This window comes from Epargyreus clarus, unplaced genomic scaffold (assembly GCF_041222505.1).
Source record: "Epargyreus clarus isolate Ecla_fem2 unplaced genomic scaffold, WU_Ecla_fem_2.2 ptg000021l, whole genome shotgun sequence".
NCBI lineage: Eukaryota > Metazoa > Arthropoda > Insecta > Lepidoptera > Hesperiidae > Epargyreus > Epargyreus clarus.
In genome coordinates, this window is record NW_027332228.1 from 16276804 (window position 1) to 16348892 (window position 72089).

Genomic DNA, 72089 nt, shown 5'->3' on the forward strand with positions numbered 1-72089 from the left:
ATAAGCACACTCATTTACTCACACGCGCATATTCAAACGCACAGTGCCTATATCAAACTTTGTTATTGTTTTCTACATAATATTATTAGTTGATTCAATTGTATTCTAGGAGGTTTGAGCGGGGTACCCAGTAATACAACTCGTATTACTGGGTACCCCGCTCAACTCAGTACAGGGGCCCAGGGAACGCTTTGTAATGTAATTGTGAATTAATAAATCATTTTTTTCATTTTCAGTGCTTAGTGGTAAATAGTCTACAAAGTTAAGCAACAACAGACGCGGTCTTAAGTTGGATGGGGAAACGGTAGTGGCCTCATTTCATGTATGCTTCCGTACTTCGGAGGAAATGTTGAGCTGTTATTATTCGATAGTGATCTTGTTATGAGATTTTTGACCAGTTTTAGTTTGAAAAACAATTTAAAGAGTTGAGTCAAGTGAGTAAACTGCTTAAATTGTTTCCACCACCAATCCGCAGCGTGGTAGAGAACATGATTAAAAATCCAAGCCCATTATCAATAATCAATCTTTTCAACGTTTTACGTACCAAATATCAAAGTTTGACAATTTTACTATATTTTTCTTTCGTTCTATGATCCAATGAACCAAACAAGACTCATCCTTCGAGATTAAGATCGCACTCGCTAAATAACTTTATAAAAGCCATATAAAAAGGTTAATTTACGCCTACATTTACAGCATTTACAGGTTCCGTTGAAACATGGCGGTCCACAACGTGACATTTACGGTGATTTTACACTAGCGTATTGAAAACGTCTCAATAAAATTCAAAACAAAAAAGCAATTTGTATAAAAAATAACAACAACCTCAATGTAACAATGTAGACGAATCTAACTTCACCTCATATGTTAAAATCAGACAAGCCCTTGGGTTGCGGGGAGTATCAATATAAGACAAAAATACTTATGTAAACGTACGCAATAGGTCATATCCGTGACCAAAAAAGGGATAGTAGATTACTCGGTTGATGATGAATGAATTATAAACTTAGTTTCACTGACGGACTTTAGTAATAACACATAAAAATAATATACATATGTTAATATCATAGTCGGGGTAAAACTGCTAGTCCGCTTTGAATATGAATCGCGTCGCCAAAGCAAATTGTATGACTACACCTGCTCGCAATAACTTCAGAGCGGACTAGCAGTTTGGCGTGGACTTATACTTCTATGATGTTACTCGTAATTGCCTTAAACCGCCTGATTTATTTGGTTGTTAAAGATTTCCATAGGACACAATGACCACTAAAATAAAGGACACTTTTATAATATAAGGAAGATAGCGAATGATTGTTGCCGCTAGTATAAAAGTTTCTTACGCGCACGTAAAACGTTTATGGTCGGCATCGGTAAGGACAATACTGATGAGAAATATTCAACGCTAAAAGCTACGAACAACTCTTATTGTTCGGATTTTAGTAGTGATCCAATTTTATTTATATCTACATAATATTTTGACTACTTGGGTAGTCGTCGTTAAACCAGAAAGGAATTCCAGGTTCGGTCCAGGGCCAAGCCGATGCTTAGACGAATTTAGGTTTCTTATCTGAGTCTAGGTTTTTTTTATATTTACCATATTCGCGAAGTGAGAAATCCACGTGTATGTATAGAATATTCGAGAAATATATTCTTTAATGTTACATAAAAATATATTTCAATTATTATTTTTAATACAGACTAATACAGTTATTGTAGTAGACCTTTTTATCTCTCTGAAAAAGAATTTCATAAAATTTTATGTTTGGTGTCGCAAATAATGATTTGAGATTTTTCCATTAATAAAAATAAATTTATAATATTATTTTCCAATTTTTTTTTATATGAATTTGGACTCAGTGTCGCTAAAAATATTTATTGGTTGTTCGGGAATTCGATGCTGTACTCGCTTGTACACGAGTTTATATCAAAGCTTGCGTATTTATGATTATTTGTCATTTATTTTTATGTACTTTATGCGCGCGACTGTCTGCGTTTCATAAATAAAATGACATTTATTTTTTAACCGACATCCCAAACGAGGATGGTTCTCGAGGTGTTGCATATATCTTATACTTTATTTGAAAGCTTGCGCATTCTTGATTATTTTGTCATTTATTATTACACATAGGGGCGTGACAGTCTGCATTTTAAGTTAATAAAACGACACTTACTTTCAAATTTCCCAAAGATAAAAGTTTTCAACTCGTCGCGTATTTAGGTATTTTTAAATCTTTAATTTTTTCTACTTACATGTAACGAAATGATGTAACAAAGAGTAATGTTTTACAACGTAAAATCTAAAATAAATTCTTACCATTTCCCTAGGTTATTCTACTGAATTGACTGAAAAATGCATCAAGATAAATAAAACATTAAAATAATGGTTCCTACGTAAGTACTTCGTACAAATTTGGCTACTATGTTTAGAATAAGCTTATAAAACAGACGAACTAAAATTAAAGTCGGAAAAAGCATTACCTAGCAATTACTCGTTATCACGAATAGACTTCATGCTGCCTACTCGCTAAGACAATAGTTTTGTCTGAGACGGTGTCAGACACACTCGTACACTATGTTTACACGAGAGCAGACTGCCCGCATATTCATTAAGTTAATTGTTCCTCCGTCAGTTGATCCATTATCTGAACGGACTCCGAGATGGTTAATTTTAGATGTTCTGAACAGAGGTAGAGTCGAGGTATTTATATACGTTTTATTTAAATGAGTATCATTTTGATACTGTTTTAGATAGGGGCAATACAAACAAGCAGTACTTGTGATTGAAACTCGGCGTCTCAATCGGGGTCTCCAAGGTTCAAATCCATGACACGTACCTCAGATGTTTTAAAAGTGTGTGCGCTTTATAAAATAATGGTCAATTGCTATAATGCTGAAGGAAAACATAGTGTGGAAATCTACACGCCTGAGTTCTACAAAAAAAAAATAGTTTTCATAGGTTTGTGAAAATTGTCCAGCACAGCGAAGTCAAATTACCCACAGATAAATGCGCAGTGTCCAAGGATTTAAAATCCTGTCATTGCAACGTGGGTGGAATCCTCAGCACAATATCAGCATACTTTCAATATACGTATTACATGCAGTCCTGCCGAATATCTGTTACATATGGACGTTGGGTTACGCGGTGAGGCGACCGCATCGCTCGGTGTCCGACATGCCGGTTGCCTGTACCGCCGAGGGTACTAAAATGTTGCTTTCCAAACTAGATTTTTCATTTAAAATCAGTGTCACATCTCATGAACGAATTATTTGTCACATAAAGTACTTACATCTAGCAAAGTCACATCCACTATTTAACTTTTAGAGGAAGAATTTTAAGTCCTTCTTAACTAAGCAACGTTATGTAAGAGTTTCCTTATAACGTTTCCAACTACTAGCGGTCCAGGGGCCTCGCACTTGTAGCGGTCAACGAAAACCATTTCGTTTTCCGCTCCGGCCTCCGACGACCTTAGTCCTCCACTGTTTACATTGTATTGCGGCATATGGCCCCTCAAAATGTTTTGTGCCCACTTAAAATTTAGGTCTTACGCCGCCACTGCACCCTTAACAGTCCTATTTAAGTCATTAAGTTTTGAATTAAATTGACCATTATAAAAATTCTTTCTCATGTTACCTACCTAAGATTGAAAATAAACAATTTCTGCATATGGAAATTGCCAAATTAAATAGATCGATTATCATAGGCATATGTTAGCCTGTATTATCCATCGTCTGTTAAACTGTCGATAAGTTTTAGTAGGTAGATTAATGTGTACCTACTTACTAAGGAAATACTTCAACCCTCAGCATAAAATACGTTAGTAAGAATCAAATATTTCCTTACGTCCTAAATAAAGAACTATTCTACGTAATTTGTAAATCCTATAACTTAGATTAGGATTATAAAGTTATGAAGCGTCATCTTAGCGGCAGTGAAGTGCTTCCGATCTGAGATCGTCGTGAATGCAGACGGAAACGTCTCTGTCCTGCATAGCTCCGATGGGATTGTGCTCCTTCGATCGCTGCATGCATACCGTACGAGTGATAACCGCTGTTATGGCCCTTAGGAAGGACGTTAAATCTTACTGAATTATGTAAGCTCTTCGTAAATGCTTCCAGTCGTATGTATGTGCAGAATAACGTTGCATCTTTTTTTAGAATATTGGAGTACCAAACGAGCATGCACCTGCAAGTGGCTACAGCTGCCAAAGAACATCTGTAATCAACCCCACATAAGACTTAATTCCTATCTAAGGTTAACCGTTGCGTCGCTACCCCTGAGGACTAAATTGGAATTCTAATAAGTATGTCTCCATAACCACATTCTTCAAATAAATATGGAACTGGTACCTCCGGAGAGGACTTTCTGCATTTACTTCATTACAGAAAAATATTTAACACTGTTATTATAAGGCAGAATGTGATGATAGTGTCGCCGCAGTCATATGGAAGACATTTACAAAAATGAGTGCTCTGCGGATCTGTTTAATACAACCATTCAAAGGTCAACAAACTAACTTTTTTCCATCAAGTGGCTCATCTACCATATCTTTAACTATACTAACTTTTAACTACAGGAAAGATTTTCCTAGTTACCCGATTGCGCATTTTAATATTTTTAAAGGGTATGTGATCTTCTTTGGCACCACCTGCAAACTCAAATAGCTTGACGGATTTTTACGTGTCCGGTGTCGTTGGATTCACCTAAATTGTAGAAATAACATATCTAGTATATTTATTTCATATACTATTGAGACGGAATGCCATCCAATCCCGAGAAATCTGAGTAATCACAAACATATCTACCAAACAAAGCTATTCAATCTAAAGCAGTACATAGACAATCCGGCCAGTCTCTCAGCCCCTGTTTGCACATAATTGGTTAATTGATTGATTAGTAGTTTCCAATGGGAGGTTATTGTCCGCTTTGACATCCCATTTACATATTAAGGTACGTACTGTGCATAGGGGGACTTATGTTGTGCAAATAGTTCTTTATTAGCTTTTTAACTTGCTATGTTAGTATCATAATTATCAACCCATTTGTTCTTAGTGTAACTGATTTTTGGCTCATCTTTTACGGTGAGTAGGTTTAGACCATAGTTTGCCATGCTGGAAAATTGGTAAACTTCACATGCCTTTGAGAAGTTGTCTCTCGGGTTCATAGGTTTGCTCATGATATTTTTCTGTTAATACTTGTGATAATTAATTCCTAATACGCAAATTACTTCGAAAAATCAGATTTTCACGGTTAAGATTTGAAGACCAAAGATTATATCTGTGAGCATAGTCCACCGCAATGGCTAAGTGCGAATTGGTAGAGAGAGGTAGAGTGCGAGTTGGTTTTAAACAGCATAAATATCCCAGGGTTGTGAAGCCAAGATTTATTTTGCACGACTCATAATGCGAAGCATTTTAGAGTGCTTTACGATGACCAAAAATGTTTACTCATTTCACGCATCTATTGATACTATTATTATTATATCCTAGTTACTTTATGGAAATACAAAAAATTTCATACTATTATTGTATTCAAGTAACTATTAGTTCCGAACGATTCTTAAATACAATCCTATCTTGTAAGCCATCTGGGTCAATCTGTCTATAAATAAGCAAAACGACTCATTTCTAGGATTTCAAGGAACTGATGAGTCAGACAAAATTCTTACTAAATGAGATCTGACTCATCTGACTCACATGAACAGGGTTAACTAGATAATTCCTAATCCGAGAGTTATTTAACTTTCCATGGAATTGTAAAGTTATGTCCCGATCTATTGAACAGTATTTGTTTGTGAATCTCATCGGTGGCTTAAAACATTCGACATGGGATGATTGTTCACCCCTGCATGTTTCTACCAATTCGCACAGGTTGGTAGGTGGTTAAGTATTCAACAGTCTTCCTCTAGCTATGAGGAAAGATGTGCACCGTAGGTAGATAAAGAATGAGTTGCAGCTAGGGATATATAAGATTTATCCTGATAATTTAAATAAAGTTATTTTTAAGAATTATACTGTATAGTAGACGAAAATTTGGAGCTGTAATTCCTATCACAGTTTCTTGTAATATTTTGATCTACACCCCTTTAAGTGGTCAGTGAGAAATATTGCTATTTATTGTAACGATCTACTGAGTTATATGTGCCTAACAAAGAAAATGAAATTCAGAGGTAATTTTCAGGTATAATGTGGGATACATTATGCGTTTAGGGTTCGAATCACGCTACTTCAATAAAAATATATGTTCAAATTTTTCAGACATTTTTTATCCATTAAAATTTCAACTGTTTAAAATTATGTCTTAAATACCTTGTGTATGTATATACATGTAATACAAATTATACAGTCTTAAACGTTAATAAACATAGCTTAAAATAATTCAACATAATATTAAAATAATGAACATATCAATAGTCTGTTACAAACCATTTATATGGACTCATTTGTCAATATTTTAAGCTACTCTTGGTTAAATCAATAAAAAATCCAATTAACCAATCGGTTTACGACCAGTCAAGTGACACTCGACATTAATAAAACTTCAAGTACTTACGAATCGGAATGGAAAACAAAATAAAAACTTTTTATTCGGCTGGCTCAAAATTGTCCCAATTAGTAGAGTTAAATGACAGATGCATTCAGTTAAAAGTTAACTTTGAACTCTTGTTTTACTTTCAAGTTTGAATAATGACGTGATACAGATTCACAGAGTAGTGTTACAACAGAGTATTCACATTGACGCATATGGCGTAGCGGTTGCCATGCCCAACACGAATAAAATTCGATAACTCTTCTTCTCCATAACGAAACACAACACAATGGTGGTAGTTGTATTTTTGACATTCAAAAAGTGCTCTGTACATCATATATATTGAAAAAAAAATGATTTGATTTCATTTGATTTGATATCTGGTCAGGCTTTTCTTTGTCTATTTGTTTATGTGTGCTTTGAATCTTAAATACTTTTTTCTCGTATTAACCTTTTTTTGTTTTTTATCTGTATTTCGTTTTAGGTCCCAAAGCTAACTGAAGCATGATTCTCTCTTTATGCCTCTATGGGACTATCTGACGTCCTGCGTAACGAAACCATACCGGTCTGTAGATTCCGGGTTTGAACCACGCACAAAAACCCGCATGTAATATAACCCTCACGCATCCAGCCTTGTCAGTTTGCAATTTTACACACTTCTTATTTAGTTATTATTTAGTAATAACAAAAGTAAAAATATCAATTTTTATTTAATTGACACATTTAAAGGTTTTTTTTATGATATATGAGTAACAGACGAGCATGTTGTCCACCTGATGGTAACTGGCTACTGCCGCCCATGGACATCTGTACTCAAATCCAAATAGGATTAGATATTCCTAAATGAGGTTGGCCACAGATGCGCTACTACTCCTGAGGACTAAGCTGGAACGCCTCGAAAAAGTATGTCTCCCTTACTACACCCTTAAATCAAAACACAGCAGCCCGTAACACTGCTTTTATGAATTAGAAATAGGTGCCGATGTAATCGAACCACAAAGGGTTCTACCGCCGTCAAATATCCATTGCGTACTTTTGAGGAATTACAATACTTATTTTGCGAAAGACTTCAGAGCTTTTACATCTCGCACCCAATATCGCAACCCTAACGATTTTCATCGTGTAGACTCTATTAGACATTACACTGTGGTATTGACTAATGGCTTGCTACAAAAATAACACTTTGATTTGTTGCTTCAAGTGCAGGTCAATTACTCTGTGCGATGCGGTAAAGATCCGGTGCCGTTGTAAATTTGGATTTTAGTTTTTGGAAAATAAAAATAAACTATAGAAATGAAACTATAGACGTGGAATGCGAATGGATTTTGTGCTTGCGCATTGGGGTAGCTTTCCATCGAAAATAGTGTTATTTTTCGATGGTTTTTATTGCTTTATTGAGTGAAAAGTTTCATGTATTTTTCAATACGCGAGCCTTCCAAGCCACTTTTCCTCCATATAACGAATGATATTCAAAATTTAAAGTTTCTAGATGATCGTTTCAAACCGTACATTTTCAGTCATTGATACAGTTTTGTAAAAACATAAATTTTTAACATTATTGACAAAACTAAATTAAAAATACAATTTATACGCGAATTTATGAGCATATAGGCAAAGGTTAGTATTTGTATATAATTTATTATTTCCATACAACCATTTAATATCCAATATATTAGCAATCGTGAAAGTGTACGACATTCGCTTTACGACTTTCCACATTAACAAATGACGATAGATTCTCAATTTAACGCTAAGTCGTGACGAGAGTCGTGACGATAAATCGTGAAGTGTGAATTACAACCACTTGCGTATATTGGCTTAAGGTTCCGAGATTAGTTATTGGGTGGTCGAATGTTTTAATGACGGTTTTAATATTTATAGAGTACTCTGATGGGTCAAGGAACTATGGATATCCGATGTAAATGCATGTAGTTTTATTTTTGGTCGAATAAGTGGCCATTTACATTTTTTATTACAAGTATCAAAGATTATAAGTAAGGAAATAAAATATAAGTCATCGTAATTTATTCGTACATGTAAATATATTATCTAAATAAGGTAGATAAGTCACGCAAATTACTTAATTCCCAAATTACTTTATAATGCACCAAAGGAAGTATGACTTCTTGATTATTCTAAATGTTAAAACACAGAATTGAATGATGCCTGGTATCTTATGGCTTGACATAAATCTTCCCAATAGAAATAGAGAAACATAAACCATTCTTAATAAGACTAAAGCAATTAAAAATCCCAGACACCAAGGGTTCTGTTTGAAGTAGCTACTTAAGATAATCTCTAAATTGAACTAATTTTCAAGTGAACTATTTTTAATGCTACATAAGAATGTATTTCAATGGGACTGGTATATCTTTTATTAGATTGTACGGAGCCCTTGTTTATAAATATGTTATCGTATGTTGAAGCGAGCGGCGCCCGGCGGCTGCCTATATCGTAACCACAGACCTGTAGATCGTAACTGTTACAAAGTTAAGCAACATTTGGCGCGGTCGGATATTGGATGGGTGGCGCATTCAGATTACGTCTCGGTTCTTGTCAATGATAGTTGTTGTTTAAGCTTGTTGGAGGCTTTTTGTGCGGCTTGAAGACATGAAATACGGGTTGTTTACACTAATCCGTACCGTAACTGCCGTAGTATGTTCGAATATGTTGCACATTCTCAGTTATGTGGAGAAGTTCGTGCCCAGCTATGGTAAACAAACAGAATATCAGTCAACATCGATTTTTTCATACTAGATACATAGATAAGTAAAAAGATACTTCGTCGCCTTGAAATTGAATGCAGCCACAAACGGCTTATTTGTAAGTTCTTTTTTTGAATTCTTGACAAAAAAAAACATATTTTTAGAGAAAATTTACGAATAAATAACTACTGCTATATACTAATATACTGCGTAATTTATATAATAAATAAATAATTATTTCAAATATTTTAGGGACATTTTAGCACGGAGACGTGGCAAAACTTTTTTACGCAACTATTTCAATTGTCAAAACTGGTTTCGTTTTCTTGCTAGAAGTGATCTTTACTAATCTATGACTAGATATAAATCTATCCTATCCATAGTAGATATATATCTATATACCTTTGCTATCAAAGGGGTACGCAGCTCACCTAATGATAAGTAGCTACTGCCGCCCATAGACATGTCTAATCTATCCCAAATAAGACACGAATCCTATCTGAGATCGGCTATATACGCGTTACCAGCTCTGAGGACTAAATTGAAATGTCTCGTGAAAAATCACTCCCTCACTACAATGTTGATATGTAAATTCTCTGATTTCCATTCGCCGATTGAGTTACCGCCAATTAAACTGCATGTACAGTGTACACATTCAATTAATTTGAAAGTCGATACGAATCCTAAACGCAAATGACACGCAACACATTAAACAATTAGTCCAACGGTTAATTACAATGTTCGTTTCATCTCCAAACAAGAACAAACGAGACAAATAACCCCTAATTAATTCGGAAATTTAAAGTATGTGGATGAGATCATGCCGGTCTATATTCGCTTGACGTTAAGATTTATTGATCATGTGAACTCACTAACGACTTACGAGAAATAACGAAACAATTAGGTATCCTCTCTGTACGCGTGAGCTTCGTTGTTAAGTGCGAAGTTTCGGACATTTCTGGATGTCTACCCGTTCGTCCGCGTGTATCTTTATACAAGAAATCTATAATTACGTCGATCTTCGGACAATTCTGCGGACATGAAATTCATTGTTTAGTCTGACATTTTTGGAGCTCTAAATTGTATGCAAAGAATCCATACTTTTGTCGAAGTTTCAGGTGTTTGTGCAAATTGAATCTGTAAGAACGAAATCCGTAGTTTCGTCCACAGTTTATCCCTCTGAATGTCCGTTTCGGTCGGACTTTAAAAAACCTTATACTAGAAATTTAATAGTAGTAGGCAAATAACCTGAAGCGAAATAAATAAATAGACATGATTTTAAGTCAATCGTGGTAAAAAAAGTCATACGGTATATAGCAAAAGTGATACTGTTGTGTTTACAATAAAGGTAAATAAATATGTATTAACAGTTCTGGGTTTGATCTGAGATCGTTTGTTTACGTGTCCTTATGTCAATGGTACTCACGATACATACCATCATAATGTAAACGTACATAACTTTGAAAAATCAGGTGCGTGCCTGGGATTTCAACCTGGAACCCTTCGTTCGAGAGACCGAGTTTCTAAACCATTAGGCTATTACTGATTTTATTATGTAAAGTAATGTAATGTAAAGGTAAACGCGTAATAACATATTTCATGCCTTTTTTTATTGTCATATCTTGAATTTTTTGATCAAAATTCTGAATTTACCCCTATCGTGCCCCTATTGTTATTATTGGTTTGACAATGGGCAAGCTTATCGCACTAAAGCTGCTTACAGACTGGACCCCTATCGAAACTCGACACCATACTGTACGCATTACCCATGTTAATCAACCACAAGTAACCCGTTCTTTCCCCAAGGATAAAACCCGTCTTAGAAGGGCATTACGTCAATACCGGTCTTTTAAGCGATATCATTGTAAAGATTTCGGTTTCTCACACTAGGTAGAGTTTCGAGTTCGAAACACTTATGAAAGATTAAATTTTCAATTATTTGTATTGACTATATGTTTTACTATAACTTATTGGACATGATCAAGCAGGGCCGGATATTTATATCACTAGGGGAGGGCCTAGACCATACTTTATCCTCCCGCTTTCGTGGACTGAGGAAGGTTCGAGTTAGTGGTCAACTCGGATTGTATATCTTTTAAAACTTTAGACAAGGCTAAGTGACTATTACCTAATGACAACAGCCAAGATAGATGACTTAATGTGCATTTTCAAAGAATAAGAGTGTGCATGAAATTTTAACCACTAGCGGTCACTCGTTAAAAAAATATTTATGTGTATAAGAAATAGATGATCACTTGATTTAATGGTTAAAGAAAACATGGGTGTGTAGTCTATCATACTTAGTGACGCCCGGTCAACATTCACCATACCGGTCTGACGCGCAGAGGGTCCCGCGTTCGATCCCCGGCCGGACAGATATCTAAACGCTGAACGTAGGTTTCTGTTTCTGCGTCTGGGTATTTGTGTATTTGTCTCTGTGTGTGTCCATAGCACCCACGATACAGGGATTCCTAGTGGCTGTGAGTTATTTATACTTAGCTGACGCAGTGACTATCCTAAACCTTTATAAGAAAAACCAGTTCCCAACAATGTACTAATTGATTAGGGAGAATAAAATAAGAACACGTTCATATTATACATGGTTTTTAATATTTATAAAATATCACAGTTTTACATTACAATATTTACAAAAGTTACATTTCGCTCGAAAATGCAAGTCGTCTTACATTGGCAGTGATAAATGCGTAAGTAGTCTGGGTTAAGCTAGAAACATATCGTTCTGCTGTGAAATAATACAGTCTTAAATTATAAGAAAAGAAGTAATTCATTCGATACTTACGGTTCGTCAAAAAAGTATGTTTCTAGCTTTACAAAAGACGAGTTTCTCGAAAGTACGACTATTATTATTTACTTTTTTGTTGTTACTTGTATATAAACTGATCTAGTATATATGCTGTGATGTAAAAAGTAGTAGATTCGATTCCAAACTGGTGGAATATTTGTTATAATACTTATAATTAATAATTTTCTGTCTTAAAATGTCTTTTAGATATTAATAGGTATCGTATTCGATTTTCTCGCGCGCGTCATTCGAGAAACTGATGTATACTCGTAAAGTAGGTCTTATCGTTAATATATTCAGTCTTTGCTGAAATATAACATTTAATTAATATTTTCTCCATATTTTACATAGTTATTTATTTATATTAGTATAATGGCTTAGGCTTATAAGGAAACGGTTAAATAATTTATTTTGAGTCCAATTATACAGACGTCGGATCAAGATTTATTCATCAGTTTCTATGTCTATTAAATTGTTTACTGTATGTGATAAAACCGATCGTAGGAATTGATACTCGGCATCTTTATAAATGAACTATAATATATTGGAACTAATTCAGATATTTTAATGATTAAATTCGTTGATTTTCTGTATAATAAAACAAGCGATAGAGCTTAAGGCATAGATTTCTTTATTTACAAACGTATAAAATTAAAGAAAAAACGTTATACATTACAAATAACAAAAGCATTTAAAAAAATTACCAATTTTCACAAAAAGACGCGAAAAAAAAAATTGATTAGCGCAATGACTAATAAGGTATAAAAAGGTTTCGTCACATTTGACTAATAAGGAGGGCGGGTCAATTATTTCCGCTAGGGGCGCCACAATCATCATATAAATACGTAAATGAAGTTATGGGGTCCCTCTATCTCACACACTTGTGCGAACCCCAAATAAAATTGTACCTGATTACGGTGTACTTGAGATTCGATATAAGTGAGCCACCCCAATAGACTGTGGCGACTTCGAAGTAACTAACCAAATAATCAACACAATACGATAATAAAATATGTTTCTGCTACCCTCCTCATTGAAAAAAAGTCAAAATAAATATTAAAAATAAACTACTTGACTATAGTTAAGCAGATTTTATCTCTATAGCTAGTGTCCAGAGGACCTGGTGGGAGGGTGACTGCCACGTCGACCTTAGATAGGGAGGTGGGTGATGACGTCACGAGCTCTGCGAGCTGCGATGACGAGCATTCACTCGATCGTGACGTCATTGTCCTAGCTGCGAAAAAAATGCAATTGTTATAATAATTTTCTTAGTTAGCTATTGTTAATTTATAATATTAATATGAGTTGTAGACAGAGGTAGCTGATTGACGTTGACAAATCTAGAAAGTTGTACTATGTTTTAACTTTTTACATTTCTACTATTTTTCATTTTACAAAGTTTACATTTAATTGGGTTACGAAACTAAAGGGACACAACCTCATTAATCAAAGGAAATATCGAACACAACCCAATACAAAAACCTAAATTCAAATTTGTCAAATAATACACTCAAATGTTTACACATTAGTATGGCCTCAAACTTCAAACGGCTACATAATTAAAACTACAAAAGTTCACATTTAAAAGGCATTCATTCCTATCACATTAATAAGACTTCCTTCACACGAAACCTATGAAATTCAATTAAGAGAACAAAATCATAAGTAACTCACAGTTTGTGTAGCAACTAGAGGCGGAGTCGCCGGAGGGGCTGTAAGGCTTCATCTCATAGTGATTGCTGCCCACTGACGACTGTTGCCTACTCCTGTTCCCGAATGGGGACGCGTAGCTAAAGGAAAGAAGGAAAATAAAGCATTTCGTTTGCTTGCAGTACTATCAAATGCTAACGTTATTATAGTTTAAATGTCTGTAATATAAAACTGCACAATAATCTCTGATAAGGTTGCTGAACTTACAAATTGGAAATCGTCACAGACAGAACTCACAGATTGGAAATTTAAATTTGATTTTTATTACTTATGTGGTGACTTTAGATCTTTATAAGATAAAGTATATTATGACAAGAAAAAATGATTTAATGAGTATGCGCATATAAATTTTATGAACCTAGGGGCAAAATATTTCTTGCATAGTATTTTTTTTTATAATTCTATTTTGAATCACACATTTGGCACGAAAGAATTATAGATAATAGATGTAAAGGAAGAGATATGCAGATTTTATTGGTACATTTTTTTACTGCATGACACATAAAATTATTTATTTATGATATGTTAAAATTAATAAAAAAATAATACATTACCTGTCCCTTAACTGAGGTAAATCGTAGTGGTTGTCAGGCCTCTGCATCCAATATTCGTTGCAAGTTCTCGTGAGGTCGGGTGCGGCATTGCCTTTATCTCGATTCGTATATGACTTGGGTATACCTAGAAAGATTATAAAACTTTAAAGCTGGAACTTTAAAACTTTAAAGATTATAAAACTTAAAAAGGAAAAAAATGTTGTTCGTAAAACATTTATTAGTTTTCAGTTGAATTTAAAAATAAAAGTTAAATATAAAATCTTAATCACTAAACATAATTATTTCAAATCTTAAATTGTAAATCTTTGAAAACCATATAAAACCCTTATTCGATGCCATGGATGTACTAATTATTTTTTCGCTATAATACATTTCTACTACAACTAGTTTTTAACAAACCCAATTAAGGTATATACCACAAATACAGCCCAAATTATAATATCTTTCATAAAATATGACCAAATTAAAAATAGTAATAATAACATTATGCTAACAGTAATATAAAACATAAAAATACTCAACGCACACTAATGAAGGTCTGAATTGTTGAGATCTCAATTTACAATCAACACGTCTGGCGTATAAAAGCAGGGTCCCTCAGCAAGGGTACAAGCATTCCTCCAATGAACTGGTTATTAAACATGAATAATGGAACGATACAATTATCTCTATTTTTAGACGTGCGACTGCTTGGTGCTTGTGTTAAAGCTTTATATGTTTATCAATTTAGCTACAAGGTTTCATCTGCAATTTTATATTTTACGACCTTTTATTGATACATATTGCACAATCATTATTCGCCATTTATTGTTCGCCTGTAAATTTCTTTTGTAATTTTAACAAACCAACAGCAAAAAATGGAAGCGTCCTAAAGGTTGTAGTGTCATATTTATTTGAGCCATTAGCCATTATTTTTCTTAAACAACAGTGTTAAGAGCTGCGTATTTAAATTTCCAAGGTACGATAAGGCAGAATAACACTACGCATTACAACTTAGTCTTCAGCTCCAACCTTATTAGAGCTTGATTGACATGTATAAGAAGTAGTCGAAGGCTAACTGCTCAACTACTATTTGCCGAATAATAGCGGTGTTAAGCGTTGCTGTGTTCTGATTTCAAGAATAAAAATATCGATAGGCCTGCGCATTCGTTCACCACTTTAATTGTAAATACCATAGAAAAAATATTTTAATATTGCACTATAAAAGATTCCTTAGAATAATATGTATACCTGTCCGGGCCGCGGTGTACCCAGGTTGCGAGCGATACTTGCACCACACGTAGAGAATGGCCGCGCCGGCCGCCAGCATTGCCAAAGTTATACCTACGCCGACATATAACGTGATGTTTTGCTTCTGTAGCCCTAGGAGGGAAAAATGTTGTTAATCCCAAGTTAATAGAATGTGATTTTCTAAGCGATCGATGTAAGGGTAGTTTGCGCTTGTTGCTGATTCGTCATCTGGCGGGTGTCAAAGTGTATAATCGGCAAAATATGACATGGAGGGACGATTTGTAAAATTACCTTCGGAATTTAAATAATAGACGGAATAAACTTTTAAGCGGACAGTATATCCGAAACATAAATTAACAAGCATTTGAACAGTTTTCTATCGTAAAATAAGTATGCCCTAACTGGTTACAAAAATTAACTTCTTCGAATCTTCGAATATCAGTGTCTTATATTCATATTAAATTAATCAGAAAAAATATATATTAAAAAGGTTTTAACCTACAACTACCACAACCAAATTTTAAAAGACTTTGAAATAAGTATCTACATGTACGAAATTTTTTTTTCGCACATTTCTTTTTTGGGATCTTTTCGCAATTTCTTATTAACTCAATGGTTTTTCTCATTAACTTGAATGAATGATGGAGATATTATGCCCCTGTATTAGAGTAGCTTACATAATAAACGATAGGGTTGCATCATTAAATCAAACGTGCTACCGTCAAACCCCATTACAACTATTACAAAAATCCATTATGTTGATCGATGAGGGCGGGTACTTTCCGTATTTAAAGTTCACATCTGTTTTGGGGTTAGTTATATTTTTAGCTGAATAAAGGCATGTGGAATTGATTTTTAATGATCATAGAGATATCTAGTACCTTATTTTATAGGAGAGTACTTTACTTGGTATTAGAGCGTATCTTTCAGGGATACCCGATCTATTATCTTATGCAGGAATTTTACTAAAACCTCCCAACAACCAACGTATACAAGAGAAAGAGGCTCATTGTTTTAAAAAAGGACCCGAGGTTTACAAAAGACGTGAATTTCTAATATTTTTATACTTTTCTAAAATGTATATCTCTTGCAGCTATCGACGAAATGGTGGCCGTATTTTTTACCTTACCACGTTTGACTTTTCGCTTCGATCGATGGATTGGCCACCTCCGGTAGGGAATAGGCTTTCATGTGAACACACCATTACCCTTCTGCAATACATGACTGCAGTCCTACATAACTGACCTATCCTTAACAACAAGGCAAACAGGGCCTTAAGATGTCTTCCGAAACAATAACGCACATTTTGCCACTGGCTTCTGACTGCGCCTGATATTTTGTTGTTGCTATTCTACGTCCGTTATGATACACTCAAGTTGCGAGGAAATACACGCTTCTCAGTATACCAAGTTATAACACACAATAGCAGAGAATCTCGCCGCAGAATATAAAGTCACGGGAACTATTAGTTAATCGCCAATTCTATCCAGCGTCGTCGGTTCGTAGATTCGACGAATTAAACAATAGCTTTTTTCTTGGTAGCCACTCACCGTTCATTATTCTATTACGCTTGTTGACACAATTTCTTAAGCGCTGAGCTGCGATTAAATAATAGAACGAGATGTTTTATGTACCTACATGAGCCGTTGTGAGAAGTAACTGCCTGACACTTGAGCAGTAGTTGGTAAAGTTAGCAAAACTTACAAGTTAGCTTTTACCTTTAACGCTGATGTCATGAAGACATTGTGACTTTGATTTACGAGATCGACTAAATATCAGCATTAAAAATGTTCGTGAATAGCAATATTCATATTGTACGACATTACATATAAAAAGTGTTCATATTAATATTAAGTAAGGTAAAGTTTTTCGAGCGTGTGTGTTTCCATATCTATTATGCTCTCAAGCCCAAACGGCTTGACAGATTTTATTTTATAAGATGTTATTAGATTCATCTTAGGAGGAACTTAAGGTATAATTTTAAATTTTAATTTAAATTTCGTTTTTTTGTTCTTATAATAATCACTAGATTTATTTATAAAAGAATCTTATGTGTAATCAGCTTTCTTATTTACTTTACTGCTAATTATTGAATATGTTCCTTTTATGTGACCAAAAAAATGTATGTTTTCGCTTTAATTATATCCTGAAACTCCTAAAGAACATAGAAAACATGATTCGCAACTTGCAAAACAACTTTATTTACAAAACTTACTCATTCCGGAGACGCATAGGCCGTCTACACACGCGGCGTGTTGCTGTGTGGACCCTGCACATGAGCCGACGCACTGCCGCCTTCGCACTCTCACGCAGTCTTCGCTGCAAGAAGACCACGCTGTCCATGGTGACCAGGAACCTGTATTGTAATTAGATTTTTTTCTGAAAATTACTATGATTTTTTTTTATAATATAGGAGTAGCAAACAAGCATGCAGTCCACCCGATGGTAAGTGGCTACCGCCGCCCATGGACAACTGTAATTAACCCCCGATAGGATTAGATATTCCTACCTGAGATCGGCCACAGAACCGCCGCTACCCCTGAGGACTAAGCTGGAACGCTTCGGAAAAGTATGTCTTCCTTACTACACCTTTTAAACCAAAACACAGCAGTGCTTAATACTGCTGTTGTGAGGCAGAAATAGGTGTGGCGGTGGTGCCGCCGGAGTTGAACCACTGAACTACAAAGGGTTCTACCACCTTCAATAATATTTGAAAATTAATAAAACAATCAAATCAATCTTATCTGTTTGAGATAAGATAAGTGTATTTGCTGCTATGTCTTATTATATCTAGTACCTAAACATAATAACCTTATCTTTCCTCGTTATTCTTCAGGAAGATTGTATTTAATAAGCTCATTTACAACTAACAGTGCTACCTGTAGAGAAATTAAAAAGTTTGGCAAAAAATTGTATTCATAAAACATTGGTAAGAACTACAATCATAATAAAAATGTAGATAGAATGTAATATACTGGAATGGAAATTTTATAGCGTTTCTAATATCTTAATATTTCATATCAGAAAAGATATTACCCCAATATTCCATACTTAATGGCTTAATATTCACATATTAATCTTTGATAGAGGATAATAAATCCATTACGTAGTCTGCATCTCTACCTTAGTTCTGTGTTCTAATGGCTATGTACTACATCACGTTTATGCGACATGCAAATAACCGTCTAAGTGCGAGTCGGGCTCCTGCACGGAGGAATCCGTATCATCACAATTCTTGTATTATTAAAATTTCTTTTAAAATATATTTATTTGGATTTTTATATACCTATCTATTTACCAAAACCGCTTAGTGATAGGAGAGTAATTTAGGGTATATCGTGTAGTTTTGTAGCCGGGTAAAGAGTCGCTTAGGAGACTCATACCCAGCAGTGGAACTGTAATAGCTCGGTGATGAAGTTTTATTAAAAAATATTTGCCTTCATTCGCTTGGGGATCTAACAAAGTGTGTATTAGTGCGTACCCAATACACACATACATTGTTTGTTAAACCACTAATTTACCAAAAAACTTACCATTTTGGCATCGCATACAATCCTCATCGTTTTGTGAGGACTGCCCTCTGCACGGGGCCCCGCCGTTAGCCGGCGCCGGTTCCGTACAGGTGCGGGTTCGACGCCGGCCACTCGCTTGAGCACCACAGCGGCAAGGGATCCATGGGGACCACTCAGACCATCCTCCGTTTACTAAGGGTTACGGAATGAAAATACCATAAACACAGTGTAGTCCCTTAATTTTTTGGTAAACTATTCAAAACTGTTAAAAAATTGAAACGTACGAGAAATTTTATTCTCAATACACTTTAATTAATATCCATAATAATGTTTTCTTACGTTTATAAGATTCAAATTATAAATTTTGACATACTGAAATCGCAGAAAGTCAATAAATCTTTAACATTCAACACGTTTATGTAAAAGTATGTATCTATGTTTCCATGTAACAAACATTGAAAAAAATTAAAAAATTTAAACTAACATCAAATAGAACAGAACGAGTATCACGAACTGAAATAAATACGGTCATTTCAGATAAACTCTTTAAATAAACTCCATAATTTAATTACCTCGTTCCATTTTACTCAGAAACTCCATTTACGTACCCAATGAAAAATCTTTTTAAAACATTATGAAAGTAGAGGACGGAATGTTTTTTTCTAAAAATAAGCATTTCAACGGATAGTGGGTTAATTTCATTTAGAGACCTTTTAAATGAAGAGGTTCTAAAGGTGGACTTTCGAGGAGGACGGTTTGCGAATGCATTCGAAACGCTGTAAGATATTTTTTATGCTTTATTTGATACTATTTATTTAGGGCACCAACTTTTTTATTACGTTTATATCTCGGTAAAGATTCTAGTAGAATGTAAGCTTTATATGAGTTACGAGATATAAGCAAAAAAAGATACTGGTCTACATAAAAATTCAACATAATCAAACATTGCTAAACAGTACAAAAATAAATAGAATTGCCGTCATTTTAGAAGGTCGCTTACAATGACTTTTTATAATTACTTTATAATAAAATGCTTATTAGATATTCGTTTATTAGTCAATTTAAACCAATTTCATGGGACGTCTCACACAAGGTCATAAATCAAAATAACATAATAATTTTGTAGTAGCTATACAGGTATGTCATGCAAGACAAGTATTGACTTTGGATTCCAAAATAAAATGAAATGCCCTACTAGACCTACTAAATTAAATTTTAAATACAGAAATACTAACCGTATACTGACAAGATAGCTAGGTCTGACTCTCGACGACCGGCGATGTTTTCAGCCACGCAAGAGTAATTTGCCATGTCCTGCAACAATAGAACTTGATGAAACCATAACATCAGCCAATGTAGGAAATTGTTGACAGCGATTGAACTAGTAATATCCGCCTATTGAATACGTAGATAGGTAGTTGATTAGATAGGATTTTTTTAAATCTAAAGACAAGTTATTATAGATGTCTGTAATTAACTCTTAAATAGAGTTACGATGAGCGATAGATGTCTTACTACTTCTGAAGCCTCAAAATGAGTCATTTAAGTACTACCATCAAACGAGAACATAACAACGCTTGAAACTGCCAATAAGGCAAAAAAGTGGCGGAGCAGTGGCGCCGTTACACCTGTTAGTCGGCCCTTAAGAATCCACTACTATCTTCCAAAGCTTCGCCAAACAGTCCAATTTTTCGCCTTTCACATGTGCCTCTTGCTGCCCAGTAAAAACCTTTACGCCTCCTTGCATGAAGACGCCCTACACTACATTATTTATCTATCTGTTTCGGTACCAAGATACTCATATAGCCTGAATCACCTGAGGGCATCCCACACTCCCTTAAAGATACAATAACCACTTTCCTGGGAATGTATTACCTTCAAAGTGTTAGCTACTAACCTGTAACCCCACCCTCGGCAAGACAAGGTTTTCATCCGTGGCCTCCAGGCTCTGACCGTTCCTCGCCCATTTGATGGTAGCGGGTGGTGCGGCGGGCGGCGGCGAGCAGCGGAAGGTCACCTGCCTCCCTGACTCCACCGTCACTGACTGGGGCTGCTGTGTGAATTGCTTCTTTATATCTGTTAGGGAGCGTAATATAGGAACATTTGTTACTTGATTTTTTTAACATATAAGAGTAGCGGACGAGCATGCAGTCCACCTGATAGTAACTGGCTATTGTCACCCATGGACATCTGTAATCGACGCCAGATATGATTAGATATTTGTACCTGGATTCGGCCACAGATGCGCCTCTACCCCTAAGGCCTAAGCGGAAGGCCTCGGAAAAGTATGTGTCTCTTACCACTCCAAGTATTTTGGTTTTTCATTAGGAATCTTTTAATTTCTTTTTTTTTTGTGTGGACTTTAGAAGATCGATGATGATTAAACTTTACTATTTTTTCGATAGACATTTACTAAAACTAAGAGAGGGAGAGAGAGTCTGAGAAATAGTTATGTTTGACCCAGCGTGGGTCATACGCCATCAACCTCAATGTATCATTAAAGTCCTAGTTAGTAGTTCCTACCGTACCTAATAGTTCTAATACAGACAGCTTCGAAAAGTCACTTGCCTCGTGTTTGAACCACAGTTACGGAAGATGACACCACTTAGCTATCACTTCTATAACACGGACACTTTGAAAGTTCTCCGTACACTTATATCAAGTATACTACAAGTTGTAAGTACACGTGAACACTTGTACTTACAACTTTCCAAACATTTTACCCGATCATTTATCAAATTGAAAGTTCTCGATTAAACGAGCGGAAATAACATTTCCTCCGTTAATAGCTGATTCTGTTATAATTGACCAATAATAATAGTTGACTTTCGTTTATAGTTGCACACGCATTACAATCTATAAAACATTGTCTTAAAAATAAATGTCAATGTGTGTGTTAATAAAATAACAATAAAGGCTATTTCTCTATAGAAAAAAATCGAAACATATGATTATATGTTTCGATTTTTTTCATTTTTGTTTGTGTACGATATAATCTGAAACTGACTTAGCCGATTATGATGTAAATTTTTCAGGGGTTAGATAATTTATAACGGTGCGTAAAATTTTGTATGAAACGAACATTAAACCTTTTTTTAATCTCCTATTCTAAATATCATACATATAATAAACATAATATATTCTTCATCAATAGTTATTATCGGACCAAAATTATATAATGGAAAGAAGCCACCTACAATTTCCAGTTTTACCAGATCCTTAAAAAACGCCTTCATCAACTCCCCAACAAGTGATCGTTCGTCAAATCAGAAAGTACTCCATTTAACGACCGGAAATAATGTTTCCTCTATTTAATGGTTCCGCCCTACAAGACGATGATACTGGGAGCTCGTTAAAAATTACGGCTCTAAAAATGTACCCCTAAACAAGGGTCTTGGGGTTGGCGGGCGTAGGCGTTGGTGGGTGAGGAATAATGTGAAAATTATCTATTTTGGAAACGACAACTTTTTGGAATTACTTTTATATTGTGTAAGATTTATGTGGTGTCTCAAAATATAAACAAGGACAACGTTTACAGTATGATTCGAAAACTGAAATGCTATGCAGCTAAAAGTAGTGCTCTGCAGTTACCTATACGAGTATACAAGAGAATATAATATATACAAATATATGAGAATATAAGAAAATAATAATGTGACAACTACTTATAAAGTTTAAGCAAAAAATAAATTAATTATAGAACGTTTTCTGTTACACATCTTTTGTACGAGTACAACCAGGTCAATGCGTTGGCGCATATGTTGGCCAATTCATTGGAATACACTCTTAGCCAACTTATGGAAGACAAGAAATAAAAAATAAAATTAAATTAAATCTAAGCAAATTCAAAATCAGAAAGTCAATATCTACTGGTACGAGTTACATAATAAGAAATTTATTCGCACTACACAAATTACAAACTTTAATTCGTCTTCTCTGTCATAAATACAGAAAATACTATTATAGTGAAAACTTGAAAAACAAGAATTCAATAATAACGGTAGAAATAAGAACAAAACTACAGCCAGAATGCTGACATTTCTAGGCGATGTTTTTGCCGTCCCCGTTGGCTGTTTATTTGTAGAGAATGATATTTTTTATTTTATTGTCGTCAGAATTTTATTTCTAAGAGAATCTTAGTACAATGCATTATTTTAATACAAAAAAATCTACAAGTGAATTCTTAGATTAAACGTTATAAGTAGATATACTATATAGGATTAAATATTATAACGATATCATAATTTTTGCTTTCATCGCAGTAGATCACTAACGTGCTTAAGAGTTGTTATCCATCTACTGAATTTTATTTTTAGTCCATATAGTTCTACGATATAATTAAAAAAAATCTAAATACAATAATTATGTTAGTTATTATTAAAATATCTGCTTTTTAAATACCACATATTTTTATTCTAAATCAGGATACCATTGACATGAAAAATCTGGATGACATTTCCTCGTTTATTTGTGGACAACGCGGAGTTTTAATTGTCACCGGAGTTTTATTTTTAACTGGAAGTTATGTTGAAGATGAAAGAAATTGGATGCTGCTTAAAACTTGTAATAGATTATACGATTTAACGTTCTGGAAAATAAAATGTAGGTGCAAGAATTATATTGACGTTTTGCGAATCATCATTATCATCAACTCATTACTGTACCGCTGCTAAGCACGGCTCTCCTCTCAGAATGAAAGTTAGGAAAGTATTGGCAAAATTATACAATATTTAATAAAATATTAATTATATAAATAATACAATTTTGACCACATAAATAATAATACATTATTATTATATCAAACATGGGTAAATGAGTATGGCTATGTAAAGATAAGGCAATCGTTACTATGAGTCTGGTCGTACATAAAAATAATGAATGCACACTTACAAGCGAATTCAACAAAGACCCCTTGACTTCGTATCCTCCCTTTGCTGTTCCACGCGTAGCATTCACAACTATATTTGCCACCGAAGTATTCATCCAGCTCATTTCTTGTCACGTTCAGTTCAGCTTCCACCACCCTAACACCATTCTGGGGATCAACATGTTCCAACTGCACGGTTTTTTCGACCCTGACGTCATTGCATTTAAAAAATACTTGAAGGGCATTCGCCGCCCTACATAGTAAACTTGCTGGTTTTGTCCTTAGGACGTAGGAATTCTTAGGTTCGATGAGGAATATTGGGAGACCATCAATAGTCTCGTCATTTTCAGGTAAGGGTATGTAGTCATCTTCTTCGACGACTGGCTTGAAGTCTGATAGATAAGGGTCAAAGTTTAGCAGACCGTCTGGGTGAATGTACTCTGGTCGGGTTTCTTTCTCCGTTGTGTGTTCTGGCCCTGTAACAAAACAAACCTTGATTTAATATCTCAAGTACTAAATAACTACAAAGGCTATGTCCTACTTTCAAGAAGATAGTACGGCAGATTCACTTCTTTCAAAGCATTCATCGTAGTCTTCAGCAGGAGTAAAGCGACTCTGGACGATTTCAGAAAACACTCCTATTATTCTGTTTTTTCATATGAAAAATGATTACAAATATCCTTATTCAGTGATGTCTTAACATCAGTCGGGCATTATCCTTAGACACTTTAATTTCATGAATTAAAAACTTCAATCTTATTGCCTTTTCCAACAATTTAGTAACAACGAAGTAAGTAAAAAGAGGATCTCACGAAGAATCAATCGATAAATTATACTTAAACTTTTTCCTGACTACCTGCTAGGTAGTGTTCTGTGTTCACACAAGGGAGACGGCTTAATGCGCCGAGGAACCAGTAACTAATAGAATTCAGTGAGCGCACATAACGAGACAGAACCAGACAGCCGTGTCAGTTATTTCCCCGTTATCGCATCAAGTGCAGTCAACAAAATAAATGATACAACCCCTAAATCTAATATCACATACAGCTTTCTCCCAAAAGACCAAGTGCTATGAAGTATTTTCTATGATGTATTATAACTTATATTACATATCGAATGGTGAAGTGGTGGTGAAATGCATTGTTTTATCGCCGACGACGGTCACATCCAGTCCGCCTCTTAATAGGGGTTTTAATGTTTTCTGGTGTGAATGGTTATAATATAGGAGTAGCAGACGAGCATGCAGTCCACCTGATGGTAAGGTGCTACTGAGGCCCATGGACATCCGTAATCAACCCCAAATAGGAAATAGGTGGCAATGGTGCCGCCGGAGTCGAACGACAAAGGGTTCTACTACCGTCAAAACAGCTTATACGGCATTATACAGCTTGGATAGTGCCATTTCAGTAATCAAACTGCATTAGGAATTCGATTCTATCTGGACTTATCGGCAGTAAACCAACCATATACCAAATAACCATCAGGACATACTCAACTCCCTACTCAAACTTTTGTTTAGTAGTCTAAAGTCTAGACGAACAGGGCAGGGCAGCCATTAAATTTTAATGTAGAGGAAACCAACATCCGATTTACGAGGCCTAATAAAGGATAATTTACATAAATGAATAATCAGGATAGGCAAAGGCATAAGGTTATCTATATATCGGTAGGCTTAAATTATTATGTGCATTTTAAAGGGTACAAATTAAGTAAGTTTATTTGGTAATGGTAGCGGAAGCTTAGCCGTTTCTATTTCTGATGTGTGTCTGATTCATCCGAAGGAGTGTTACTACCTTTTTACTCTGAGGATGTATCTTATTACTCTAAGATTATGTTGGAACTGAGAAGCCGTGCAGTTTTATGTAAAACAAAACAACCTACTGACATAATATTTATGAAGGAATGCTCAGTAAAGAACCCATAAACTGCAATTGTATTAAATTTAAAATAGAAAAAAAAACTAGAGGAAAATACTTGCCTAAATTACGTACCCTTTGACATAATCGATACATGGTAACGATATCCCGTTAATAAAAGCAAAATCTAAATGTTAGATCGAATATTTAGATCTTCATTATTAAAATTTTCTACTTCTTCTTCTTAAATTCTTTATTAAAATCTTTCACGATTTTATGACAAATTTTTGGTCTCTCTCTCTTTCAAAAAAAATGTTAAACTGTAAATGTAAACAAATAAAAAAATGTTAAGGGTGAACAACCCTTATCACTTAGGATAGGAGTATAAAAAATAGATAGTAGCCCATTCTCAGCAATTAAAATTCGGAAAAATTCGGTAAAGCTCTTTCGGAGGTGTACGGTAACTAAAATTGTGACACGAGAATTTTATATATAAGATTTTTTTTAGTAAAAGTTTTCTAAATAAATCATAGTTCCGTTGAATTTTACGTAGCGTATTAAAATATAGAAGGTATCTGTCAAGATTTATGATGAGATAGAGTGTCAGTATCTCAGTCTGATTCACATAACTATCTTTAATCACGTCTGTCTTTGATTGTCATTGGTAACATAATCTCGTATCACCACTCACCGCTCACCACAAGCGGCTTGGCTTAACACGTGGATTCCTATGGTTTTTGTGGCAGTAGCCCGACCTCCAAATAAGTATTGGGTTTCTCTACTTATGGAAGACACTACGTAGGTAATAAATGAATTTATATAGTTTGGAAGGGCCTGTAAGTAGAATGGGTACTTTGTATAGTGAGTGAGTACTGTAAAGATTCCCGTTTGGATGCACACTGGTCATCTTCACTTTATCTACCTTAACGTGCCTATTTACATCTTAGTAGGGGTCACCATATTCATCTGACATACTAATGGGTCTGTTTTCGATCCCCGGTTAGACAAACCAAATTAATCGATAATCTGGTCTGAGTGAGTGTTTGCACATCTGTGTATGTTCAATTGTTCATGGCACCCACAATTCAAAAAAATCGAGTGTGGAGCATTTATCATATGTGGCCCGTTGCTGACACCTAGTAGGTTGGTAAGCAGTGATAGGCGATAGCCTAATGGTTAGAAAGTTGACCTCTTGATCGGGAAGTCCAAGGTTCGAATCACAGTATTATAGTATTCGAAGTAATATGCGTTGCACAAATTAATTGTCACTTGCTTCAATGGTGAAGGAAAACATCGTAAGGAAACCTATAGGCCTGAGAATTATTGAAAAAAAAGAAAATATTCTCAAAAGTGCGTTAAGTTGCACTTGACCAGCACAGTGGACTATGTCCTGAACGCCTCTCACTTTAAGAGGAGACCCATGCTCATCAGTGTGACATCAATGGGTTACGTTATTGCCCCACTCATATTCCAGACGTTTTTGAATGCAAACCCAATCTTCATTATAGTTGGGTCATTGATTTAACCAAACAGTTAAATGCATTATAACATGTTTATAGCAGCGGTTATTTATTATGCAACCAGGTGTAATTAAAGTACCCTAGGCGCCATTGTGAGACGATGTTTAGACTTGCAAATTAAAGGGTCATGCCGCATTCTGCATGAAAAGGACGTTTTGTTGACTTGTAGGTAGGTTTTATTAAACAATAGCGTAGAACATGGTCATCTGATGATACTTGGTGCTGGTGCTTGGTGATCTTTCGACAGTCATAGTTTAAAGATGAATAATTAAAAATAGTACCCAGAAATTCTTGCGTGGTGATAACCGAGTGGTAGGACCTCAGATCCCCGATTGGAGGTCGAGTTTTATCTACTAGGCTATCATTGCTTACGTATATGCGTAAAGTAATCAAAATAATTAGTCAAGTGCAAGTCGAACTCGCATGGAGGGTTCCGTACCACCCAACTGTCATATTTTTTTATTCCTAGTATGTGTTATTTTAGCAGCCATAGAAATAAATGCCCTGTAAATATTTGAACTGTCTATCTATGACGGTTCAACATATAAAGCAAAAAAACGAAACATAGCGGTTTCTTGTAGGGCGACCCCCATTTATTTTTTATTTTCTATTATTTGTTGTTAGTAGTTAGTAGTTAGCTGTCACCATTATACATAATCTGTAAAAAAATCAAGTGTATATCTTTTATGGTTCATAGAATAGGTAGAGCACTGTGAAAAGTAGACAGCGAAGGCTAAGTAATAGGGTTTCGTATTTACCATTTGGGTACGGAACCCTAAAAAATAAATAGACGACCCGCGTGACGCAGCGGTCGCCATACCAGTCTGATACGCAGAAGATTCAAGTTCAGTATCTGTTCGGGCATATATCTAAATAGTGAATTTTGATTTTTGTTCTGATATTACTGTACTTTCTATTACTACTTATACTATATATACTCGGTATATGGAGAGTACTCTTAAGTTAATGACTTGCAAAAATTACTAATATTCTTCGGTTGATGAAACACTATTTATATACTATCGTCATCTTAGCGACATAGCTACAACTTACTCGAAACAGAACAGGAACTCTACCTGAATCACAGATGCCTTGCTACTTGCTCTACCTGGGTTATAGAGTAAGATAAAAAAGTGATAGATACTGTGCACTCTCCACCGTCCATTTAAATCCCATTTGTTTTAACTAAATGCCACGCTAACAAGAAACACCTAATGATTAAGCAGTGATTTCATATTTTTTTCATTTTTACTTCTCGCAATACTCTATACTGAGACCAGTAGCAACATAACACAAAAAATAGCAAAAAATGCATCAACTTATTGTTCGCGTTATTATTTTGTGTCACTTTAACTCAAAAAGCTTACCTGCTAAAGCTCGGTATCGATAAAAAATACTTAGAGCTTAACAAGTTTTTCTTGAGTTTGGTTAACTGTAAACAATGAACACTTGCAACGCTATAAGTAGTTTAATTCACCGTTAAAATTATTTTACATATACTTATGTAATAACACGATTATAACTTAATTATGTACTATTTATTATGTTACTCACCGCCATTCCGAACTTTCCCAACACACAGAATCAAAAACAGGACGCTACAAACATTTCGATCCAAACTCATCACTGTTGAAAATCACTTAAAAGTCGCACTTAAACTCATTTCATTGGCACCCGACGAGCAAAACGTAGTAACCTAGCTAGCTTTGTTTTTGTCAACACGTGATCCCGGAGTTACAGAAATGGCGGGCACATCCTCTCCCTGCGGCGTTTTGCGGCGTACTACCGGCTCGGCATGAGGTTCGGTTTACTTCATGGGGTTTTGGGTTCTGGTTCCATGTGTTCTTTATACTATGGTTTTGGATAATATATGAGATTTTAGCGTAGAGGTTAGTAGGTTAATGTTTCTGTTAATTACCTGAAAAGCTTTTAGTCTTGTGGTTTTTTAAAGATATGCGTAAGTTTTTTAAGAGTGATTTACGACGATATATATAATTTGCTAGTTTTTTTTTAAATATTATAAATGCTATGTCAATTATTACGACAGAAAGTTGACTTCCAGAAAACACTTAGGATTTTTACAAAACGTGTTTACAAACTTTACGATGATAATAACTTTGGATAATTAACAAAATGAAAACGAAATAATAATAATAATAAATGTACTTACACGACAAATATCAAAGTTTATATATTTTTTGTTTTCGTTTACTCAAAAGTCATCAACCCAAAATAGTCCCCAAGTTTGGCGACAAAAAGAAATAATAACATGATAAATTCACAAAAAGAAACGAAGTAAAATGACTACTTAATAAGATTACGCCTTATTTGATCGGTCAACAGGTAAATACCGACCTAAATACTTACACTTTTTTCTTCAATATACAAATCGTATTAAATTTGTCCGTAAAATCGTATTGACGGCAAACTATTTGCTGCGTTGCTACAAATTTCAAATGTTACACATAAAGTGATCGAGTATTATTTATTAAATAATTTATCGGTACTAATTTAGAAGTAATTTAATACAACTTAAAATGATTTCAGTAGGGCATAAAAATATCATAGTATACTCGAATATCAAACATCTGAGATATAAACAAACAAAAATAGTTTCAGGTTTATTATTTTCCTAACTTTCCTCTTCATATATCATTTCTTGTTATATATCACAAATCAATTTCCAGACTAGTAACGCCATCTATTCTCAAGTGGAGTACAACACTAAAAGCTTCCCCACTTTCAGGGTCACACTATGATTCGTAGAACTTAGTGAGCTTTCAAAGTCTCTTACAACGTAGTTCGGAGTTCAGTCACTAGATGGGACTGTATAGTAATGCCATCTGACGATAACTATGAACATTACTAATAAGCTTTTATTTGGACAGATGGCGCTGCTTTAGTTCTTAGTTCTTCCTATAGAGATGTTGGTAACATAGCGTAGTACCGATTTCTATTTTTTGTCGATAGATGTCGATGTTTGGCATTTAATTAATGGTTATTCGTCTGCATGAAGATGGCGCTAGTATAAAGTTAAATTGAAATCTGATTTGTATAAATTATTATTTAATGAGAAAGATAAATGTGTTATTTAAAATAATTATTAAACATTTAACTCTTATGTACTTTTCGATAACTAATTTAGAATGAAACCATTATTAAAGTATGACTACTATTATAAAAGTACTTAAAATAATAAAAACGTGCTTTGTCGTCGCGTTTTGGTGCAAACTTGATAATCCATTTTTTATTTATGTTCAAAAAAAAATAGTAAAATACTTATTTACTCGAGATACCTTTTATACCTATATATTAGTAGATTAACTCCAGCAGTGATGTTAAGTGTTCCCTGCCAAAAAATCTATCAAACTTATAATATCGACTTCAAATACAATAATTTCTTCCTCAATTTCTTCCTCAATTTCTTCCTCAGCACTGAGATAATATCATGCCATGAGAATGAATCTAAGTAACAACATTTATTTAAACAAGAACACAGCATCAGTACACTGCTGCTATAATACTGAAATAGATAGAGAAGGAGGCATCGTAAGCGAACGTCATAGTTCTACTACATATCAACTAATTCTATATTTAGCTACTTACAACTTTTTTGCGAAATTATTTGTACTTTTTGTGCTAACGTCTAATAAATTTGAAATTCGAAGCGGTTGATTTCAAATTCCTCTTCAGCCCACAGTGTTGCCAACATTGAATATTGATTGCACAAAAGGCGTTTGAGGGTAGAGCGTATTCTCAATTGAAAATTATTCTGAACCGAACGATTCCTTTTGATGCTGCAAAATATGTAACTAGCTGAAATCGTCAGTCACATTTTTACATTCTAAACAATATTTTGCATCTCTTTTCTTACATGGTAAAGTATATTTCCATCCCTCTCGCAGTTGAGGTACGGAAATTCAAATTTGGCGGGTTCGCTCGCCTTTCCGTTGCCGATTTTCAAGTATAATGAGCCTTAAAGGTTGTACAATCAATCGAAATTGGAACGGTGGGTGATTTTTCCATAAATGTAGAAACGTTCCTTTATTTGGTGTTATTTTAATGCTTGATTGTGGTCTTTGAATTTCTTTTGTAAATCTTTGGGAGAACAAAAGTAGTAGAATCCATTCATGGTTTAATGGTGTCTACTACTACCAAAAGTATTGTGCTATAATTAGTTTACTAAGATAGATACACTTATACGAGGCGTTCTGAATTAATCCATAGAATGACCAATGCATCTATTGTTTACTTCGAAGAAGACTTCCTATCCTACTTGTATTATGTACTTATTTTAAAATTCCAAAAAAAACATCTGATTATGTTTGATTAATTAGGTACTCTTGTACACAAATACAAATTTGGCAACTCTCCTTTATGTCCTCAAATGTGTATTTAATTCAATCCATACTCAGCTTGCGCGATTGACTATGGTCTAAACCCCTCTAACTTTGAAATATCTAATGCCCAGGTATGAGACAATAATAAGTTTTCTAACACGGAAAGGCTCCCAATAACCCCTAGGTTATCATTGCTTTAATATTACTATTTAATTGGCCTATACCAGATGATAAAGAACTAATGTTCTGTAAACTGATTACTCCTGAAAGAGTATTTTATATAATAAATGATTTAATATCAGCTCCATTCTTTTTTTCTCTTACAATCCATTCTTGGATATCTTATTCTCTAAACACCTTCTTCTTTTTATATAGTTTACCACTATATTGCTACTCCCTAGCCATTAAATAGATTCTTATCAACATAAAATAATTAAAAAAAGTATTGTAATGAAAATATACACTACAGTACTTAACTTACAGTACCTAACAGAGAAGATATTCGGTTGTGCAATATACCTAAAGTTCTGTAGCAAGTAAACCTTACTGAAGTGTCGTCCCCATAACGGATTTGCCCAAGTCCGTGCTCTGCGCACTGGACCGCGGTAATCGCATCAGTCTATCAGGTGTTGTTTGTGGGAAGGATTAATTGAAGTATGGAGTTATGAATTAGTTAAATCTAAATAAGGACTCGTATTATATCAGTATTTTATTAGGCCACATCATAAGCAATAGAGTAGACTGCAGATATATTTTTCATTGCAGCTTTCTTCATTAAAAAAATTATAAGTATTTGAAAAGTAATGAGTCTTTGTTACTATAAATCTTATATATAAAATTCTCGTGTCACAATGTTAGTTACCGTACTCCTCCGAAACTGCTTTACCGATTTTCACCAAATTTTATATGCATGTTCAGTAGGTCTTAGAATCGGCTGCTATCTTTTTTTCATACCCCTAAGTGATAAGGGTTGTTCACCATTAATATTTTTTTTTATTTATATGGCAACACAACGTTTGCCGGGTCAGCTAGTAAATAAATAAAATTGTATCGCTGGACATGGGTCTTCTCTCAAAATGAGAAACGGTTTTAGTACATGATGAGAACGGATTGCCTAGACTTTACACCATTAAAACCTTTTCTTAAAGAATTCTCAGGTATTTTTTACCTTATGATGTATAATTAATTTCTAATACGTACATAGTAATAGTCCCCCGAATGTAAATAAATAAATATAAATAAGAATATAATATAAACTTGAAAGAGCTTAAAAGGGTTTGTATAAAAGCATTAAACTTTACACAGGACTTCCTAATATAGGTAATAATTTTTGGTGAACACTAATATTTAATTTACCCCTAAAGAAAGCTAATACCCAAAACTTTGTATAGTAATAACTATTAACTAGAAAAGTTCATACCATCTATGGATTACCATCCATTATTGCTGGTACCATTGGTATGGATATAGCATATCTGCTATATCCATACCATTTTTGCTATTTTGTTGATAGTTGATAGAGTTGATAGTCTCCACTATCGTACAAATACATAATCGTCCAAAATAAAATTTAAGGAGCACGTCATAACTGACGTCACGATTTATATCGTCAATAAATCGCGGCGATATCGCTAACGGAATCAGATTCGTTGCGTCGCTGCTATCTGGTGAAGTTCGCCAATAAATACGAGAGGAATCTGCATAACTCCCGAATGTTCGTCGAGTTATGGCGGAAGTCGACGATGTGGGAAAGTGTGGAGGCGGCATTTGCTTAGTTTGTGTTTTGAAATTATACGTCATGTGTCATTTTTAGGGCTCCGTACCTGAAGCCTTTTACTAAGCCTCCGCTATCTGTACTGTCATGGGGTTCTATCTCTTGATAAATCTTGAAAAATACTATAAAAGTCGAAAATACAAGGGGTCTCCATACATGAAACCGGTATTTGTGCGTATTTTTCATATTAACTTTTTTTTTTTTTTTTTATAACATAAGAGTAGCAGACGAGCATGCAGTCCACCTGATGGTAAGTGGCTACTGCCGCCCATGGACATCTGTAATCAACCCCAGATAGGATTAGATATTCCTACCTGAGGTCGGCCACAGATGCGCCGCTACCCCTGAGGACTACGCTGGAACGCCTCGGAAAAGTCTGTCTCCCTTACCACACCCTTCAAACCGGAACACAGCAGCGCGTAACACTGCTGTTATTAGGTAGAAATAGGTGTGGCGGTGGTGCCGCCGGAGTCGAACCACAAAGGGTTCTACCACCTACAAAACTATAATATAACACCACCTTTTAAACTATAATATAACACCACCAAGTAAACCTTAATAAACTATACTAATTCCCGCGCTTCCCGTCGTTGGAGCGACGCCATGGGGTTTTTACCGCATTCAACCGCCCCTCCCCCTCTCCCGGTGGCCGTCCACAGCGCTTGATGGAGAACGCCGGATCCTCTGGCGGAACACAACCGGAGTCCTCCAAGAACAATGCCCTATCAGGCTCTACCTTGGGGGGAGCAATTAACGCACCTCCCGCACACCAGGTGTTTACGACGGTTTGCAACTACACATACCGTCATCCTCCCCGGGGTCGCTTGCTGGACGGTTCGAGCTCCCCTTTAGTCCCCTTTTAGTCGCCTCTTAAGACAGGCAGGGGATAAGGTAGCCCTATTCTTGGGGACTGCAGGGACACTCCCAATTCATACCTAGCCAACAAATAGACAATGTAAACGATGAAAAGTAGGTATTCATAAACATGCCACATCCACACAATACGCATGTAGCTCGCAGTAAATCCAGTCGGTTGAACATAAGAGTGTGCGCGGTTCCTGCCACGTCCCGCAGAACAACTGCTTGTTTGTCTGTGCGCCGGAACTCGTATACATGTTATTGCCGTGGAAACTTGTACGACGCTCCGGCAATATGTATATTGTGTAGGTATATGGTGTGGTATTAGGAGTTTGTTAGAATGTGTAGAACCAATTTTTTTTGTACGAGAAGTATTTATTTATATTACATTTTTTTGGATGTATGACTGGGTTTTTTATCTTGTCCATGTCATATCTATTAGAGACAAAGTTAAACCTGGGCAGATTACGTACCTACAATAATTACCTACTTAATATTAATATTAAATAGGTATAAAAATGTTTACTCGTTTTACGCATATACTATTAGGTTAGGTTAGGTTAGTATTATATGCTTAATTAGGAGATTTTATCTCATTGATCGAAAATTCGAAGCACGAACGGATAGACATACAAAGCAAAATTTGCTACCATAGTTGCAGTAGATGCAGTATTTAAAACAATTTATTTATTTACACGTGTTTTAAACGGTCCTAGATACGTGTAAAATTTGAAAGGATATTTATCAGATTTTATTTTTATTCTCAAATCTCGCAGTGTCCACCCAATCGGGATAACTAAGCTCAACCTTGGCGAAGGTAAGATTGTGCATAAATTGAATTTGCTTCCACTGTATCTATATTCATATTTTTATAGAGTTGATGATAAAAGAAAGAAGACACCTTCGTACTTTGTCACCCGAAGAATCACAACCATAGCTTTTTCTACTTTATTACATTAATAAATTCATTGTTCTAAGGATTTTCTAAGTAATAAGTTCTACATGAGGCGAATTTAGTAACTTTTCTTCCTTAGAGTGGCAACATCGTGGCCGATCTCAGATAAATCCTATCTTGGTTTGTACTTAACAAAATACCACTAACTGGGCACTTGGGCACTAATGATTACTTACCATCAGTACCGCTTACTTCAATTTTATAAATTAAACTGTTCAAGTAACGTCGCAGAGTGCAGAACCTAATCAAGGTTATATTTTCCGAAAATCCCCGTTACTCCGCAATCCTGAAATATGCTATTACCATATTCACGGGCCAAATGAGATGTCCATAGTATAGTTTAACACCAGCCCCGCCTTCCTATTACGTGGCCGCCCGGGGCTACGTAAAACATCGAATTTACGGAGTTAAAACAACTGGATGTGGTTGTGAGCGTTGGTTTGATTATTTAAATTCCATACACACACCCGCCTGTTCATAATAATCAATCTTAACAATTTTTTCCGACATAGTTCTAAATTTACCAACTTTTCCAACCAAAATGTAACGACATACTCAAATGTACTTAATATGTCGTTAAGTATACGTATGATTAGTTCATATAATTATTTGAATGTTCTCCGAAATACATTTGCATTGCAAATTAAAAATAAAAATTAAATGCATCCAAATAACCAACAAAATAATTAGATTAAATTTCATTTGTCTGGAGTTATGACATTTCCTGTTATAGTTCCTGATTAAATATGTTTAGGAAGTAGGGACAGTTAGTGTCGTGCACTGTGTTTCAACTGTATGTTCAAGGTAAGCGGGACCGTAAAAAAACTTTCGAATCAACAATTCACCAATAATTTATTACAGTCATGCTCATTATCCTAAATTGTAAATTTAGTGCAGGAATTATCTTACCATTGGTATTTCTTTGTTTGTTATAATATGGGAGTAACAGACGAGCATGCAATCCACCTGATGGTAAGTGGCTACTGCCGCCCATGGACATCTGTATTCAACTCCAGATAGCATTAGGTATTTCTACCTGGAGTCGGCCACAGGTGCGCCGCCACCCCTGAGGAGCTGGAACGCCTCGGAAAACTATGTCTCCCTTACCACACCCCTTCAAACCAGAACGCAGCAACGCTCAACAGTGCTGTTATGAGGCATAAATAGGTATGTCGTTGGTGCCGTCGGAGTCGAACCCTTTGTGTTCTACCACCTTCAAAATTATCTTACCTTTGGTATTTCTTTTCAATTATAACTCAAATGGAATGCTAGAATTCTTTATAAAGGACACAAAATTGTTTAAATATTAGTCGATTCTATTTCCTACATATCCTCGATATCATTCACGGCGCAAAATGGAAATACGAAGGGCCGTGGATAAAATATGTAATATCCATATTGGAGCTAGGTGCTGTTCGCATATTGGGTACGGGGTACTTTACCATGTATCGTGTAGGAAAATAAGATGGGAACCACAGACCTGGTACAAAATAAATACAGGTCTGTGATGGAAACCCTCCAAAATATATAGATATTATTCGGTTTGGTTTAAATCGTCATCCAACAAAATAGGTATATTGAACGCCGTCTTGAGAACTATGCACAAAACTACATTTATTCAAATTATTTTTTACTTTGTAGTGACAAGAAGTCGGTTCTATTTTTTTGGATTTTTTTTCTAGAATAAATATTGATGTATCATAATGACAAACATCCACATATTATTACCTTAATTCGTGATACGTGAATTTGTTTTAGTTTAGTTTATTACTGTGTCTTAAACTTAGTAGGGACATCATTGATAGGTATGTGATTTCAAAACTTCTGTTGTTACCACGCTTAAATTGTTAATACCAGAACAGAACAATCTTTTCAGTCTAAATGTATGGTCCTATGTTTAAAACTACTAAAAATCTTTTACCAAAGCAAGTTTTTTATAGTTTGATTATATGGATTTACGTATAAAATTTTAAATACAAAAATATGCTTACAGACTTCTATGTAAAAACATGTCTTGAAAGTAGGTGTAACAAGAAAATCCGAACTTCATTGTATAGTTTAAATGAAAATTAAATGTAATTTTGATGATAATTTTCATGTAAATGAAGTGCAAAATAGTAAATACACATTGCAATGACATTAAACACTCCAATATACCTGATTTACTAACTAAACACGGAAAGTAACCTTCAAACCCGCGACTGTCGAAGGCACTTCCGGTTCCGCCCTCGCGACGCCCTACGGATACTTAGAATACAAGTTCATAGCGTGACTTTGATATAATATGTGTATAAAGTTAATTATATGCATAACGGGTTTAATATATAGTAAACTAGATGACCCGGCAAACGTAGTGTTGCCATATAAATAAAAAAATGTTAAGGGTGAACAACGCTTATCACTTAGGGGTATGAAAAATACATAGTAGCCGATTCTCAGACCTACTGAATATTAATTTGAATTTTGGTGAAAATCGGTAAAGCAGTGACACGTGAATTTTATATATAAGATAATATATAAGTAGCAAAAGAGCATGTAGCCCACCAGATAGCTACTGCCAAATGGTCATGTGTTGATTACAAGTACAATTAGATTCTTTAATTAGATGTATTAGCTATCCCAGAGGTTAAGTATGTCTCTCTTAATACATCTTAAAAAAGTAACACGGGAGTGCTTAACCATGCTGTTGTTATGCAGAAATAGATGTGACGGTGTTGCCCACGGAGTCGAGCAGAAAGGGTTCTTGTTTTGTGTTACCAGCACCACCAAATTTGTATCTGCTTTAAACTAGCCGGGTAGCACTGCTGGGGTCTGGTTTTGATAATATGGTGAAGCACATTCTCTTCTTCATTTCCCTTCCAGGTATTCGGTCTTATCAACAATTACTACTCTGAGATTTAGATGGATGGATGTCTACGCATCTGTGTTTCAGTTTAAAGTTGCCTGCAACTTTTACATAAGCAACAGAATCTATTTAATATCGGTTATTTAAGACATAATGATTTATACACAATGTATACTTCATTAATTGTTAATTGTAGTAGATATATATGTATATACTATAGTACAACGTTAATCGTAATCCCAGTAACTGTCCCAATCTTATCTTGATATTAAACATAGCTAAAAGCAGATACACTATTTGTCCGTTTTGTACTTATGGAAAAAGAATAAGTAATCACTTAGGGACGTGTTCAGAATGTTTTACCATATTATTTCGTTTCAGCATACGTGCTAGCTTTTATGTGAGATTGAATACGCATATTGTCGCCAAGATATTGCCATGGATGATATAAAAAGGTTCATTTGGATATTGCTTTAGACAGATTTGTTACATAAACATTAAACATATTGTGATATTATATTCATTGGCACCAACCCTTTTTTATTGTTAGGTGGTACGACCATAAAGGGTATCGACTCCGGCGGCACCACCACCACACCTATTTCTACCTAATAACAGCAGTGTTAAGTGCTGGTGTGTTATGTTTTAAAGAGTGTGGAAAGGGAGACATATTTTTCCGAGGCGTTCAAACTTAGTCCTCAGTGGGAGCGACGCATCTGTGGCCTACCTGACAGGAATCTAATCTTATCTGGGATTGATTACAGATGTCCGTGGGAGGCAGTAGCCATTATCCATCAGATGGACTGCATGCTCGTCTGCTACCCGTATATTATAAAAAAATACTACTTGGTACTGATCTTTATCCTTAACTTGAGGAGGTGTGGAGCTCACCCCACCACGTTACTCCAATATAAATTATTGTCCGAAAACGCGAAAACTTCTGTAACAAAAATTTCTCAAAGATTTACGAAGTCGGCCAATTTGCACTTGATCAGCGCGGTGGTACATGGCCTAAATCCCTGCCAGAATAAACCCTTGCCCAACAGTGGGATAGTAATGGGTTCACAACAAAAGAAATAAAAACCATATTCATTTTTCTAACATCCTTGCGCCCGTCGCCGCCTATCCGCGGACATTTATCGCCAACTTAAAATTATAGTCGGCTGCTCTACGCAAACTGTTTCATATGGGCACACTTCGACGGTAACAGTTATTTATGTTTGTTCTAAGTTGACGTTAGTGTAAGTTTATATGTACATGGTTTTGAAAACCCTGCTTCCCTTGCCTTCAGCTTACTCTTTAATTAATCGTGATTGGCACGGATAGATACTTGGAATTCTGAAAGAGCCCTTGTGAAAATTAAAAACAATTCATTGACCTGCATACGCATAAAATAAATGGAAAAGTATAATCAACCAATTATTGTCAAACTACTGGACACGGTTTTTCCTTTCAGCATTAAAGTTATTGTCAAACGGGTTTTCTTTCAAAATTAGAAAGGTTAAAATCAAGCCTCAGTCTACTTCTAATGAATAAAAAATGGTGGAATCTAATAATTATCGCATTACTTTATTATGTTCATGATGAAACCGCTCTGTCATTGTGTTATTTACACAATGTAGGTAGCAAAATCCGGAGAGGAGTATACCCTTATATTACTTATAAATAATATTATATTATTAGTAATAAAAACGGATATGTAGGTATATTTCGTACAATATTCGCTGTACAATATGTATCCGTGCTAATATTTTAAAGTGTCCCGTCGTGTATACTGTTGCACCAGTCGCATATTTCACTCGCCCGTCGCCGCCCTTCTGCTCCCCTATTCTGGAAGGCCATAGCGATATAGGTACACTTGTACTTTATAATATTGAAGTAGACAACGATGCAGATGCAGTTACTACATGCAATAAATACTTACAAGTAACATCACATATCCACCCAATGCATGCTCATTTATAATTAACGTCAAATACTAAGTAGGAATGCTACTGGTGTTCATATTATCGGCTTATCAGATGAAACTAATTTCTAATATCGTATCGATAACAATTTACTTACTAAAAACATACAGGAAGAGACGAAAAACAATTATTACTTAGTTAATTCACTTAATTCTGAAACAGTAGATCCTAAATGAGTGAATTCAATGAATGCTACTGTCGAGAGGCAGTGAAAATCAGCGACCGACGGCAACAGACATCAACATGAACTGTCGCTCGTGTGTTGTCTTCTTAAGATTTAGAAATGATATCGTTTCGACATCGTACCTCTACCAGAATAGGTCTATCTGTCCGGCAGTTAGCATCATTTTGATTGAGATTTACCGCTCGTAGAACAGAGGGCGTAACGTTGTTACAATAAGGCACTTTAGTGATTAAATGCCTTTATGTTCACTGTATATCATTAAATTATTATGTCCCTCACTACTCTGTATGGGACTTGGTAAATTAACTATTTGTTACTGTGGTACTGATTTTCAAGTCGCGTAGACATTTCTGATATATGTATGTATTTTATAGTTAATATATTTCTGGTAAATCATTTGTAGATTCTAAACACTAATTGTCCATTTTTTTCGTATATACTGTACTTGACGTCACTAATAATAATTGCGATACCAATCGTTCAGTACATATTTACAAGTAAAATTACTTAAACAAACACTTATAAGGTTATACTCGTGACATTTATAGCCCGGTAGTAAATTTGAATCTTTTACCCTTACTGTAAAATTATGTGCCTAGATGCATTTCATATGTTCAAAATCGATACTTTGGCATTCATCTGTTAAATTGAATTACAATTTTATCGACATATTAAAATTAATTTACAGGATTAATAAATTAATCAATAAAATCAAAAATAATATAGCGAAAATATCGGTACTTAAGAAAGTAGTTTTCTGAAATTTCTTTACAAGTTTTTGCCAAATTAAATTGCATAATACGTTTTCCTAAACTGCTGAATAGACACAAGACACACTAATATGATTAAGTACGGACGTACGGACAGAATAAAATCTGACAGCGCAGCGTAGAGGACGTGTCAGCGTTCCAGCGTATGCGACAGCGACCACGAGCTACGAACATCGTAGAGTGATCGTGATTAAAGAGGTAGAGTAGTCGAAAAGCAACGAGAACTTACTAGAACATTTTGTGGTATACGTTTGAAGATTAAGAGACCGGGGATAAAGTCCTGCGCTAAGATATGCGCAATATGCAATTTACGAATGGTAACGTTTTAATGGTGAAGCAATAAATTGGGAACCATACATATCTACGAAAAATCTATGAATAGCATTGAGCCAACGTAATAGATTAAGGCTTAAATCCTTCTCAATCTGAGATGCGTAATAGATTAATATTGAAGCAATAGGGTACAAAACTTTCTAATGACCATTTGTCTCCTGTCATAAATTCTAAAATACACAGATCAAACTTAGATCTACTATATCTATATGTCTAATCACCTTCTTTTAAAATAAATTACCGCAACTGTCACTGTTCACATGATTATCATAATAATTATTAGTGCATTTTTTTATCTAACTACTCCGCTCTATACATTCGTACCTCCATACAACCATTTACTAGATTGCAAGTGACGTCACGAGCTGTCACATATGCCGACGGGTCCGCAAGAACCGCATGAACTGGACAAATATGGCGATGTTTGCTTCACTGGGCTACGGTTCAGGTTTGTGGCAAGATTAGATACACAATAAATCTCTTAATAACACCATGACTTTGTGTATTAAATATTTGCAAAAAATCATTCGTGCCATTTCGGATCTAATAGAGTATATTTACTTTTGTTATAGGTTATGCAAACGATGCGGTTTTTTCCTCGCGGCTTATATAACTGATTTACAATGTTAAGCAATATCAACTGAGTTCGGAGTTTGGATGGGTTACCGCTTAAACTAAACATTAAACCTAAAATCTTGTTGATAGGAAAGGACAGTTAAGTCTTGACTGGCACTTTAGGCACTGAAAATATCAGACATGGATTGGCCATTGGCATGTGGGTTCTTTAAATTTGTATTAGAGCAGCATGATAAAGTACACTCTAGGCTTTCTATAGTTATGATAAGAGGAATGTCTAGCAATGAGACTAAAAAATAATTGAAGCTAAACTTTATCCGTTAAACAATATAAACCCTTACAGACAGATATTAAAATTTAATCGTAAGGTAGCCGAGGACCAAACCCAGATTACGACAAAGAATCAAACCCTTTGTCTTGACCACTGCGTCACAGGGTCAAAAATACGCAAGTAACACACGCAGATAATAATAGGGTACCGCGCAATCTGCGCCGAGTGGCGGTAATGAATTGGCTGGCCTATGATTGATGCGGTTCCAACGTCATCCGCTAATGGTTTGGGCGTTCACGCACTATGAATTATAAATGCGGCGCTTTTAAAAGCATGTTATGTCGTTTACGGCTTTTATGACGTCTTTTGCGATCTAATTATATCTCTTTTTTTTGTATCTTATGTAAACTCGAATAAAATGAATTGGAATTTTGGACATTTGAGGGTATTTTTAGACACCTATAATCTATTTAAACTCGTACAATCCAAATTGGATTTTAAATGCCATTGGAATTTGTTTTTAAAAATTAACAACACCTACTTTTAACGTATTTATGTAAGCGAAGGTCAAGTTCCATAACAACTTTGCTGGAATATTAAATTAAATTAAAAATAAAAACATACAGGGAATTTGAAGTCATGATTGAGACCTAGCTCATGAGATTTACTTTAACAAAAGATTTTACAAAAAAGTTCTTATTGGAAATTATTATTATACAACAAATCATGAATCCATAATGTCATTACATTATTATTTCGTGAAAATTTGACATAATCAGATGGAGTTTGAAAATAAAAAAAAATATTTGATGTACAAGTGACTTCTTTTTATAATTAGGAGAAAGTATTGTAAAGCGGTTAAAAAAACGCGGCGTTTTTCCCTCCCAGTGCGTATATAACATTACGAGTGATTCAAACGCATTTCATTACGTTATGAAATATGATCCCGCGCGCTCCACTGAAACGGAAAAGACGTTTAGGTCAGTGTTGTTTTTGATAAGTAACGGTTGTTCGTTTTATAATTGAATGAGTTTAGTAATGGTTTTTGTAAAAAACAGTTTTTGTGGTTATTCGTTATTTAAGCTTTGTTTGAAACAACGGTTTTTTGTGAACCAGTTTTTGTAGTTATTCGTTATTAAATAACTAAATGCAGTAAAGCATGTAGAAACTTGCGTAGCCGCGGGTTTTATTGGACCTTACTGATTTACAAAGTTATGTAACGTCGGAAGCAATTGGATGTTGAATGGGTGACCGCCACAGTCTTAACTCGTCCTCATAGGGATTACAAATATTGCGTTTTATAACTAAAATTGATCTATATTAAAAATATATTATACCAAATAAGAATGAGACTTATAATATGAAAATAATGTTAGAAGATTGCATTCAAACGAAGTTAAAAATCCTTCTATTAAGAGTAAAAAATAATAGTAAAATTGTATACTTCATTTGATACCTAATAATCATAGCCAAATATCCGTTATTAAATAGTCTATACCTGCGGCATAATAAAAGCCAGTTTTATATCTGTACAAAAAATTGAATACGATTTTACAGAAGCTATTAAAAGTGAATTTTGACACGATCCTCTGTCACAATCAGCGTTGCACCCTCCAGCGCTACGAGATTGGAATGCAAATCTGCGTTGCGACAATACCGACATCACATTTATCCATAAAAGGTATGTTTTAACACTATACCAATAGTTGTGTAATATACTTATACTGAAAATATTGTGAGGTGTTTGGGAGATCTTGCCTCGGAAGCAAATATATTTACAATTTACTGAATTTTAACGATATTAAGGTAATTTAAAAAGGTCCCAAAGGATGTTAACAAATATAATAATAATAATAATAAAACAATAATAATAATAATAAGCCCCTCATAAACCTAACTCTACGTCCGGCACGACCACCTGTTGCCACGTGAGGGGCGGACACTGCATAGCTCACAGCTACACTATTTCAGTGACCAACAGAGCAATAGTACCCAAAATTATGCGATGCGTCTAAGAAACAGGCAAATACCCCAGGCGGGTACCCGGGAGGGAGAATCCCGCCCCGGACCTTCTGGTTCGGGCTGCCCCACGTATTCTGGGGGGGGCAACGTCTCGCATAAAACTGCCCAGTCGAGTACTGTTGCAGTCGATAACCCACACACACAATCTCACCCATCATCGCCCGTATCATCTACACATAGTCTTTTTCCATCACCTAGCTCATCACCATACTCATACCAATTTCACCCATCATCATCACGTTCATCTACTATAACACCCTTGTCATGTGATGTTGCACAGGAAGCTCATGCAATTTCTCCTGTGCCCGCCACTGACAACATAAATCCCGCGCGTGATATACAAAATGATCAAATTAGCCGCGTAACTCCCCACACAAACTCACCATCACACACCATTCACACACCAGCGAGAAGTGTTTTGCGGGACATGCTACCTGCAACCACCCTTGCTGGAAGAAGTAGACAACGGATGAAGTGGACTGATGACATAAACAAAGAACTCCTCCGTTGCTACTACGTAGTCACACAAAACGAATCTAACCTTACTGCATGGAGACCACAGTTGCATCGAACATTTTCTGAAAGTATCCCTGAACTGAGCCACTTGTCCGAGCAACGTCTCGCTGATCAGATCAGAGTGATACATAAGAACAACAGAATACCAGCTACTGAACGAGAACAAATAAAACAGTCAGTTTCATTAATTATTTCATCTACTTCAAACAGATTGAATGATCACAGCACTGCTAGACATACAGTTCATCAATCTAACATTAACACTTCACCTTTAACAAACAACCGTCAATCAACCACAGATTCACACAGTCATACCCTCAACTTACAACAAACGATATCTATCACACATCACGCTACCACAACATCACAAGCAAATCAATCCTGTGAAAGCATTGAACATATGCAAACACAAGATTCTGAACTACCAAATCAGCCATCGAATTTAGTACAGTACGAGAAAATAGAAAACGTATTTAGAGAAATGCTTATGAAATATAAAGGAACAGATCCAACACTTAGGCCCACCATCTCAAAACCTCAAATAACACATAACTTTATAAAAACATTAAATTCCATGAACGAAATAATAAATAAATATTTACAAAATAAGGGCTCAATAACTATAGAACAAATTCATGAAATCATATACTGCGCAGCACAAACTGTTACAACTATACATACACAACATCCTCACACATTAGAAAATAATACAAACAATAGTAATAGAAAGCAGAAGAAACCACAATGGGAAAAGCGGATAGAAAACAAGATTACAATATTAAGAAAAGAAATAGGACAACTATCACAATATTTAAACGGAAATCTCAGTCTAAAGAAGCAACAGAAAATTAATCCAAATAGTCGGAGCAGAGATGAGATATTAGAACAGTTAGATAGCAACAAACAAAAATTACAAGCATACACTAAACGATTGCGTCGATACAAGAAAAGTAATGAAAGAAAATCACATAATAAATTGTTCAACACCAACCAGAAACTTTTCTATCAAAAACTTAATTCAGAACAAATACAAATTTCACAACCTCCCGAAAAAATTGATATCCAAAATTACTGGAAAAACATATGGTCCGTTCCAACTCAACATAATACACATACCTCTTGGGCTGTAATAGAAGAACAGGAGATGGAAAACATAGACGCAATGCCTGAAATAACTATCGATAAGGAAGATGTGTTAGTAGCAATTAAAAAAACTTTAAACTGGAAGGCCCCCGGACCCGACAAAATTCAAAATTACTGGATCAAATATCTACCAGCAACACATGAACATCTAGCAAATGCACTTAACCATATCCTAAGTAACCCACAAGACACCCCATTTTTCTTAACACAAGGCATTACATATTTGAAACCAAAAGATGGTGATACGACCAATCCCTCAAAATACAGACCAATCACTTGTCTTCCTACTATATACAAACTCCTCACATCCATCATTGCACACAAACTTAATTCACATATCATACGAAATCACATAATACCAGAAGAACAGAAAGGTTGCTGTAAAGGCTCAAGAGGTTGTAAAGAACAATTAGTAATAGACACTGAAATACACAATCAAGTAAAACAAAAACACAGAAACTTGTACTATTCATATATAGATTATCAAAAAGCATTTGATAGCGTTCCTCACTCCTGGCTGATACACATCCTAAAAATATATAAAGTTGACAATAGATTAATACAATTTCTACTACATACAATGAAATATTGGACCACAAAATTAACATTACACACAAAAAACATATCACTTTGTACACAGAAAATTAAAATATTACGCGGTATTTTCCAAGGCGATTCTTTAAGTCCCCTTTGGTTCTGTCTAGCCCTTAATCCACTCTCGAGGATACTTAATAAAACCGACTTTGGGTATGTCATCGATAGAAATGCTAACATCAAACTAACACATCTACTATATATGGATGACATTAAACTCTACGCAGCTAACAGACAGCAATTAGATCACCTACTTAGACTCACAGAAAATTTCAGCGCAGACATAAAAATGACTTTTGGCACCAACAAATGTAAAGTCAATAGCATTATCAAAGGGCAACATCAAGAGACGAACCCATTTCAACTAGAAACTCAGGGGGGAACCATAGACAGCATGGAATCCCGAGAAACATACAAATATCTAGGATACCAACAAAGTACTTCCATTAATCATGCAAATATAAAAAATACACTAAAATCTAAATACAAACACAGACTACATAAAATATTTAACACCCAATTATCCGCAAAAAATAAGATAAAGGCCGTCAATACATACGCAGTACCAATATTAACCTATTCTTTTGGAGTCGTGAAGTGGTCCGATACAGAATTAGAAGCCTTAAACACAGCAACTAGATCGATAAGCAACAAACATAATATCCACCACATTCATTCGGCCGTACAAAGATTTACCCTCAAGAGAAAACTAGGAGGTCGCGGTTTCGTAGACATAAAAAACCTCCACTACACACAAATAGATAACTTACGAACCTACTTTTTACTAAAAGCTAATGAAAGTGCTCTTCACAAAGCAATAGTCGACTTACCCCAATCTGGCACACCTCTACAGTTAAGCAATAGTCAATTTGATCCTAAACTCAAAATTCTTAAAGATGATCAGAAAATAGAAAACTGGAAGAAGAAAGCATTACACGGTAAATATCCTCATCAATTAGAGCAAGATCATATAGATTATAATGCATCCTGCACCTGGCTCACCAAGGGTAACATATTCGGCGAAACCGAAGGTTTTCTCGTAGAATACAGGACCAAATTATCAAAACGCGCAATTATTCTAAATACATCCTTAAAGAAACAATAGATACAGATAAATGCAGGCTATGTCATCAAAACACAGAAACAATAGATCACATAACAGGAGGCTGTAGTGTATTAGCCAATAAAGAATACACACATCGCCACGATAACGTGGCCAAACACATTCATCAACAACTTGCTCTCAAACATAAACTACTTCAATCATACACACCATATTATCAATATAAACCTAAGAACGTTTTGGAAAATAACACTGCAAAATTATATTGGGACAGAGACATCATAACCGACCGTACCATCCTTAGCAATAGACCTGATATTACACTCACCATGAAATCTTCAAAGACCACCTACCTTATAGATATTACTGTACCCAACACTCATAACCTGAAACAAAAACACACTGAAAAAATTCAGAAATACATACCTCTGGCTGACGAAATTAAACAAATGTGGCACCAAGATAACGTACGAATCATTCCCATCATCATCTCTTCAACGGGTGTAGTACCCAAAACTTTAAAAACTGCATTAAAATTATTAGACCTTCACGAAAATACATACATACCAATGCAAAAATCAATTGTTATAGATACCTGTTCCATAGTCCGCCGTTTCCTAAACCCGACCACCCTCACGCTTCAAAACCACCAAGACGCCCGTCCTAACACAGCAACACAAAACTCATCTACACACACCACTGCACACAACACTCAAACACATACACACAATTCACCAAATACACTCATCACCACTCACCCCAATCACACAATCATACATGAATAAGGTTACTTGGCGTAAGCCCGTACCTTTTTCACATAAAACCGACTCGAGTCGAGAACAAAAAGTCTCTTAACATAATAATAATAATAATAAGCCTTTTATTTATCTTTAACCTAACCTAGATACATATAATAAAAGTTTAGTAATAAAAACGAGAAATAAAATAATTAAGTTAAAGCCCCTTTGCGGGTATAGGCCTCCTGGCCTCCTCCTCCTTACGTCTGGTAACAAATATATTGCATACTATTTAGCTTTAAGATAGATAGATACTATCGGCCATAGTCGGCTACCTTTGGTTTTGTAGAGGGCCACTTCTATCGTATGAATTATCTATCAAGAGTTGTTACAACGCTTTGAGACGCTTAAAGATGCCATAATTGACTTATTTTAAATGTCATTTCTATTACAAAGAGTACTAACAGTCCTGTATGTGTTAAGAGTTGTTACAACACAGTTTATAATTATCAAATCACGTCCATAATTATAAAGTTTATAACTGAATACTGTATAGATACCTACATATATTTGCAGCGCAGTGTCAGTGTCGGCGTGAGAGTTAGCGAAGATCGTCACGAAGAACCGTAACGATGTTTGTGCGGCGCTGCTGTTTAGTAACGGAGACCTAGGGTTGGCACATGCATTGAATGATGCAATGAAATAAAATTCTTATGTTAAGAATTTGGCCTAGTGAATGGTAGAACATGTAGGTAAATCGTAAAATTGACACTAATTATCGGCTAATGCACCAGCGGAATAACCGGTATGTTGTTATTTCATCACTTTAGAACGGTAACGTTGGTAAGATGTGCCTGGTAAAACACAGTTTTTCACTAAGTTGTGCGTGGTTAAGAGTTGGATAGCATCATCTATCCATCGATGAATACTTGTTAGATTTCATCCATTCTTCCGTATTGGATATCAAGATATATTAAGCCGTTGGTCCTGATTGTATAAGGCCATAGTAGCTTTAAAACATCTTACAAGCCGGTATGCGTATCCTTCACAGTCGGATTCAGACCGGCATAAGCCGTCGTACGCCTTACCCAGTTATGCTGAATTACTGCCCAGCAATTGAAACGGAGACGGCTGTCTTTATTGATTTAAATGTAGAGCTGTCCATATCCGCGATATACAAACTAGCTAACGCTTTAAGTGATTGACTACAAATCAATTATTGTTTAACAATGCATCAGACTTCTCAAGGTGTCAACCCTGCATTTCCCTTCCTCGCCTAAAGGGTTTTGTTCCCCGACAAATTGTCGCTTAAAAACAATGTTATTAAACAAACCGCACGCTGATACGTTTTGCGAACTCATAAATATTAAACAGAGGCCAATTTCGCTTAAACAACCCCAAAGCGGGGGTAGAAAAACGTAATAATCTTCTGGAAGGCTAACTGATTTAAATGAATATTGTCCGGTAATGGTGCGGGAGTGATTTTGATATTGACTTCGGAAATTTGATTTTTTTTCTTTGAGGTACCTTAGATATAATTTCTGCCTAATTTAAAATTGGAGCCCTCTCTATAGTCTGCCCAAGAAGCGTTGCTCTCCTTAATACAACTTTCAGTCGGAATCGCCCCAGAAGTGTTGCCTCTCATAATACAACTTTCAATCGAAATACAGCAGTACTTAACATTTTTGTAACAAATAAGTGTGACGGTGGTACCTTCAAAGTCAAACCATTATAATTATAACGCTAATTGCAATTTTCTTTTAAAGTAGATACAATCCTGCGTAAATAGACTCCAGCGGCACCACCACATATTTTTCTTCGTTATAACAGGGGTAATTAGTCGTGGTCTGGATTTAAAGTTTTTATAGAAGTTTTAGTCCTTAAGATTAGCAACACTGTTTTCGACGTCATTTAGCACTCATATCCTACTTAAAATTGATTTCATATGTCCATGTACGCAAGCAAATAAACAGATAAGGCACTTTATAATATACGGCAAAGACATTATAATCATTTTAAAACAAAACATTCTTACATCACACAACACACGATAAAAAGGTAATAAAACGTGAAGGTAACATTATTCGGATATCGGTATTAACGCATCGACGGATCCACACTCGAATTGTACTTGATCCGAACCTCCATAAGCCATTAGCAGGTGAAAGAGTTAAGGCGATGTCGTATTAATGGGATATTAGGATTTTCTTTAAGAAATAAAGGTCCTCGAGACGTGACCACGTTTAGGCAAAAGGAGCACAGGTCGCCCCATAACCAGGTGGACCGAGGACCTGAAGAAGACGGCGGGAAACCACTGGATTCAAAGGGCACGGGACCGGTTGGCGGTAGGGGAGGCTATGTCCAGCAGTGGACCTTAAAGGGCTGATGGATGGATGGATGGAAGGTTTTCTTGACATTACAAGTGCATGTAAAATCAATACGAGATTATTTTTAAAGTTCGAAAACGAGCATGTTATTTTTTCCGATATTAAAAATGAGATATAATTGATCTTAAAGGTAGGAGTGTTACGGTAAACATACTTATTTGTACATGTGACTACCCAATTTACCCTAGAGCAAAATTAGCAATTTTACTAGCCAACTTTAGGATTTTCCAAAAAATTGCTGTTATTCTCTTTTGCCCCAAAAGAAGTATACTTTCAAAATTAATTTTTTATATAGAATATGATATGATATATAATACTATTTACAGTTAATCAGGTGCCATTTACAACTAATCAATGATTGCAACATGTTGTGTGATAACAAGAGTTGGGCATATACCTAATTAAAACCAACCAGCTATCATTTTGGATATTTTTACAATACCTATAATTCAAAGTAGGTACTTGTCCTTTACCGGTTTTTAGAATCGGAATTTGAAACGTTGCGAAGTTAAACTTCGGGCCCGTAACTCGCGTGCTCACTGATTCGGCGCGCGCGATAACATAATGCGCTTTCAAACGAATCGGCGGCAATAGTTGTTTGTGAATTATATTTTATGCTTTATATTACGTAATTAGGTGTCTAAAAAATACGCTTTCTGCACTCACAGTCTCATAAAATCTCTGTGTGAGTGCTATGGACGCGCATAGATAAATATACAAACAACCTTAAGTAGGACAAGTCCAGCTATTAGGTTATAATGAATAGATTATTACATTTTTGTTAACGTAATTCTAGCTCTATGATTGTTCAGTTCAGAGATAATTTATAGAATTCTTTGGTAACTTCCGAGACACCAATATACCACCTATTGTGTTATATAGCCACACCGCCACACCTTTTTCTGCCTCATAATAGCAGTGTGCTCTGACTTGAAGGGTGTGGTAAGGGAGATATACTTTACTGAGACATTCCAGCTTAGTCCTCAGGAGTAGCGGCGGAGTGCGGAGTCAGGAATATCTGGGGTTGATTACAGATGTCCAAGGGCGGCAGTAGCCACTTACCATTAGGTGGACTGCATGCTCGTCTCCTACTCCCATATTATAAAAAAGTAAGAACTATTTCGCGAGACAAAATATTTCGAAAAATGAATCCATACAATCCACATTACCGGCGGCGGTGCCATCGATATAAATTAAAATGAAACAAAATAGTTTGTAAAAATCCACCAACTATCAAAATATTTTCTGGTGTCCATTACGTGAGAGCAGAGCAAAAAACTTTTACAACATATTCCAAAACGCATTTTCATTGTAACCCTCTGAACGCTGGAAAATAAACGGCGCTTTCGGAAGGGGTCATATTTGTTCGCTCGGTTTAAATCGTTAGTCGTTAACGAGTTTTATGAGTAATCAGTTGACGCGACCGGAAAAGTTTCGGGTTATAGGATGTTTTATCAACGCACTCGCTCGTAAGTTATTGAAGCGGTTCCAAATCTGTGATCCGTTTGTAATGTACCAGAGTACCTACCTAGTTTATTTTCAAAATGAACGTCAAATTATGGTAAATTATTTTTATTGCTTAAAAGTAGTAATTTAACGAACTTAAACTTGAAACTATGTTCAATTGTGAAAGTCCAAAAATGATTAAACAGAAGAACCGTGAAAACAAACATACAGCATTTCGCATTTACAGTTGATAAATACGTACAATTGAGTTAAGTATCAAGTTAGCATGTTGACTATATTCTCATTTGAAAGACGAATTCGACTTACAGAAATACGACAATTCATATCTTAACAGGGAGTTCCTATTTAATATGCATGTATCACTTGGATTGGAAAACTATAATAATTATTTAATAAGCGTACAATTCAAAACATAATTATTATTACCTACCTAAAATTAAATTCTGCAACGCTTATATACGTGCGTTTAGTAGGTATAGGTCATTTAAGCCCATAAAGCAATTTAGAGTTAACCCGAACATTCTATTGGCACACTATTATCATCTAATTGGAAACTAAACAAGGACTTAACGACCCGAAAATACGGGCGGCGACACAAGTGTTTCATCCTCTCACTAAACAGTCAATAGAGTTTGGTTGTTATATGTTTGGAACTGGGTTGGTATTTCAGTAGTAAGTGGTTTAATAAGGGTGGTGGTTTGGGTCCACGAGTACCGGAAAGCGGTGATAGGTGCACGGTCATGGGGCCGTTCTAATTTCAATAGCATCGTCCGGATAAAGTGCCGGCTAATAACGTGTACCGATATTTCTGATTTGGTAGCTTTACTTGTATTATCAACGTAAAATGTGAGCAAAAAGGATTTTTAATATAAGATTGTAATAGCAAACGAGCATGCAGTCCACTTAACGGTAAGTGGAGACTATAGCCCATAGAAGTCTATAATCAACCTCAGATAAAATAAGAGTCCTACCTGAGATCGGCCACAGATGTATTGCTACCCCTGAGGACTACGTTGGAACACCTCGCATAAGTATATCTCCTTTATCACACCCTTCAAAGTGAAACAAAACAGCGCTTAACACTAGGCTGTACTAAAAATAGGTGTGGCGGTAGAACACCTGGAGTCGAACCATAAAGAGTTCTATCACCTTAATATTAAATTTAATTAATTAAAGTGAAATACGGAAATAAAAACAATTAAAAAGAAACAAACAAGTAATCAAACTCCACACCGTCGACACGCCATCCACCGGACATCAGGGGTCGTCAACTAATATCCGCAGGTGAAATCCGAACGAACCGCGGGGACACGGCTTCCCATTGTTTCTCTGAAATATTGCTAAAGCTAGGGGTTGCGCACCTTTTACCACTTTTTCTTAATTTTGTAAAATGTACAAGCAAGAAAAGTATTAATATATTGTATTTTAAAATCGTCACGTCGACGTCGTTAACGTCAAACTCAGTAGAATAACTGTTTAATTTACTCGTATATACTTACATCAAGGTATTTTTTGTTATGATTGTAGGTTATTTTTATTAATTTTGTCTTCTTTAAAATAAAGAACCCATTTATTATATGCCTAATCTTACATTCCATAAAATAAAGATATAATTTTACAATGTATTATTTTCATAAATTGGTACAGCACTATACAGTCCAAATAACTGAACATTAATTTTTAAACACAAAAATATATTCAAGACAAATTGATATCCACTCTTTTTTTGGTGAAGTCGGTTAACAGTCAAAATAAATACTAACAGGCTTACATTTTTAATAATTTTCAATTAATTAAAAACAACCAACAGTTTCAATCCCCTGCCTACCGTCCGCGGTCATTAATTCAGGGCATCGAGTATTGTTTCCTGCGGACCCACGGCCGCCGATCGTTCGCTCAAAATCCGCTTTAAAATACCTCTCCGTCCCTCTCACTCCCACTGGGTGTAACAGAGACAGCACACATCCTGAGGTAGAGGCAATATACAGGCGACTTACATCCGGTGCCTGAAAAAAGCTTTCGGCTCTATTGTCTTCTCGTACGAGATTAATGTTGTAGGCTGTTGTTATTGGTCGAATATTTCGTTTGTTTTATTGTTCGTAACCAACATATTATGTACTGGGATGAGTTGTTTGAACAATTGTCAGATGAGGATATGAAACTTGGTAGGTATGATTTTTTATGAATAAAATTTAACACTGGATGATATACATGCAATGCATATTTTAAACTGGCAGATCTCGAAGCATGAATTTGTAAAAAGTCAATTAAAATTGAGTTCTGAGAATGGTTTTGTGAGAATTACTTAGATCAACTTTAAATTATTACGATATCCAAAAATCCAAAATATCTAAATTTGTGCATTATACCTATGTATAAGACTATAACTAGAGAAATCAACTAATAATATATAATATCTATAGTTATAATTTAAAGACATATCATATTATGACATGTAAATAGTAATTGTTATATGTGAAATTCTTTTTAAAAGCAAAAATTTATAAAAATGACTTATAATTAGCCATTTATGTTACTTTTGTTCATATGTGAAAGATCAAAAGGCTTAATTTCACAAATTTTAGTAGAACTCTTTATCATTCAATGTCTACCAATGCTTTCTACTTATCTCGAACTGATCCACTAACAATAATGTATCTCACAAACATATCTCTATAAAGAAGTTCCATTAACGCCGATCGGGTCGTAAATCGACTATCATATTAACGTGAGGCATGAAGCGACGGGCGCCTATAGTAGTATCCACTTAAGTGGCTCTTCTATATGATATTTTTTAATCTTAGAAGTTGTATCCTAAGACTTAACTCGTCACAATAGGCAGTGATTGGTTGAAATTCGGCCGTTCGTTCGAGGATACCTCTAACTTTTCAAATATTAGGAATTAGTTGTCATTTACTAAGGAAAACATCGTGAGAAAAATTACACGCCTGACAATTCTAAACAAAGTTCCTAAAGGTCACCTAGCTAGCACGTTGGGAGTATGGAAGAGATCAGTGCCCATCAGTGGACAATAATCACTTGACTATAATATTTATTTATTTAATTAATTTTTAAAACACTTTAAACTAAGCGTAACAAGGGTGAACTTATTGCCTAATGGCATTCTCTGCCCGTCAACGCAGGGTGATGGCGACAATATGTGATGGGTAATATTTCTGTGGTTATACTCAGGCGGCACCACCGCCCCAGCTATTTCTGCCAAATAACAGCAGTGTTAAACGCTGCTGTGTTCTGTATTTAAGGGTGTGGTAAGGGAGACAACCTTTTCTAGCGGCATGGACGACAATGACCATATACCATCAGAAGTACTGCATGCTGATTTTAAATTGTACGTATTTAAAAGAATTTCCCAAGGCGACTATCCCCTTAAAAGAAAATATGATTACCCGTCACACCAGTTTGAGTCGTCTGATGGCTGATTTATCGGCATCTTACACCGTTTTACGTGATTGTGTGTTTGACAAACTGCCGCCGTTGGTAATAAGTTAAATGATCGCATTCCTTGAAAATATTGGATCGACGAGAGATATTTAAGAATGTGACAGTAAATCAGATTAAGTGATTGAACTTAGATGGGAAAACGAACTAAGTGATCGGAACTGTTTTAGTGATCACACTTATATCATTGATAGAAAGTAGTGAGAAAATCTATGAGTTTCTATGAATAGGTACTACATATGGAGTAAAGTTGAAAAATTCTTCCGGATATTGATAACTTATCAATTGTATTAGCTGGCCTCAACTACACAGATACCGATTTGTGAAAAATCCTTGTAAACTTAAATTAAAAAGTCGTACTCTGTGCACCCGAACTAGGAGTTATTTTTAATTTTTGAAAATCAATGTATTTGGAGAAGAGCTGAATAATGAGAAAATTACTTGTTAAATCGCGATGACCACTTTGTCGCGATGACGTAGCGGAACTTTATTTCCCAAAGATGCAAACTATCATAGGATTTTTATAGTCCACCTGATGATAACTGATCACTACCACAAATGAAAATCTGTGACCAAACCAAAATACAATTGAAGCCCCACCTCAGATCGACTAAGCGTGTATCGCTGAGGACTAAGGAGTACCTCTCACTTACTTCAACATTAAAACCGAAACAGCAGCCGATGATAGTGCCTCAGGAGCAGAACAAAAAGGGGTTACATCTTTACACAATTTGCTACATTTTCTACATTTGCGACGTCTGCAAAAAATGCTAAGACCAAATACAAATTCAAACGTAGATCATAAAATATCGTTATTTCTTGCATTTTGCATTCCCAGCGTCTGTATCGAGGTTTGTCAATATTTACTGCTATCTGTACCGCTCTGCTGGTTTTACGGTACTCCTGAACTGTCGACAATATTTGGATTCAAAACAGCGTGAGTTATCGCTTGCGGAAGCTCGTGGCAAATAAAATTTGTTTAATTCCGAATTAATATATGGGAAATGGAATTATTGTGGGTGTTGAAATTATATTTGTCGGTATGGCAGCTGTTTGTGGCTATTTGGTCTTTAATGGTGCTTTACTTTGGCTGAGTAGCAAAATCTTCGATTGGTCCATCCCTATTTTAGTAGGAACACAAATACAGATAAATGACACAATTATTTTGCTATTTAAGCTATGATGATTACAATGTAGATCTTTTACCGTACTAAAAGATTTAAACGTAGTGTCTAAAGTATGAAAAACATTTTTCTTTTACTTATAGAGGTAATTCTATTGTGATAAGAAGAAAGTACTCTAGAGACATTACATCGTTTCACATAATAATGTTGTTAATTTAGGATTTTGCTGCAGATTTATTTTATGTTTTCGGGACAGGGGAGGTCACTTGTATGGGATGCGACTTGCGTGGATACGCTGGCTCCATCCCATATTTCAGTGACCTCGACGCATGCAGGAGGTGCGGCAGAGGCGGCTGAATCTGTGAAGCGGCGCAAATATGCAGCCTTGGGGGATAGCTACATATTTGTGCCGTTTGCGGTAGAGACTCTGGGTCCGTGGGGGCCAGAAGCACGACAGTTCTTCAAAGAAATGTCGTCGCGTCTGGTTGACGTTTCTGGAGACCCAAGAGCTGGTGCGTACTTTGGCCAAAGATTAAGTTTGGCCATACAACGCGGCAACGCAGCCAGCATTCTTGGGACTCTACCGGGAGGCAGTGATTTGGACTCATTGTTTTATATTTAATTATTTAAGATTTAATATTTCTTTTTTTGTTTAAATTATATTTTTTTGTGTATATTGTATATAGATTTTAAGTTTGTAAATAGATAGATATATTATGTATAATTGTTACTTAATTAAAGAAGAATATATAATAAGTTATAGTAAAAATTTACGAATTTATTTGGCGATGTTTTCGTTTGAATATATAGGTTCCATACAGTTGCATTTACAATATACACATTTAAACATAAAATTGTTTTAATTTCGCTTTGTTTATTACATGTAAAGGTTAGTTTTACATCAATAGATGAACAATATTTTACTGCTATCAGCGCCGCTCCACTGGTTTTATGTGCTCCGTTCTTGAATAATATCTGTCGAACAATATTTCGATTCAGAACAGCGAGAGTTATGGCGGACGGAAGCTTGCGACTCTTTGTTTCGTGTTTATCGCGATATAGGACACAATGAAGTTGTTTTACGAGTGAAACAATATTAACTGTTATGTAAAGTATATATTCAAACGCCACTTTGGAGGTGGTAGAACTCTTTGTGGTACAACTCTGGAGGCACCGCCTTTACACCTATTTCTGCTTAATAACAGCTGTGGTAAACGCTGTTGTGTTCTGGTGTGAAGGTAACGCATCCGCGGCAGACCTCAGGCCTGCAAACTCATCAGCTCACGTTACCGATCTACCACGCACTGGATTGCGTGTTCGTTTCCCGACTACATATTCGAGTATTAATCATGAATTTTGATTTTAATCTATTTGTCGAGGGTATAGCACATACCCAACCGCTGTGAAGGCCAAGATTGAAGAACTAAATGCCTTAACATACCCTTACACTCTGACAAGAAGTAAAGATGCAGAAAGAATTGAGTCGATGTTGTCACTGCAAGTTCAAGTTGTTTTACAATAAACAATTTTAACACCAATCGTGACTTAGTTTTGAATTGAATTATATAAACAAACAAATATAAATATAGGGGTAAAATATAAACAGGTAGTTTACGTAGTATGTATAGTAACTCAAAGTCAAAACTACATAAACATCCACCCTTCACATCCGGGGTACACACAAAGGACCCAATATTTTGGGTTTTCCTGAAACGCCCTCATTGTTTTCATGTTAAGTTTTAGATAGTTTGTATAATAGCGAAAGAGCGCTGTATCATATACCTCTATTACTCGTAACACCCTTTCAGGACAGGGGTTGTCCTCTGAGTTAATTTGAGGGGATGATTTTTCAAACATTATTTCCGACAGGTAGATCTTTAATCTATCTGTCGGCTACACCTGAGCACTAAATTTAAATGTCTCGTGTCTAACCCCTTCTAGATAATTTAAACCAGAACGCAGCAGCGCTTAACACTACGACTACTGATATAAGGCACAATAGGTGGCACCTCCGAACAAAAACCACAAATCGCTCGACCAACTTTAAACTCATACACGCAAGTTAATCAAAGTTAATCGGAAATTTCATATTAAGAAAGCATAATTTATAATCATAAGAAAATTCGTAAACATAATTTTCTCATTTCTCTATTATTTCAAGTAAAATACGATACGATTCTGCTTTCACTGAATTAGCAGATGGCGGCGTTATACAATTACGGTAAGAGAGATTTATTTGCCCTTATTTGCATGTTCCCAATTTTTTGTCACGGAAACTCGAATGTCCTAAGACTGTTTCTAATAACAGAAGGTTATGAAAATATCTCAAGATAGAAAATATTAAAACACTTGTGAAATTCATACTATATGCTTTAGATAAATTTAAAACACACATTGTTGTTCTTTGAAGAGCGTATAAGCTTTTACCCATAGTCAAACTACTACGATTACAAAAATACTAAGGAAAGTTAAAAAATCTAAAAAACTAGTTATGTATGGGTCGAAAAACAATACGAAATAGGGATATAGATAAGTATGTAGCATACCTACATAATATTATAAATTGCAGGCACAGACATCTGCAAATGAAAAGTAACTAAATTATAAAGCTTAACTAACTGAAGTCTACCTTGCCTACGCTTCAAATCAAACAAACCAACTTTACTCATCTGAACTATTCTGTACTAGAAAGCAAACATATTTACAATATGTTTACGTTTACAATGTGTATGTTTATATTTACAATATGTTTGCTATAACCGTAGCCACTACAAGCAAACTACAAAGAGTTTTAACACCTTTAACGTTTTAATATAAATATCTCGCAGTATGCGTCATAGAGCTGACTGGCAACATTTATAACGAATGGCAAAAATCGCAAGGCATATTTATGGCGAAACAGCGCCACAAAACAAAGCTTCGCATCTATTTAGCATATGAATTAAAGACGGTGAAATATGGTCCAAATTAATATGGATATATGCCGCGCTTGGAGCATTAACCGATTTGCTCCAATTTGCACCTTTTTGCTACGTTTTGTGTCTATATAAATAAATGAAATTGTAGTGTGGTTGTTATGTGAAAGTAATTGGCCAAGTGCGAGTCGAATTTGCACATGATGGGTTCCCGCAACCAAATTTTCATTTTTTTGCACCAAAATTTCATTTCATTTCTTTAATGTTAAGCAGTTTTTAACATAGCAGCCATTGAAGCTAATGCAACGTAATAATGTCAACTACCTATTAAAGTTTAAAAGATAAAGTTCTGTGACGGACGTACAGGAAGCGGAAGCTTAGTAATAGGATTCCGTTTTTACGGAAACCTAAAAACCATCATTTTATCAACTTAGGATTCTCACAAAACATAAGATTGTAAAACCTTGTATTATCCGTTACGTTTCTTAAATATAATAGTTTTTACTAATCTACTACAGATAGGATTTGAGTTCAAACTAATGACGTCTACAGATAAGAGAGTATCTATAACTACCATGTTTATTTAGTACTAGCTGACCCGGCAAACTTTGTACGGCCTTAAAATCTATTTATCAAATATATTTCATATAAAATATACCCTATGTTGCTCGGATAATGTGGCTTTCGAATGGTGAAAGACTTTTATAAATTGGTCCAGTAGTTTTTGAGCCTATTCATTACAACCAAACAAACAAACAAAGTTTCCTCTTTATAATATTGGTGTAGATGTACCCAATACTATTTATTTCATTCATTCATCATTGGTTTCAAAGATTGCATAGAGTCAAATACAAAGTAACTTATAGGAAAACTTTCAAGTTCTTAATAGATGTGGTAAGCGTTAATAGTTCGAAGTGGAACAAACTTCCAAGTAAGTCGAAAATAATAAGCGGCCTCCGTAGCAATATTCACTGAATACATTATTTTGTCTTACTTTGCCTTGTACAGTCGGCAACACAGGCTTCTATTGTATAACTAAATTGTACATGGCACATTCGGCCGTATAACCACAGGATGAAGTATCAAAATTACATGCATTGTTTGGGATAGAAATGTTTTGTCGATTGTTTATAAGAAGTTTAAGTAAGCGTTGTTGATTTTTGTTTAATTTTGCATAAGGTATTATTTACCTACGTATGAGTTGTCCTATACGATATTCTTTAAAGTATACATACTCTAATAAACAAGAAATTAATAAGAAAACGATTAGTAATGTGTGTGTATGGTGTATTAACGCGTCGTGTTTTAAGACAGCAACACATCTGTTTGAAACAAAATAGAATTTCTACCTTATTGAGTCAATAACATTAATATTCTCAGTAGTAGCTAAAATAGAATAGAAATTACAAATCCATGAACACCAATCTACTCCTTAAGAAATAACTATTTCGTGTAATTGGTTACAACTACCTACTTTGAGTACTTATTAGAGTTGGGGATTAAATTCGATAAAGTATCTTCGAAAAAGTGATTCCACAAACCGACTTTTCAACTAGGACTCAGCAGCGCTACAATGCTCATATAAATTAAAATGGGTATCGCTCAAAAACGCTATGAGTTGCACCATTTTCTTTTAATTGTACACAACAAAATCTTTTCATCAAGCAAAAGCAATAGTGCTCTCATTATAAATTTTAATGTATATAAAACAAAGCCAGCAGTGTGTAGATCCCGGGCAGCATAAGGGTAGGAAACGCGCGGACGCACAGACGGAAGACGTCCGCCACGGACGCCGCGGACAACACTTTGCATACTATTGTTATTATGCGGATTAATTTTATGTTTAGGATTACGTATAACCACGTATGAGGTACATATGTTTTGTGACTTTTTGACAGCAAAATCTTTTCATACGCCAAAAGCAATACTTCTCTCTTTAAATATTGCAAAGCATTTTACAATTGTGTATAAAACAAAGCCAGCAGTGTGTAGATCCCGGGCAGCATAAGGGTAGGAAACGCGCGGACGCACAGACGGAAGACGTCCGCCACGGACGCCGCGGACAACACTTTACATACTATTGTTATTATGCGGATTAATTATGTATGTTTATAATTACGTGGTGTAAGTTAGTGTTAAATTCTTTCTTCTTTCTAAATCTGTTTTCAGTGGTTTCTTTATAAAGTTCATATTAAGAAATGTATAAACTATCCCTTATAAATTAATATATATCTTAAAGAACGGAAAATCCTTCATATTTTTTATAATCTTATCAAAACGAATTTTTGATTCACAAGTTATTAGTTTTCGTTTTGTTTGTTATTTCTTTGTGGGATGGAGATTCCCACAGTCTACGTAAGTCAAGTCAGTTTACCTTATGTACAATTGGTTATCGACGCACATGGACTTTTAATCAGGCTAAGATATATTGATACTCACACTGCTGTTACAAGGCAGAAATAAATGTAGTATAAATACAGACATTGTCAAACCACCAAGTATTCTACTTTTAAAAAACAAATAACTGCATTTTTAAACATACGTCACAACAATAAAACACCTAATCTTATCATCAACGGCAACGCACCGCTAAACGCCGCCACGCTTAATTCAATCGAAGCGATTCCTATCAATAGCTTGATATCTCCCCACCCCAGCTGACATTTACATACAAATACATAGAGATCGGAACCCAATCCGCTACAGTTCCAGGTCACGTGTCTCCACAACGAATCGCTTAAAGAGCTACAGTGCACGGCTAATAAAGTCACAATCTTCTCACAATACAACTGGCTGGGTAGTCACACCCTTGACGAAAAAAAGAGGGTAGCAGATTCCAAATTTGAATTTGATTATCGAAGTGTGCCGACTATTTATCATTTGTAATGACGCAGCAGCGGAAGGAGGACGCGTCCGCTAATATTGTAATCTTGTAAATGCGTCCATAAATACATATTTATTATTTTTCGGTGCGATGTAGAGCTATTTGAGTGGAAAATATTGAGATTTTCATTGATTATGGATGAGTTTGGGTGTTTTGTGCTGATATTTTAGGATTGCGCTTTTAAGTTATTGAATAAAATCGCTGTTTATAAGATTGTTAACGTATTTCCTATTTTGTTATTTTTTATATTTTAGTTATACAAATCTTTGTTATTTGAAGGACATTTAAGTCCTCGATTATATAACTGGTCTAAAAGTAGGTTTTATGAAAATGTTAATAGAAACCTGCCTAATATTATTTTAAGGTTATGTTTTAATAGAGCTTTTAAAAATATCTACTTATCAATCTATAATTATAACAAAACTGTTATTTTACATTAATCTTAGTCCAAAAATTTGAACATAACATTAAGATGCTCCATTCGGAATTACAAAACCACAGACATACGTAGCCACAATCCCTGTTTGTACGTACTGTATGAGAAAACTTCACAGGGTGTTCGGATAAGTGCGAGGAGAACAATATTTTTGCTGGCTCGCCGAACCGTGAGTAATTCAATAGAAAATATTCATATTGGGGACAGTGAGACCCTCCCGTATTGCGTTATACAGGATGCTTATATTGTGTTGGATATTTTCGTTTCAAAAAAATGATTTCTTGTAATGTTTTTGAATAAAATTATATCACTTCTGGTAAATATAGGTTTGCAAGTAGAGTATTGTGAAAATAGAATGAATATTTGTATGTATGTATACTAAATTTATAACATAGTTCGCTACATCATACACACACAAAGCCGTGATTAATTATTATTTAAATAAACATAAAACATTCAAAGAACTTAGATAAAGGTATAGGAGTTATTTGATTGATTGTAGATTTGTGGTTACATGTTATATGTTTAGGTTAATTGGAAATATAACAAATATATTATAGTATATATAAAATGAGTTACCAATGTTGTATACAATAGAAAATAGTACAATCAGAGGGACTAATATTATAAATATTTTTTTAAAGTCGTAGATTTTCAGATCACCCTGTACACACAAACGGCATGTTTGCAGACGAAACTCCTTATGACGGATGTGACCCGTAATGTAAAGCGAGCTACATTTGAATATTGCTCAGCTCTACCGAACATCTAGCTGATGTAGAGTTCAGTTTAGTGCTTATGTTTTTTTAGAATACAAACTTTTTTAGAGTTATAAACAGGAATGATAGTTGTTACTGTTAAGGAAGTTGGAACAACCTCGATTTAAAATACCTGTTCTCGCACTTATACCTACCAGGAGATGTATAAAGTAAAACAACACCCAGACCCAAAACAGAGCATGGTTGATTTCTGCCTAATAACAGCAGTGTTAAGCGCTGCTGTGTTCTGGGTTGAAGGGTGTGGTAAGGGAGACATACTTTTCCGAGGCGTTCCAATTTAGTCCGCAGGTGTAGCAGCGCGTCTGTGGTCGACCTCAGGTAGGAATATATCCTATCTGGAGATGATTATAGATGTCCATGTGCGGCAGAAGCCACTTACCATCAGGTGGACGTCTGCTACTTGCATATTAAAAATAAAATTAAAATCGTCAATATACATTCATCATACCGATATCTGGTCAGATATTGAACTCTGTATGGTGACCACTACCACATCGTCAGCCAAATTCTCGCATAAACTGTTCATAAACAACATTTACCATCTTGTAATTTCCCATACCGATTCACTACAGTTCCCGGACCAACGAGCCGCACTAACCTATATATATCGAATTAGCAGCCCATAGAACATGGGAACTTGGTCGTTCGCAAGACTTTCGTCACGCTGCTTCGCTACGCTTCGGAACTCTTCGACCCTTCGCTAATTTGATAGAAGTGTGCCCGTTGTCACTTATTGTTAGCCGATGATGTGAACTGATTTATTAATAAGTTTAACGATGATATTTTTATTTTATTGGTGTAAACTTAGTTAAAGTTTAGTCATTTTGTAGAACCATGCGATATAGCCCGAATTAATCATTGTTATTTATATATTAATAATTAATAATTTATGTAATAATTGCACTTCCACTTTAAAAAGCTGCACAAGAAACTTTTATAATAGATTTTTTTTTCCATTAAGCATAATATTATCATCACATTGATGTTGTAGTTAATAGTCGTCATCGAATTTATGGTCCTCCGATCTCCCACTATAGCGCTGTTGACAACGGATGACAGACTTTTAATCACTACACATAGGGTTCTGAATAGAATTCCTGCAAGATTCTACATAATACGTACCAAGGTGTTTTGTGTGCATTTGTAGGTCTCAATTTCTCGATACAAAGTGTTCTAGTGTAGGCTTATTAGTTTACAAAGTATTTTTTGTTCAATTATATGCGTCCAAAAGATAGTTAAAAATGTGTAGAGTTTATAGGTTCGCAGTAAGTCTACTTGTTCACTTGACTGTAAAAGTCAGTACTTTTATATATTTAGTACTTTCTGTATGGTCAGTAATTTCTATATACTACATCATCTTATGTCCATGTTCACCTTATGTTGCGCTACTTTAATAAGAAGTCATAGTTAAAAGCGATTACATATATTAAGGTGGTTAAACCTTCCTTGTTTGTCACCAATGTCATCCTGATAAGTTCCTTGTGACAGACTGGTAAAGCAGAAGCCTTACTTCTTTTTGTCAGATTTTAATAATCAACTAACACTTTGGCACTTACCTACACAGTCTTCAGAAGTAGCAATGATCAATGACCATCTGTATCCTTGTAGACGTTAAGTAGGGATCCAACTTTATTTCTGATTCGTTACACATGTCTATATACAGGAGTAACCACTCATCATCAGATAAATAGCTTGCTCATTTGCTTTTTCATACCCCTCATATCTAATAAAGGGAATGCATCATTCATTATTACTTAATACCCCTTAAAACCAAAATACAAAGTTACAATGCTACAAAAAAAGTCAAAAATAGATAATTCACCTGTTCAAAACTTTAATTCAATTTGTTTAATGTTAACTGAATGCTACAAACGACCCCTTAGTAAGGGAAGGTTTTGATAGCTTCATCTCACCCTTACCCCTAACTAGAACACTTTCGTTCCGCTTCGCCTCGTTAGGACGAGAATGCAACTATTAGCAATTTTATTTAGAAATACGAATAATGTTCATGGGAATATGTTGTGATAGTTAATTTAAAATTAATGTTTTTATTTCAACTGTTTAAGAAAGAAGAATTTGTTTTGTTTAAATTTTATACCAAAAAACATATAAAACCTAGCTGAATCTTGAAATGTTTGAAGGAAAATATTAAATCGAATATATAAAAATACTCCATGCTAGAATGATACAAGATATAAGTTAAGTTAAGTATAAGTCATTAGTATATACCTGTTAAAATATTTATATTGAAATAAAATATTTTTAGTAATGATTTAGGATAAGGAAAAAAGTCATTAAGATTCTTAAATAATTTAATGAGCTTCTACTATGAGTAATATTTACAAAATAAATAGTTAGGTACTTAAAACTAATATTGCACGTAGATAATACAACTAAATAACAACAACAAGGTGAAATGACTCGCCCGTTAACATGGAACCAAAGTGACAGTCACAAAAAATTCTAAGTACAATGATTTATGGTTTAGATGAAACCTTGTCGAATTAATTCACTTGTGGAGAATAGAACCGCTGCTGTGAGCGAAATACTGTTTACTCTTCTTGCTAAAACTTTGTGACGGCGATACGTCATCCATATCACCCTCCTTGTCTTGATGTGCAGTCATGTGCCTGGTCAAGTGATGCCTCTCTCGGAAACTCTCATTGCACACCGGGCATTTCAATTTTTCTTCCCTCTTCCTCCTAGTCGGATCAGCCGTTGACTCACTCTTGTGGTGTGTCCGCATATGGTACACGAGATCCGAAGTCATTCGAAAACTTATGCTGCATTTCGCACATACATTTTGCGCCGGCAGAGAAAAAGCAGCTAATGTTGGAGGCAAAAGAGTACTTAGGATTGCAGCCGCAGAATTCGCTATGAGTGGAGCAACAGGATCCCGTGGCGGTCCCGAAAACTTCATAAAATCAGGGCTTGGCTGTTGAAAGTTCTGAACTCCGAACGGGTACGACGAGCCCGCTTGTAGATATGGAATCTCGGGTCTAAATGGTAAGAAGTTCATTTTGTTAGGTGACATTTGTGCTTTGGGGTCTTGTTTAGGTTGATACTCCATCGTCTTATAAGGACCACTTGTACGAGGTGGCACGGCAGTCTCCGGATAGTTAGGCGATGTTGACGGAATGTTTTGTCCTTTGAAAAATGCGTGCCCATTGAGCAGATGAGCTGGTGTGAGCAGATTGTTGAAGCCAGGTGATTTATTGAAGGGGCTAGGTGGACTTGCAGCAGATAGTGGTGGACTCACTGAGTTCTGGTAAAGAAGATTATCAGGGCTCACAGAAGGATTTGGTGATCGCATTGCAAAATTGGAAACCTTAGTGAAAGCACTTTTCGGAGACATTTCTGACGGCTTATCCGTGAATCTATTTTCGTATCTGGCTCTTGTTTGCATAGTAATTAATGTTGGGTCGTCGAAAATTTTATTCTTGTACTCGGGGAGCACTTTAGGTTGTCGCGCAGCACTTTCGTTGGAGTTGGGGCGACTTCTCGAGCGATCAGATGCTTCAGAATCACTACAATACATAGATTTGCTTGGATACTCATCTGTACCGACGTCTATATTAATGTCAGACCCAAAACTTGGTGATATATTGTTGTTCACGCGCAGTCTATCCTCATCTTGATCTTTGGAATCCAGGGTGTTGTCACTTGAGTACTCACTGCTTTTATAAATGTCAGCGTGCCTCTTTGATGGTTGTTCCCACTCTTCAGTATGAAAAAGTTGCTTGGATACTCTTAGCTGGCGTTCCGGTTGCTTCTGCTGAAGTTTATCATCTGGCATCATCAGGAAAGCGACGTCAAACGAGCGTTTTGAAGACTTGCCTTGATTTAAAACCGTTGACTGCATTTCGGTTTTTGAAATTTGCGAAGTTCTAGCACTTTCAATATTCAGATTCACTTCCTTAGAATCAGGAGACTGCTCTTTATAATTTTGATAGCTATTTTGAACGTCCATTGTCATTGTTTTCTCATTTAATTTGTTGCGCACAGAACTTAAACTTTTTACACTTATATCGCAGGATCCTTGTGGGGACGCGTGCGTACAACCCGACAGTAACTTTGCGAATGCGAGCGCGACTTTAGGGTGGAAAATATATAAGTGGGGTATGAAACTACCCTTAGCGAAGCCTTTCAAGTTAGGAGGCGTGGTTGGATAGCCAATGGGAAGCGAGAGGGTGGGGTGATTGAAATCTGTCGACCAATGAGATGGCGTCGCTACGATAGTGAACAGGAGAGCTCAATCAACGGGTCAAGATAATAATAACCGTCGCGAATTGAGAACGCATTGAGTTGTGGTAGGGTCAGCCCGACAAAGACAGTATGATATTGAGAATCGAGAGCGCTTTATACTGCTACTCAGAGTAAGGTTGTAGGAATCACTGTTTGCGTTATGGCTGGAAATGTTTTATAGTATTGTAACGTAGCGGTGCTTAATATATGATATGGGTTTGTTTTGCTTCTTTATGCGGAAGCAATTAATATTTATATTGGCTTAAGTAACTAGCAGTATATTGGAACAGAGATATGACTAACATTAAAAAAGAAAAATATGCTATTAAATTATGTACAAACCTTTTACGTTTTATTGTGTCCATGTCATGCATTTTAGAGTTTAAAAAAAAATATCTATGTAAAATAACTAAATTACATACAAGTTTCTATTCTTTTGTATTTTTTTCGTAAAAAATATTTTTAAATACATGAGTATATAAAATTCTAGATATAAAATGGAAAGGGTTACTAAAACCAAAACGAACAAAAATATAAGTCACCTTGTGTTTCGAATTACTGTGGCAGAATAATAAAAATAAGTATGACAGTTAGAGAAGTTACTTCCATCATTATTCTCTGTTTATCTCGCCAAACATGGTACTAAGAAAACTCCAACGATTATGATTGCAATAAATATGTTTTATATGTCGCATAAAAAATGATACTCGGCCGTAGACGGCGTTACCCTCGAGTGTATGGATGAGATTGGGAATAATGCTATTAGCACAGACGCTTCGTCTCAAATTGATATCCTACTCAACGTTACTTCAAACTAAATTTACCCTAACAGACTAGTTAGTAAGGTTGAAATTGTAACGAACGTTCATGAAGCTAATACAGAAAAAAATGCCATAGTAAACACGACTGTATTTCCTGTTCCCGAAAATGAAAATTTGGCTGATCCAGACTTCATATTGAACTGAAAAGAAGACTCAAATGAGTTCTGTTCGCTAGTGGGTAACGATAATAAGATGGGCGCAGACGTTAAAGGAAAGCCATTTGTCAGATTTTAGCCATTTTTTGGCCATTCGTTCTCACTCTATGAAAATCTGTTCCATTTATTTTGTGGGAAGCGTTAATGAGATTTTAGATTTCGACCGTTTGCTTTTCGATGTCGAGAAAGAATTTCAATTAAATGTCCCCTTGAAAGGTTAGGTAAGAATATGAAAATATTTCAGGTTATGGAATACCAAAATAATTTACATATTTCGGGTGATATGCATGATGAAATGGTCATCATAGAGCCCTGACACGCAGACGGTTCCGTGTTTATGACTCGACTAGGCAGAAATTTAAATACTGAATTTAAATTTCCATTCAAGGTACCTACAGCAGAAACCTAGCAAGAACCTAATAGGTATTAGTAAAGAAACCTGGTTTAAGTGTATACGAATGTATTAGTAAACAAGTACAATACTAAAGGACTTATGACTGTCGTAAGCGTTAAAAAACGTTTTACGAAAAATAAAGTCTACATCAAAAGTTTTTCACACAAGCATCAATTGAAATAGTTCGTAGCAGATTTGTCAGTAGTGACATCTTATTTAGTGGACCGACAAATGCCCGAAGAACCTTCGCTGCGACAAGTGGCCGGATTGATAGATCGTGCTTAGCAGACCGTATAGCGGTATATACGAGTAGGATGATTCCATGCTTTAGTTGCTAAGCAACAAAATTTCGCTTGAATTACAATATATAGAAATGTACTGCTATATAAGCGTTATAGTGTATATAGGGAACATTATTTATATTACTTGCCAAGCAACAAGATTTCCATTGCATTGCAATATATGTACTCGTATTATTCATTTCGACTACAGCGGCTCTACCACCACACTCATTTCTACCCAACAGCAGCAGTGTTCAAGTTGTTGTATTGTTGTAATTCTTAATAAATAGTTATGTTTAGCCTAAAAGGAGTAGCAAGAGTCTACTACCATAATTGTGACCGCACTTGTCATATTTTTTAAATTATTTCACATTAAACAAAAAAGAGCATAGTGGTTAAATAAATCCGTAAAATATTTCATTGTTCACTTTTCTTTTCATTTTGCTTTTTACGGCTCGTTTCGGTGCAATTCTTCTTTGTGCCGTCAAGAAAACAAATGGGTGTCCGCGGGCGAAGAAAACTGATTCTTGTAGTTTATTTTCCATTTTCCAACTTCCATTTTTTATCCATTACGTCGTGTTTTACAGGTCTAGCGTATTTTCATCTTTAGTAATATGAATGAGAAATTAAAAAATAACGGTATTTTAACCGAATTATTTTCCTACTATTTCTCATTTTGGAAATATTGCGTGAATTCAGTATAAGCAGTTAAATAAAAAACAAATTGCCTGTATATTTAAATGTCCGTATGAAATAAAAAATATAGGTGTAGGTGTATTTTTGTAATGGATGAGAACTTACAAATTGTTATTTAAAATATGCTGCTAGTTCTTTTGCAGAACACTAGTTTTTAAGTTTAATTAAATTACACGTTAATAGTAATAAATCCATTTTCTTTTCCTAACACAAATCGAAATTTTACAATTTATAGTACGCACAAATGCTCAAATGTCGATCATTGGTAGATAAAACATTTAATATAGTGATTTATTACTTAATATTTACTATCTTCCCGCTTTAATCACTTACTTAACTTAGAGAGTTAACGAATTCAATTTGAACCGTTATCAGCACTGATCAGAAAAAGAATTAGCGAAGAAATCTGCAATAAATTCGATTTACCCGTTATCTGGACATGTTTAGCCTGATAAATAATTGGGGGCACGTGTTGGAGCCTATCCACACGTGCCCGGGATAAGGGGAGGTGATAATGGGGGAGACTAAGTCGTTTATACTTGCTTGGGTTGTTTGTGGCTCATTGTGCTTAAGTTATTGTTGGGAAACCGGAAAGAGACACAAATAATTAGGTATTTGGTTTGGTGTAAGGATGGTGAAGAAACCATTGAGCTTGATCTTCGTAAGCTTTATTGGTAAGTCGTTTGCAATTTAGGAGCATATAGTAATTTAATGTTGGCTCCGAAAACATAACATAAAAAAAATATTGTAGAATTTAATTCTATAATATTCGTTAATGAGAATGTAGACTTGCATTTTCTAATATGGTTAATAACGAATCCATGTTATTTTGATATACGCAAAAAATGTTAAGGAAAATAAACTTACTCCACAATTACTGAACCAAATCAGAAAATGAAAAAAAATACCAGAAGCTAAATTGTTTTGAAACAAATGAAACAACTTATTTGCCACACGACGATCCCAAGTCTATCGAGCGACGATTGACTGATGACTGTCGGTCAGAGGTCGCATCTGCAACTTTGATTGGTCGTCCGATTGTTTGGAGTCCCTTGTGTGTTCAAACAACTCCATCTTCGAGTGTCGGAGACAGATTAGTTGTTTGTTGTATCACTAAAGATTCTTTTAATGTCACTGTTTCTATTTGAAGGATTTGGATTGTATTTGTGTTTCTCTTGGCTGTTTTTCGTTTTCTATATAGGATTCTATATATCGAGTAATTCTTGTCACCAATTATAATAGTTTTCCCCGAATCGAATTATCCTTATTTAAAAAAATGCACCAAAAGTTATAATATCGTGAGGCCAGCTACATGAGTTTCAAAAAAAGTATATCTATTGTGACTACGACGACTCTATCAACTTATCTATGACAAAGAGAGAGAGAGTGTAGTGACAAAGAACACCGCATGATTCCTTTCTGAATTAGAAATACAAATACAGTAGGAACTCAACGTTAAAATAATTATTCAAGTATTTCTTGACACTATGTTTTGTCGCCTAATTAGTGTTTGCACTAAACAAAATATCGAAATATTAACTTCCACCAGAAACATTTGCTTTATGCTTTCCCGTTGCCAATAACATCCAGTAATCCCGTAAATCACAGTGGCACCTGTAGTATAATCGTTATTAAAATATGTTTAGTTGGTCCCCTAAATTCACCAAGAGTTAATACTGATCTACCATATGTTATGTCCATCTCTAACAATAGTTTGTAAAAAGTAGCACGCACAAGTTTAGCAACTATTGAAGAATAAATGCAAGCGATAATGGTTATTGTAACTTTTCTATGAGTTGCTATTATTCCGTGAAG

The 72089-nt window shown here is 35.3% G+C and overlaps 2 protein-coding genes across 2 annotated transcripts; both read right to left on the reverse strand.

Moving 5' to 3' along the window:
- Positions 1–11822: 11822 nt before the first annotated feature.
- Positions 11823–29080, reverse strand: LOC140750634 (netrin receptor unc-5). The gene is made up of 10 exons (XM_073084299.1): positions 28838–29080; positions 23931–24383; positions 20938–21116; positions 20276–20354; positions 19062–19232; positions 17744–17884; positions 15529–15660; positions 14299–14422; positions 13709–13824; positions 11823–13268 (listed from the first exon to the last, which is right to left on the reverse strand). The coding sequence occupies exons 1-10, from the start codon at positions 28905–28907 to the stop codon at positions 13102–13104; spliced, it is 1632 nt and encodes a 543-aa protein (XP_072940400.1). The 5' UTR covers positions 28908–29080; the 3' UTR covers positions 11823–13101.
- Positions 29081–66011: 36931 nt separating this feature from the next.
- On the reverse strand, positions 66012–67689 carry LOC140751166 (uncharacterized). The gene has a single exon (XM_073085043.1). The coding sequence runs from the start codon at positions 67656–67658 to the stop codon at positions 66192–66194; it is 1467 nt and encodes a 488-aa protein (XP_072941144.1). The 5' UTR covers positions 67659–67689; the 3' UTR covers positions 66012–66191.
- Between the last annotated feature and the right edge of the window lie 4400 nt (positions 67690–72089).

Excerpts from the sequence above, each read along its gene's own strand:
- LOC140751166 (XM_073085043.1), bottom strand. The coding sequence starts at position 67,658 with ATGACAATGGACGTTCAAAATAGCTATCAAAATTATAAAGAGCAGTCT.
- LOC140750634 (XM_073084299.1), bottom strand. The coding sequence starts at position 28,907 with ATGAGTTTGGATCGAAATGTTTGTAGCGTCCTGTTTTTGATTCTGTGT. Across the intron at positions 20,355-20,937 it reads TGCCGAGGGTGGGGTTACAG|GACATGGCAAATTACTCTTG; the intron begins GTTAGTAGCTAA and ends CTATTGTTGCAG. Across the intron at positions 15,661-17,743 it reads CCTATGCGTCTCCGGAATGA|GGCTACAGAAGCAAAACATC; the intron begins GTAAGTTTTGTA and ends TTTCCCTCCTAG.